The sequence below is a fragment of the Lithobates pipiens genome, unplaced genomic scaffold, assembly GCF_037356315.1.
Source record: "Lithobates pipiens isolate NorthernLeopardFrog02 unplaced genomic scaffold, aLitPip1_a1.2 Scaffold_25, whole genome shotgun sequence".
Taxonomy (NCBI): domain Eukaryota; kingdom Metazoa; phylum Chordata; class Amphibia; order Anura; family Ranidae; genus Lithobates; species Lithobates pipiens.
In genome coordinates, this window is record NW_027507787.1 from 124466701 (window position 1) to 124538789 (window position 72089).

The following is a 72089-nucleotide window of genomic DNA, read 5'->3' on the forward strand; positions in this document are numbered from 1 at the left end:
AATCTGATTGCTCCTACTAGATGCACTAGCTAACAATGTGGTGATTTTTTACACTGAACTGTACTCCACCAGTATGCGGTGATGTGCTGTAAAGGGAAGTTTTGCCTGTGTCAGCTGTGTTCATAAAGAGTCCCAATATACAAATACACAGTTGCAGAATTTTCCATTCAGTTGTGAAATACTTCAGCAAAAAAGTGAGACTCCTCTGTGGTTCACTCTCCAACACCGTCACTACAAAAAGTTTACCAGACACATGGTCCTCAGATATAAGATGCCGATGTTTGTGTATGCGATAATCCCTGTACTGATCCACAAGTTTGTTAGCCATCAGTAATCCTGATCCTAGTGATATGGCACTCACACCTCCTCCAGTTAGGTGCCCTTGTTTTGTCCATAAAAGCCTGGGGATTGAGCAGCAGCAGGATTGCTTACGGTGGTACGGTTGGACTAGAGCTGGGAAACCCATTGCTGTGTGTGCCTACAGCAGAGTGAACAGAGCCCGTGAGAACCAGCGCTGAAAGACTGAGCCTTGTGAGAACCCATTAAGGAGGACTGAGTCACCAAGTCCTGAGTACCCAAGGACAGCAGACCAAGATCGTGATCTTGACCGGATTCCTGTTTACCAGGAAGGTTGAGTTGAATTATCTGCACTTATCTCAACACTGACACAGTTATTGCAATAGAGACTGCTCTTCATTTAGTAGCCCATCGGCTATTCTGTCCCCACTTCCAGGAGTCCCAGCCCCAGTGCATTACGTCAGCAGCTGGGCTCCCTCCTCCTTCCCTGGCCTCCTGGCCAGCAGGATAGTGCAATGGTGCCTTTCCAATGCACAGTAGGGACCCAGCGTGAAGTCGTAATGCTACACTGCTAGGTTCCCTTACCTACAATGGCAGCAGCAGTACGCTACAGCTGATCGAAACATAAGCTGTGGTGCCAACATCGCTGGACTCCAGAACAGGTAAGTATCCTATTCATAAAAGTCAACAGCTGCAGTTTGTTTAATTTTAGCAGGGGTGGGCGGACTTCTGTGCAGAAGTGAGCTTGATTTTGCACTTTCCAGCATTAGTAAATAAACCCAATTGTGTACGTAAAAGTGGGGTATGCTTGTAAAAGAAGAGAGAGATCGCCACATAGTGTAAAACCATGATATTTATTGAATGAGTCCACAAGTCCAACAAGAGTAAAAAATGCCCTGGGTTAAAAGATACTGCAGATCACAAACTGGTGTGGTAAGTTAAGCATAGACTTCACCCTACTAGTTTTGTCATAACTGACATCATCGGGGGTGTGAAATTATTGCCCTGCTTTGTATCATTCGCAAATACTGACATTGTGCTGTTTATCCCATCCTCTATATTGTTTATGAATAAATTAAACAGGATTGGTCCCAGGACAAATCCTTAGGTGAGCCCACTTTCCACACCAGACCATTCCAAGTACTCGCCATTTATCAGATAAAAAGAAAGAAAGTGGGATGTCTGGCTGGGAACATCCCAGTTGAAGTCACGGGAAGTGACGTAACGCATAGAATACGGAGACCGGAAGTGACGCCTACACCCGAGCGGTTCGCTCGTAGCTTTGCTGTATTGTCTGACTCACCTCTGCTGTTTGTGGGTAGTTTTAATTGGTAAATAAATATGTTATTTAAAAAACTTACTACACTATGGTCACCCTCATATTTATCTCTTGAGCAATATTCGAATCCACCTATGGAGGGGTTATATGGATGGTGACAACAGTATGGCTATTTGAAGTCCTCCTCCTGATTCCCTGTGTATCTCTGAAAAGGCTACATATACGCTGTATACCTTACAGCGGTGAGGTAATTACCTGGTGTGCCTAGCAACACGTGGAATCAATGAAGTGGAGAAAGAGTTTTTTGCACCTTGCAAGCACCAAGTCACTTTATTATTGCATCTGATATTTTCACTGGATTTTTCACTCAGTTGGACTATTGTGTGTTTTATTTTGGTTCTGTGTTTTTTGGTTTTGTTCATCATATGCACTCAGCACTTTAACATATTTTGATCACTCTTTATATTTTATCACGCATGACATTTTGTTGTTCATGGATTAATTGTTTTATGTATATATACATTGGATTCATGTGACTTTTAGATATATACACTTTGAGCACTTTAGCTGGGGGTAGCCCTCTGGATCACGTCACGTTCAATATGTGCTGTTTGGACACTTCACTAATATGCTGATATGTATTTGGCTTGACTTGCAGATATACATATATGAACATTTTACTTTTCTGGGCTAGTCCCGAGTGTATGTGATTAGACCACGTGTCATAAGGTCACATACATTTATTTTATGGGATAAGGGGTTTCTTTACTTTCTTATCATATTATTTCATTTTGGGAGCGCAGCACTATTTTTCTTTCTTTTTATCCATTTAATTCACATGAGAGTGTGTTTCATGGAAGTGCTTGCAGCATCCAGCTAATAAGATAAACCACCACTTCTTATTCTATATACAGCACAGGAGCCTTAATAAACACTTACTCGCCATTTATCACCACCATTTTTTACTTGTCCCTGTTGCCAGTTTTCAATTCAGGTACTGACCCTATGAGCAATGCCTACATACCTTAATTTGTACAGTAAAAATTTGTGGGGAACTGTATCAAATGCCTTTGCAAAATCCAGATACACCACACATACAGGCCTTCCTTTATCGAGATGGCAGCTCACTTCTTCATAGAAGGTTAATAGATTGGTCTTGCAAGAACAATTCTTCAGGAATCCATGCTGATTACTACTAATGATAAAGTTTTCATTACTAAAATCTTGAACATAGTCCCTTTTCATCCCCTCCAATAGCTTGCAGACTATTTATGTTAGGCTAACTGGTCTTTAGTTGCCAGGGTTTATATCTTGGTCCCTTTTTAAATATTGGTGCCACGTTGGGTTTTCTCCAATCAGCTGATACCATTCCAGTCAATAAACTGTCCATGAAAATTAGGAACAATGGCTATCTGGTTATCTCCTGACTGAGTTCCTTAAGGACACCCGGGTGTAAGCCACCTGGTCCTGGCGACTTATTTATGTTAAGTTTGTTTTTGATTTTGTTTTCTGTTAGCCATGAGGGTGCTTTCTGTGACATGTTATTAATATTAACAATACAGTTTTACTGTGTTTCTATTATACATCCTTTACGTCTACCACCCAGTTGCCCGTGGCCTATTTTCTGTGCATTATTATATAGTGGTAGTAAAATAACTTTTAAGTTACACGGGTGTGTCATTGGGGTTTGAGATGTTTAAAGAGTCATGGCAGAACAGAGAACTCATATCCAGTTGCTCGTGCAGTGGTAAGCACTACATTTTATATCTAAAAACAATGAAAGTACACTATATCTTTTAAAAATAAGATATTCACACGTCATCACTATATCACAAATCGAAAAAATTGTATTTGAGTTACTCAAGTAGTGGATAGATGTGTGGATTAACCTTTTTATGCTCCTGTGGCCAGCTGTGCACTGGTTTATAAAGCAAGTATGGCTATACACATGGTTATGGTAATCTACATGCTGACATGTCTAGCTGTGGATATACAAACACTATGAAATTTTTGGCTGATCCTTTATGTACTTATCAATTAGAGCTACATTTCCTCCCTTGTCTGATATGTTCACTGCCCCCTCACCCCATTCCCAATATATCTGGCATCTGCTTTCACTCAACAACCCTGAAGATGAAAGTATCAAACTTTCCCTCCTCCAAACACAAATTCATGCAAGCTAAATATATAAGTAGCCTATTGTATAGCTAATTTATTACAGCGTGTACACAAAGCTACACAGCTACTCCTCAAATTATAAACCACCCAAGGAAATTTCTTATAGAATAGCAAGCACTCTAACATGCTACTCCTAGATTGATTGCAGCAGAGCCTTGGGACAGTCTGAGTTACTGCATAGCTAAATGTCCTGGAACTTTTCGAAATGGCAAGAGGGAGGCACTTAGTCTGTTTCTGTCTTTGACAAAATGTGTGAAGCACTCATCTATATTCGGTCCGACAGAAAAAAAAGAAAGAGAAGACTCTATTCTGTGACCACATTTATAACATTTACCCTTGTTCTGTTTCTTTGGTAAGCACTGTTTTTTTCAAAAGATTTTGTCAGATTTAAGTTGAACTGAATTGAAAGCATCTTTTCATTTTTGCATCTTTTCAGGATTTCTCAGGAAATTATCGGGGCTTTTTCAGATAGTAGAATGCCAGGAAATTGTCCTATGATTTGCATGAGTTGGCTGAGGGTAGTGTGGTGTTTCGTAAAAATGGCTTTTTAAACTTGATTGCGACACATAAATATGTTGTGTGTGTTCTTTAATCTGAAATAAAAACACTGAATATGACAGAAGATAAGATTTGCTTTCTCTATTCTTTTCAACTTCTTTACATTTATAAGACCAGTTATAATGTGTCTAACGTTCTGGATAACATTTTATTATGATTCAGAATTGCCCACATTATGCCAGTGACTGTATCGTATTTTTGTACTTATTACTTGTACAGTATCTCACAAAAGTGAGTACACCCTCACATGTTTGTAAATATTTTATTATATCTTTTCATGTGACAACACTGTAGAAATTACACTTTGCTACAATGTAAAGTAGTGAGTGTACAGCTTGTATAACAGTGTACATTTGCTGTCCCCTCAAAATAACTCAACACACAGCCTTTAATGTCTAAACCGCTGGCAACAGAAGTGAGTACACCCCTAAATGAAAATGTCCAAATTGGGCCTAAAGTGTCAATCTTTTGTGTGGCCACATTTATTTTCCAGCACTGCCTTAACCCTCTTGGGCATAGAGGTCACCAGAGCTTCACAGGTTGCCACTGGAGTCCTCTTCCACTCCTCCATGATGACATCACGGAGCTGGTGGATGTTATTGATCTTGCGCTCGTCCACCTTCCGTTTGAGGATGCCCCACAGATGCTCAATAGGGTTTAGGTCTGGAGACATGCTTGGCCAATCCATCACCTTTACCCTCAGCTTCTTTAGCAAGTAAGTGGTCATCTTGGAAGTGTGTTTCAGGTCGTTATCATGTTGGAATACTGTCCTGTGGCCCAGTGTCCAAAGGCGAAGGATCATGCTCTGCTTCAGTATGTCACAGTACATGTTGGCATTCATGGTTCCCTCAATGAACTGTAGCTCCCCAGTGCTGACAGCACTCATGCATCCCCAGACCATAACACTCCCAGCACCATGCTTGACTATAGGCAAGACACACTTGTCTGTGTACACCTCACCTGGCTACCGCCACACACGATTGACACCATCTGAACCAAATAAGTTTATCTTAGTCTTATTACACCACAGAACATGGTTCCAGTAATTGCGGGCTTTCTTGTGCATTATCTTTAGAAGCGGCTTCCTTCTGGTATGACAGCCATGCAGACCAATTTTATGCAGTGTGTGGCGTATGGTCTGAGCACTGACGGGCTGACCCCCGTCCCACCCCTTCAACAATGCTGGCAGCACTCATACGTCTATTTCCCAAAGTCAACCTATGGATATGACACTGAGCATATGCACTCAACTTCTTTGGCCAACCATGGCGAGGCCTGTTATGAGTGGAACCTGTCCTGTTAAACCGCTGTATGGTCTAGGCCATCATGCTGCAGCTCAGTTTCAGGGTCTTGGCAATCTTCTTATAACCTAGGCCATCTTTATGTAGAACAATAATTCTGATCCTCAGAGAGTTCTTTGCCATGAGGTGCCATGTTGAACTTCCAGTGACCAATATGAGAGAGTGAGAGCGATAACACAAAATTTAACACACCTGCTCTTTATTCACACCTGAGACCTTGTAACACTAACAAATCACATGACACCAGGGTGGGAACATGGCTACTTGGGCCCAATTTGGACATTTTCACTTAGGGGTGTACTCACTTTTGTTGCCATGTTTTAGACATTAATGGCTGTGTGTTTCACTGTATAAACTGTACAATGTATGCTTGTACAGTTGTACAGATTTTTTGATTGATGTTAATTATCACAATTTTCTAACATTTTAGTTTGTGTTTGAGTTAGCGCCATACCTTTTCATTGTTATTTGAATACACACAGCATTGTGCAAGCACTTGGTATGTTGCAGCAAATACAATATAGTCCTCATAGAGGCCACTGCATGTCACAAGAAGTAGATATTATTTTATTTCTTTGGTAACCATAATAAGTCTGATTTGTGTGTCCCATTTTGATATCTATATGTTCACTCTGGTATCCCTCATCTATTACTGGAAGGGCCAGAAATGTCTGCTGTAATTCACTTAGCCTGCTATTTTGTGAAAGGCTGATAGTACAGCTTGATGTCTCAATTAATGATGTTTATTGATAAATATATTATGCTTTGAATTTTATTGATGCTATGTCTCCTATACTGCTGGTAATATTTTTTGGGGAAATTATTGTAAATGCAATTCATTGAAGAATAAATACAATAAAGATTTATGCGGGGGCAGACTGACCATTCGGGCACTCTGGCACTGCCCGTGGGCCCCATGCCACTAACGGGCCCCATCAGGGTTGCCAACCTCAATAAAACCAGGGACAGTATGTCAAAATCTGTTTTTTTATTTTTAAATCCCAAGATTATAGCTGCCCGCCTCTCCGTACCTTTTCAGTGTGTGTATGTGTATTCTGTGTGTGTATACTGTGTGTGTATATTGTGTGTCTGTGTGTGTGTGTGTGTATACTGTGTGGCCCCATAATCTATTGCCTGGGGGCCCCATAATCTGCTATTGCCCAGGGGCCCCATAATCTTCTCCTATTGCCCGGGGGCCCCATAATCTCCTATTACCCGGGGGCCCCATGAGTTGTCAGTCTGTCCCTGGGTTTATGAAAGACAATATGTACTTATAATTTATTCTAATTTTGTTTTTAAACCCCCAGAATAAAGTTGAATGCTAAACATTATTTAATTAGATTTCATTTTTAGTTGTAAAGCTCATATCTAGCACTGTGGCCCTTGCACGGTTCTATATCTATCTCTATTTAGGGCTGAACTAATAAGACCACATTAAAGCTTTGGTTATTTACCTAATATATTGTCATGCGATGTGCTGACTGTCCAGAGTCCTTTATTTTTTCTCACTGTGGCATGAGAGGGTCCTCCTCCTTTTTGCTGCTTGAGTGGCATGCATGTGGTGATAGTGAGACTTCACTACCACCACATGCATGCCACTCAAGCCGCAAAAAGGACAAACTCCAAAATATGTGAAGAGAATGGGAAAGTGGTATCAAACATTCAAGCACAATGCCATCCTCATTTTACCCAATATTCACAGGTCAGTAACTAGGCTGTCAGATCAAAGTCTCCTGTTATAGGCAGCCATGAAAGGTAACACATTTAACAAAACACAGTCCAGGCAGGAAGAATGCTGTGCACACAATTTTAGGGGTAAGGAGAGTGCAAAATCCTCCCCCAAAAGCAATACTTTCCCCCACTTTACCCTTTCAGCTAAAAATCCCACTCCCTCCCCTCATAAAAAATAATCCAGCACAAATTAGCACGCTAGTCCCCCCAAGTACAAATCCTCTCTCCCCCTCCTAGAACAAATCCTCCCATGCAAATCCCCCCCCCCTCCTCAGCACAAGTCCTCCTCCACCCTCCCCAAATCCCCAATCTTGACAAAATTCCCCCTTCATCCCTATCTTAGCACTTACACCCATGCCCCTCAGTTCCCCCTCACAGCACAAATCCCCTTCCCCCCAGTGCCCCTCTTAGGATAATAATAAATAATAAGATGACAAACTAATCCTCAGTCTCAGCATAACCCCCATTCTAGTACACATCTTCTCCCACCCAATTCCCTCTCTCCAAATCCCCCCACCACAAATCCCCACAAATTTATTCTCCCAGAACCCCCCCCCCCCCCAAATCTCTCTTATAGCACAGATCCTTCTTCTCTAGTATTTGGGTGCTGTCCTTTTCCCTCTTCCCAAATACAAATATTCTTCCAGCCCCCAAATCCCCCCTCCCTCCATGCTTGTTTCCCGCACCGTGTTGAAAATGCACTACAGTCGTGATCTGCAGCAGGTACCAAAATAACGACAACCCAAATGCTTGTCGCAAATGCAGTGCATTGGCCTGCACTGGATAGCATGGTACAGTAATACAATGTGACCCACTTGCTGTGCGTTTTTTAGAGTAGTGCATACATTAATTTTGGTTCTGTCTGGCATGATTTCAACCCATTCAAATAAATCACATGTGAATCGCACAGATTGCACAGCACATTCCTGTGTGATTCATAGTGTGAAACAGCACTGTGTCCAGGGAGCCCAGTGCTATAACAAGTTCCACTAACTTGTCTGGCAGGGGGGGACTCATTTGGGCACCTGGGGCAATTGCACTACATCTCTTGTGGGCTGCCTGAGGTTGTCCCCTCTGTGGCAGCCAGCATCTATTTGATTTAGCAGGGGGGGGGGGGGGGGTTTATGTGCTAGGTGGTGCTTTGGGAGGGGAAAAGACCTGTACTGGGGGGGGGGGAGAGTTTCATATCCATCCCCCCTTTCAGCACAAGTCCTCTCCAATCCCAAAGTATAACTACCACATATCCTCTCCCTCCAAAATCACTCCAAGTGGTTAAACAGCCCATCTATCGCAGATTCCTGCACGTATGCCTGTTTTCCAAGCCAAACCATGCCAGACGTCTCATAGGGATTCCTTGACATTGCCCCCCCCCACCTTATGGGCAACCTCCAGATGCCCACCAGAGACCATTTTTCATAGTGATGTTGGAGGTAAGCTTGTATCAACCGAGCAGCATGAACATTAGAGGCTGGTTCCCATGAGTTATCCTCAGGACCATAGCCCTTACATTCAATCAGGAACTGAATCAGGAACTGAGTTTGACCTCCCCACCTTCTACAGTCCAGAATAGCTTCTACCTCATACTCTTTGTTACCTTCGATCAATAATGGAGCTGGAGTTTCAGAGTCTCAATCCAGAAAGGGGTTAGAAACTGTTGGTTTCAGCAGAGAAACGTGAAACACAGGCTAAATCTTCAGACTACTCGTTAAAGATTATTCAAATGCCACAGAGTTGATCCTTTTCTTAATTGGAAGGGCCAAGCTTCCTTGAGGGACACTTCAACTTTAAATTTGTCGTGGCCAACCAGACCCTATCTTCTGGTTTCAAATTTAAATTCCCTCTCCTCTTTTTATCAAAATTATTTTATTACTTGCCTGTGTCTTCAAGATGTTGTCTCACAAGAGCTGGTTGTTAGCATTGAGAAAGTTCAATCTCTCTTGTATAGCTGGTACAGCAGATTCCATGGGTACATCAGGCAGGAAGCCCCTGTACACACGGTCAGAGATTTCGACAACCAAATCCATCGTATTTTGTCCGTCGGATTTTGTCCGTCGGATCTTGTCCGAAACTGTTGCATACACACAGTCGGACTAAGTTGTCGAAAAATCCGATCATTCAGAATGTGATGACGTAATTTCGTTACGATGGGACTACGTTCAGGCTAGTAGCCAATAGCTTTGATGTAGGAATTTGATCTGAGCATGCGTGGCACTTGGTCCAATCAAAATTCTCTACACATGATCGGAGTATGTCCGATCGAACCAGTTGGTCGGGAAATATTTCCAACAAGTTGAAAAATTGGGTCTGACGGATATTCCGACGGAATCAGTCCGATGCATACCACACACAGTCAGATTATCCGACAACATGGTCTGATAGGACACATTCCGACGGATTCTCCGACCGTGTGTACAAGGGCGAAGGAAGGGTGATATCTGTAATTGACATAAAAGGGTGACTGCTTGATGGCAGAATGACGTGAGTTATTGTATGCAAACTCTTCCAAAGGAAGAAAGAGCACCCAATCGTTTTGAGAGAAGGATGAAAAACATGTCAAATATTGTTCCAGAGTTAGGTTTGTCCTCTCGGGCCATCCACTTGTCTGTAGATGGTAAGCAGAAGATAGACAAAGTTCAATGTTTAAAATTAAAAAACAAAGGGTGGTGTTGCACTCCCAATGTGACAGTATCACTATAAAAATTTGAGAAATAACCTATAAAACCATATCAATCACGTGCGCATGCGTGAGGGATCCAAGATGGCTGCTAGCGCCTGATCCTCCGCACCCCACCGGACCAACGGAGCTCACAGAGCGGCCAAACGCGACCCAGGGAGGTAACAATCTGCAGTCTCTGCCACCCGAATACCCAGGGATCCCCCCCGGATGACCGCCACCGCAACCAGACGTGATCTTGGGCCACAATTCGAAGCAGCCTCCTGAGCAGGGTGTACCAAGATGGCCGCAGCGGCTAAAGCACACAGGCAGCCTCATGCTCACAGCGTGGATATCAACGTAGAACACAGGTAAGTTCTTTCCCCAGCCATCCTGAATTACACCCCTGTCCTTCATGGGAACTTCCCCCAGCTGGGAACCCCCTCGCCGGCCTCCACAGAGTCTCTTATAGGACTGACCATGGCAGACCAGGCCCTCTCTCCCACGGATGCTTTCAGGCCCTCTCCCCCGGGCGCCCCCCCCCCCATGGCTGAACAGCTTCTCCAGGAGCAAAACCTATCCACAACGGATCTTTTTGTAAAACTTTCAATGCTGTTGGAAAGGGGACTGGCCACTACAGCAGCAAAAATTACAGGTGACATTAAATCAGACCTACAAAACATTGGCCATAGAATAGAGGCAATAGAATCTAAACTGGACATTACAGCCGCAGTTGCTAATCAGAACTCTGACATGATCCACTCTATACAGGATCAGCTGGACAGCGATTCAATTTCAGGATCAGGGGGTTACCGGAAACAATCACGGACGTGACTGCTGCGACCCAAGACCTGATCAAATCGCTATTGCCCAACATCAACCCTCAGCGCCTGGAATTGGAAAGAGCGCATAGAGCCCTGGGCCCCCCCAGGAAAGATGGCCTTCCCAGAGACATAATTGTCAAACCGCATCATTATGCAGTTAAAGAAGAAGTGATGAAGCAGGCCCGGTCCACTACCCAGGTGACCTGCCAAGGTCATGCGATTCAAATCTTTGCAGATCTTGCCCCTTCAATCATTCAACGTAGACGTGCCTTGAAATCACTATTGTCCACCCTGGTCCAGAAGGACATCAAATATAAATGGGCATTCCCCTTTGCAGTAAAGTTCACATACAAGAGCCAAAACTACTCCTTTGCCAACTTTCCCTCTGGAGAACAAATCCTTCTTCGCTTGAAAATGATATCCCAAGACGCAGGAATGGACACGACTTCTGCTCCCTCAAGCTCTGCGAAAAGACCTCCCCCAGTCAGCCCCTCAATTCCACTCTGGTCCAAACCCAAATCAAGACGCTCTGGAGACACCGGCCTCACCTGCAGATCTTTCGGAACGTTCCCCGGTTGCTACATACCTGTTCGGGAATGGTCGCTTAACCCGACCCACTCTCTGTTGACTTCCTCTGGATAGCCCAATCTCAGAGTTATCTCTTGAATGGAGGGGTACTGAACCCCCTTCTTCCCCCCCCCCCCCCCTGCTTTTGATGTTTTTTTTTTTTCTGTGTTTTCAGCCTTATGTCTTGCTCAGCAGGAGCTCTAGCGATTTAAGGAGTTTAGGGAAACTTACTCTGGTGAGTCTGTTAACTAAAGAGGTCCGAACATTTACAGGACTAGTTCCCGTTACGTGGCTAGAAGACCGAGAACTTTACAAAAATCTTTTTTTTTTCTTTCCTTTTTTTTTATTATTGTTTTTTATTTTTTTTTGCTACCAATTCTAGTTGCGGGGTTTTATGCATAAATTACTCAAAAATGGTATTTCAGTTACACTATTTACCACCCTGGTAGAATTTACACTCATAAGTTGCTAAATTGACGATTATTAAAATTCTAAACTACTTTTCAGGAGCCCCTTGGTCCGGGGTGGTACACATGTGCCTTTGCCTTCCCCCTGTAATCCTTCAGGCTTTCAGGGGCTAGGACTTCCGAGAGTTCACTCTCGGAGATTGCTCGATCCTTTTGGAGATTTCCGACTCCGGAGTTTCTTTCTCCCCTCCGGAGTCCGACGCTTTTCTTGGGAGAACTTTTTCTATTCCTTCCCCTCCCCCCACCCAGTTGAAATGCTATGTGCTATCTAGACTGCCTATACTAATAATTGTATATTTCACAGATGCTCATCACAAAGTGACGCTTTCCAGCCCGAACCCCACAGAGTTAGGGACGTTCCCCCTCGGATCCGAAAGAATTCTCCCAATGGTAAGTGAAGGTGAATGTTTACACGATCTGACCCTCTGCTCCCATGGCTAACACCACACCTAAGCTACTGAAGCTGGCCACTCATAATGTACAAGGGCTAAACTCCCCCCTTAAACGTAAGAAACTGTTCAGCCTTTATAAATCCCTCCTATTAGATATTGTATTGCTACAGGAGACTCACTTCCCGATCCGGTACAGCCCATCCTTCTTGCACACTCATTATCCTAATTTTTTCCTTGCGAACGCTGAAAACAAGACAAGGGGGGTCGCAGTCCTTCTCTCTAGGAACTGCGGCTTCTCTATGACCTCAGTCATCAGGGACAAGGAAGGCTGGTTTATTTTAGTAAAAGGTTTGATAGAAGGCCAAATGCACTCACTAGTATCATACTATGCCCCAAACAAATGGCAAGATAAGTTCTTCGCAAACCTTTTCCGCACCCTCAACCCCATGCTAGAAGGAAAAGTAATATTGGGCGGGGATTCGAACGTCGCATTTGAACAGGAATTAGACAGAACTAAACCTCTGGGACAACAGCTCATTCACCCATGCAAAGTCAGCCATAGAATAGCAAAACTGTTGCACTCCCAGGGCTTGAAGGATGCATGGAGGGAACTGAACCCGACCACTAGGGACTACACACATTATTCAGCCCCCCATAATACTTTTGCAAGAATAGACCACCTTTTTATACAAAATCATCTACTTCCCTTTACTGAGCATTCACAGATCAGAGACACGGTTCTTTCAAACCATTCCCCGAGCTTTAAACCTTGGAGACTCAATGAATCCCTCCTCACGGACCCTAGCAGGGTCCCCACTATAGAAAAGGCTTTAGAGGAATACTTTAAACTGAACACGACCAAAGACACATCTATGGAGACAGTTTGGGCGGCGCACAAGGCATTTATTAGGGGAGAATTCATAAGATTGGCCACGCAATTGAAAAAAAGAAAGATCCCCCGACATCGATAGACTAGAGAAGGAATATGCAGCTCTGAGAGCAAAACATAAGAGAACCCCCCTGAGAGAAAATATTCCCCAAATAGATAAAATAAAATTGGAACTTAACCTAGCCCTCACGACCCGGGCAGAAAAAAGCATCAGATGGAGTAAAAATAAATACTACACTCAGAAAGATAAAATTGGCACTATGCTCGCCTCCAAACTGACCCCCAGACCAAGATCTCACTATATGCCCCGTATAAGAATCCCAGGGTCAGGCCTATCGTCCAATCCAGTGAAAATTCTAGAGGCCTTCCAATCATTTTACTCGAACCTCTACTCCGCGCCCACGTCTAACCATAATGAGGCCATCAACTCCTTTCTAGACAAACTACCCATCCCACGAATTTCCAAAGAACACAGGGACATTCTTGAAGCCCCCTTCATGGAAGCTGAAGTCCTTGACACTATAAAGGGATTAAAATGCAATTCAGCCCCGGGCCAGATGGGTTATCAAACCCCTACTATAAAACCTTTGCAAACACTTTAGCCCCACACCTGGCCAAATTTTGTAACTCCAAGACAAAGGGGGATCCGCTTGACCTGCTCCTGAACTCGGCTTTTATCTCCATGATCCCCAAACCAGACAAGAACCTGGAAATAGTGGACAATTATCGTCCGATTTCACTTATTAATTGTGACCTTAAGATCTTAACTAAAATGCTAGCGAACAGACTGGCTTCCTTCATATCCTTATATGTCAATAAAAATCAAGTGGGACTAATACCAGGTAGGCAAGGGCCAGACCAAATCAGAAGAGCCATTGATATTATTTCAATCCTACAATCTAATTGGGACGGTGGGCCTAAAGAAGAGGGCATGTTACTATCGTTGGACTTAAAAAAAGCCTTCGACTCGGTTTCTTGGCGCTACCTCCTATCGCTTTTAGAAAGGTGGGGATTCGGAGACAGATTCCAGGGGCTTATCAAAGCCCTCTATTCTACCCCCCAAGCTAGGATTAGGCTACAGGGCCATTACTCAGAACCTATCCAGATTGCGAGGGGGACCAGACAGGGTTGCCCTCCCTCCCCGCTGATATTTGCCCTGGCAATCGAAACTCTAGCTATCTCACTGAGGGAAAACCAAAATATAAAGGGTATTAACTGTGGGTCTCAAATACATATATGTGGGTTATACGCGGATGACATCCTTTTATTCCTCACCTTCCCCATCACCTCCCTCCCGAATCTTCTTCACACCCTGGGGGAATTTTCTAAGATCTCTGGGTTGCTAGTGAACTATAACAAATCCCTTGCCATGAACATTTCTCTCCCACCGCAAACAGTTGCCCAGCTGCGCCAATCCTTTCCCTTCGAATGGAACGACACAGCCATCAAATATCTGGGGGTATACTTAACGCCTAAAATTGAATCCCTTTACAAAACGAATTATCCCCCTATGTTCAAAAAGCTCTCCACAGATCTCAACACATGGGCCGGTCACAATCTCTCCTTGTTAGGAAATTAACTCTATCAAAATGACCCTCCTGCCCAGACTCCTATACTTATTTCGTTCCCTGCCCATCCCAGTCATCAGAAGTCATATAAAGTAATTTCAGAGTAAGATACTTCAGTTCGTCTGGGGCAAGAAGGTACACAGGATACCCCAAAGCATTTTATATCATCATAGGAAGACAGGTGGACTCGGTCTGCCCAACCTCCAGCACTATTTTGTTGCGGCCAGGTTATCTCAGATCTCGATAATATACTCAAGGTTTGAAAAACCAGACTGGGTAGGGATAGAAAGACAAGCAACTCCGCGCCATACTTTGGTCTTTCTAATGTGGTCGTCCCCAAAAGAGAGGCCCCCAATATTAGCGCCCACCCTATCACACTCTCTAGCCCTCTGGGACAGGACAAATTGAGAGCCATCTCATCTCCCTGTACCCCACTAGCACACCTGTTCAATAACCCGGCATTCCCTCCGGGTCAAAATATATCAGCATTTAAATGGTGGTTGGGCAAAGGGCTATACCGGATTTGGCATTTCTTCTCTAGGTCAGGCCCCTTCCCCCTCAAACACTTCATTAAGAAACTGGAACTACCATTGACTGAGCGATTCAGATTCCATCAAATTTCTCACTTCCTACAATCCATTTGGACTGAAAAACCTCTCCCTCCTAGCTTCACAGACTATGAAATTTGGTGTGGTAAGGGCCCGGAGCAGAGGGGAGGTATCTCTAGCATTTACTCTTCACTGACGCAGCCAAAGTCTAAATCTTCTATTATGGAAAAATGGGAAGGAGAATTACAGTTTAATTGGGACCTGGGGTCCTGGCACACGGCGGTCTTTACATCTTACAAAGGGATCCTAAGCACATCTCTCGCAGAGGCCAGCTTAACCACTTGCAGACCGGACCATTTTGCTGGTCAAAGACCAGACCACTTTTTGCGATTCGGCACTGCGTCGCTTTAACTGACAATTGCGCGGTCGTGCGACGTGGCTCCCAAACAAAATTGACGTCCTTTTTTTCCCACAAATAGAGCTTTCTGTTGGTGGTATTTGATCACCCCTGCGGTTTTTATTTTTTGCGCTATAAACAAAAATAGAGCGACAATTTTGAAAAAAACACATTATTTTTTACTTTTTGTTATAATAAATATCCCCCAAAAATATATAAAAAAACATTTTTTTCCCTCAGTTTAGGCCGATACGTATTCTTCTACATATTTTTGGTAAAAAAAATCGCAATAAGCGATTATTGATTGGTTTGCGCAAAAGTTATAGCGTTTACAAAATAGGGATAGTTTTATAGCATTTTTATTAATAATTTTTTATTCTTTTTTTTTTTACTAGTAATGGCGGCGATCAGCGATTTTTATTGTGACTGCGACATAGTGGGGGACCCATCGGACATTTTTGACACATTTTTGGGACCATTGTCATTTATACAGTAATCACTGCTATATAAATGCAGTGATTCCTGTGTAAATGACACTGGCAGTGAAGGGGTTAACCAGTGGGTGGCAGTGTAGGGGTTAAGTGTTCCTAGGGGTGTGTTACTAACTGTGGGGGGGTTGGGCTTTCATTTAGTGAACACTGATCTCTGCTCCAATCACATGGAGCAGAGATCAGCGTCACTAGTTGCTAGGCAGAATGGAGAAATGCTGTTTACTCGGCATTTCCTCCATTCGGCCGCTCCGTGAGACGATCGCGGGGATGCCTGCGGCGATCGAGTCCGCGGGTCCCGCGACCGGACTCACGGGGGTCCCGACCAGCGCGGGAGCGCGCCGCCGCCGGCGCGCTCCCGATCGCAGGGCGGCATTGAATATTGGACGTACCTGTACGCCAATATGCCTGCCCGTGCCATTCTGACGACGTACATCGTCGTGCGCTGGTCGGGAAGTGGTTAAAAGTCATCCTGCGATGGTACTACACTCCAGTCAGGTTGGCCAACATATACCCCTCTGCAGACCCGCTGTGCTATAGAGGATGTCACCTCAGGGGCACTCTGATCCACATCTGGTGGGAGTGTCCCAGGTTACGCCCCTTTTGGAGGAAAATCTTCAAAATTATTGATGGGTTCGCCGGGTGCCGTGTCCCCAGGTCCCCTACCATTGCTCTGCTTAATGAACAAATTCCCAAGACCCCTAGGCATACCAGGAAATTGATCCATTTTATCCTAATAGGGGCCAAACTCACCATCGCAAAAGCTTGGAAACAACCCTCCGTCTCCGTTAAGGCTGCTCAGAGAAAGATCTCATGGATAATGGCCCAAGAAAAATTGTCTAGCATACTCTCCGATACCCGCTCCAAATTTGATATTATTTGGGAACCTTGGGCCCTTTATATGGGCATCTCCCTGATCCACACCCCATAGGGATGATTAGCAATTGCAGTTTGGTCTAGAACGATGGTTATCGGATTGATAGCATGGTCCTATTTCCTTTAGGTTTGACTCTACTGGGTCCCTCAGCCTTCCCTCTCCCACTCTCACTACCCCTTCTTCTTTCCTATCTCTACTTTCCTTTCATTCATGGTCCAGGTGGCTGACAGTTGACCTCAAGTTAAACATAAGTGGAAGCGGATACGACAGGAGGGAGCCTGTGGGCAATTATAGGGGCGAGAGGGGTGGCCTCTCGGGAGCAGGGGGGTTCCCTGGTCGAGTCCCTCACTCGGCACAGCTTGATCCCGTAAGGGGTGCTAGTGACTCAGGGGCCACCGCGGTTCTTCCTTTGCCCCGCCGGAAGTGATTTACAGCATGCACCACGGAATCTCGCTCCCACCTTAGATAGTGCTCTTATAGAATCGTGGAAAACCTGTTGTTGGTTTTAATGGTTTTTTTTTGTCTATATTTTTTTTGTTACCTTGGAGTTGCCTTAACCTGGTATCTCGGCAGAAGCTCCCTTGACTGAGCACTAGCTAAGGCAGTTTTAGTGTTACTCCTGTAGCCTTAGGTGGGTGGATTCAGCACAATTGTTAATAAGGTTGTATTGAGAAATTGTTTTACTCTGCTTTGTATACGTGCTGTATCAAGTCATCTGTTGGCCATGCCGGCCTGTGTCATCTTCCTTTTGTTACGAAAATAAAAATGTTTTGAAAGTAAAACCATATTAATCACAAAGCAAAAAATGTGACAAAGTAAAGTGAATAGTGCTAATAAAGTGCAAATGTGCTGCTAAATATCCACAATATTCACTACAATCTCTGTGTAAAAATAAATAAATAAAATCAACATCTAAAACAAATACACTCTTCTAAACAGTAGTGAAGCCAGTGGAAATCACACAGGAAGAGGCCCTTGTCCCCATCAACATGGGGACAAGGTGTTTTGGGGAGATCACAAAGCACCCTCCCATGTTGAGGGCATGTGGTCTGGTACAATTCAGGAGGGGGGTGCTCTCACCCCCCTTTTTCCTGCGGTCTGCCAGTCTGCGTGCTCAGATAAGGGTCTGGTATAGATTTTGGGGGGGACCCTCACGCCATTTTTTTTTTATGTTGGCGCAGGAGTCCTCTTAATATTCACATCAGACCCAAAGGGCTTGGTAATGGACTGGAGGGGACTTTTTTTTTTCAATGATTTTTTCTATATTGCTGGGATCTGAAAATACATTACAGCCACGAGCAATTTTAAATGACATTTTTTCCTTTAGAAATGTAATTTTGCTGCAGTACTGTTCTTAACATGGGAAATATGCGCTACTTTACAGGCAGACTAAGGAGACCCCCCAGGCATGATATTTAAAGGAATATTTCATTTTTAATTGATTCACTTTAAGCATTATTAAAATCACTGCTCCTGAAAAAACATCTGTTTTTTATAACTTTTTTTGCATTGATACATGTCCCCTTGGTCCCCAAACACTTTTTATGCCAATAACATGCATATAAGTATCGAAGAATAAAGAAGGTACTTCAAAAAAGTAAGTGCTTGTCATGTGTTCCTATTATGATAATTAACTTGCATGCTGCTCTATGTGCTTTTCTTTACAGTTTGAAATGGCTACTTTACTGTTCGTGGGCACAGTAATCGTTCTTAGGAAACATTGTTCGTTTGCCAACTAAATACAATGTTTTTGGCAGACACAGGGTTAACTTCATTTGGTCATGCTAATTTGTATTAAAAGCAGTTAAGGACATTGTTGTCTAAATGTCTTTGAAACTAGAATGAATTTCAAACTTGATTCAGTGTATTGTAAGGAGAGGACACTCAGCAGCTGTTTACACATCTGGACTCAGGAGCACTAGTGTGGGATACCAGAGCACATTTTTTAGGGTGTCCCACACACAGGTACTCCAGTGGATACTTGGGGTGTCTCCATGTGTGAAATGTGTCCAAAAATGGTACCCTGTTTCCCCGAAAATAAGACCTAGCGTGATTGTCGGTGATGGCTGCAATATAAGCCCTACCCCCCAAATAAGCCCTAGTTAAAGTCCTTGTAGGCATTATTTTCAGGGCAGGGCTTATTTTCGGGGAAGCAGGGTAGGGCTTATTCGGGGGGTAGGGCTTATATTGCAGCCATCACCGAAAATCACGCTAGGTCTTATTTTCAGGGAAACAGGGTAAGTATTCCAGCTTGGTTAAGGGAATTAATCATGTCTTCAACTTGGAACTCTGCCCAAACAGACAATTGTACACCACTTCCAAGCAATGTTTCACATTCATATTTCTGGCCACAAATATCTATGTGCTAAGTTTACCTTTTGTTTGATTCTCATAGGGGAGAAAAGACTTGAGGCGTTGAAGGAAAACAGGAATCCCACACCTCCAAAAGAAGGGGAGCAGAGGTCACAACCACCTGAGGATGTGGGGAAAGAGAAGTGGAAGAAGTGGTTGAGATTGTCACCACAACAGGTGATTGTCTGACACCACAGATTCAGGTAATAGATGTATGCATATTTATAATACATGGTGCGTATTTTTATTTTAGGTATATGTGTGCAGGTTGTGGAAGAACAATCTACTCGTTTCACCAGTGACAGTGCACAACGGCTTATCCAAGACATAATGTGGGTTATTTATTTATTTATTCATGTTCGTGGGCATGGTAATCATTTGTAGCAAACATCGTTTGTAGGAAGCATAGTTCGTTTGCAAATAAATACGATGCATTTAGCTGATACAGGGTTTTAACTACATTTTGGTCATGTTATTTGTCTTATTAAAAGAAGTTTAGAACATTGTTGTCTAGATGTCTTTGAAACTTGAATGAATTGAAAACTTGATTCAGTGGAATGTAAGGAGAGGCCAATCAGCAGCTATTTACACATCTGGGACACCAGAGCACATTTTTTTGGGTAACCCACACAGGTGCTCCAGTGGATACTTGGGGTGTCTCCATCTGTGAAACTTGGGCAAAAAATGTAAGTATTGCATGTAAGTATTGCAGCTTGGTAAAAAGGGAATTTTAATCATGTCTTCAACTTGGATCTGGTCCTTTGGGGGAATGGCCTCATCACGTGGTCACCCTATCAGAAACCATGAATCAGACCGAGACAGAAGTACAATTAAATCACACTTGTTAATTAATAAAAAAGGTAAATAGAAAAAGCATAGTCAAAGCATAGCCAGTATCCAGTAACCAGATCGAGTAGTTAGCCAGGCCAGAGTCCAATAACCAGATCAGGTATTTAGCCAGGCCAGAAGTCAGGGATCCAAGTAGAGCAACAGCAAGCAGGATAAGGAGCCAGAAGGGATGCCAGCAAGATAGTCTTTATACAGAACTGCAGGAGATGGTTTCTTGTGATGTGACCAAGGCAAAGGCAGAGGTGAAGTGAGCTGGACAGCTTTAAGTAGGCAGGTCAGACAAGCATGATCAGGAACAGCTGGTAGCTGTGTAGAGAGAAGAGGGCTGGCAATTAGCCGACAGCTGAGCAGCCAGCCCAGAGAAAGAAGGGCTAAGCCAGCCCTGACACACCCAGACCAAATGCCTCATCTGCAACAAGCACAAATGGCAGTCCTTCCACGTTCTCCTCCGGAGGTGACAATCCCAAGCCATCACTCTTGAGATCTCGGTAGAACTCGGTCTGGGTAAATACTCCACTGTCCGTCCATTCCTCCCCACGTCCACATACAGGAAATCATATGTCGCCGACATCACTGCCATCAACACGGTACTATTGAACCCCTAGTAATTATAATAGTATGACCCCGAATGGGGTGGTGGGACGATGTGGACATGCTTCCCATCGATTGCCCCACCACAGTTGGGAAAGTCCCAAGGGGTGGCAAAGTGGGATGCCACAGCCTGCCATTCCTGTGGCATTGAAGGAAACTGTGTAGTGAAACAAGATTTTTTTTTTTAATTTTGCACATGAACTTTGCAAGCAAATTATACACAAACATTCTTGGCCAACATCAGTATAACATTTATTTTAAGGAGTATTTAAAGGCAAAAATCTAAGACCCACTTATCAGATTCCTCCACCCCTCTGATGGGCCATTGTAAAAATTTTAGGGGGGGGATGTTCTGGACAGGTAATCCTCTCCACTTCATTGAGAGCTGAATGCATAAATACTGTGTTACTTTGGCCAGCTCCTCATTACTTACGCTATTGGCAGCCCACTGGACACATAAGAAGTGTCATAATCCAAAAATATAAATACACACTGTACAAATGGAAGCACTTTTTTAAATTCTGCAATTACCTATCAAGATAATAATAGGAGAACAAAACTTTAAACAGTACCCATTTGAAAGTATTCAGGTAGGCCCTTTCACTACATGCTTTGGGGAATTCATCCATAAATATGACCACAAAAGAGGTAGTCGGTATAGTGTGTATGGGTTTGGCAATGTCAGCAGATAGTGGATTGGTATGGTTGATTTAGTGGTTAGGGGGGTTCTAAATAATTTTGGGACTCCCAAAAAAGCCTCTAGCACTCTGCCAGAATTTGTGGACAGAAATAACATGTCTACACATTTTAGGGGGTGTTTAGGGTAAAGCACTACAATGGAACTGACAAAATACATTAAGTGACTAGCCTATAGTTGTATATGGGTCCCGGATCCACATCTATTCATGTTGCTTTTGAGCATTTCTGAAGTGCTTTTTGCGGTGCTTGCTGCGTTTTTGGACACACGTTTTTACCACAATTTTACTGCGAGTTTGCATTTTTTTTTACACTGTATATAGCTGGTTGCTAAGCGGGGGGCTGGGAAGCTGGCCGCCACGTCCTTAACAACCGATGAGTCATCAGTTGTCAGCGGGCTTCCCACTGAATGTAAAAAAAAAATTGCCTGCTAAAAAAATAAAAACGAAAGAAAAAACGGCATGGGTTTCCCCCCCCCCCCCCCAGGTCCATGCTAGGCCCTTGGGTCTAGTATGGATTCGGAGGGGACCCTCACACCAAAATTCAAAAAACAAAAATGGTGTGGGGGGTTCCCCCAAAATCCATACCAGACCCTTATCCAAGCATGCAGCCCGGCAGGTCAAGCGCCCCCCCTCCTGAACCATATCAGGCCGCATGCCCTCAACATGGGGGGATGGGAGCTTTGGGGTGGGGGGGCTCTGCACCCCCCACCCCAAAGCACCTTGCCCCCATGTTGATGGCGACAAGGGCCTCTTCCCGACAACCCTTGCCTGGTGTTTGTCGGGGTCTGCATGGGGGGGCTTATTGGAATCTGGAAGCCCCCCTTTAACAAGGGGGCCCCCAGATCCTGGTCCCCCTATGTGAATGAGTATGGGGTACATTGTACCCCTACCCATTCACCTAGAAATAAGTAGTGAAGTATTAAAAATTACAGTAGACATTTTTTGACAAGTCTTTTATTAGGCAGCTCCGGGGGTCTCTTCCGACTTCTCCACTTTCTTCTCTGTGCACTCTTGTTCTTCTCCCGCTGTTTAGTGCCTTCTGCCAGGTTCTTCTGCTCTTTTGCCTGCTCTTTTGCTAGCTCTTGCCCAGATGTTGACTCAACGCTCTCTCCCGCAGTAATGCTGTGTGTGCGGTGCGCAATGACTTATATAGGCATGGGGCAGGGTCACGGGTGATGTCATCCAGTGACCCCACCCCTCATGACATCACAGACCGGGGCATGATGGGTCTGTGACATCACAAGGGGTGTGGCCTCTGGATGACATAATCTAATTGCCAGACCCCATCATTATTTAAGAAATGTAGGATGTCGGCGCCTACAGATCAGCGGGACGCAGCATCGGAGGAGTGTCGTCGGCAGGAGCGGCGGAAGAAGAATACAGAAGAAGGAGAAGACCGGAGGATGAAGATGCGGGAGAAGATGGAAGAAGACCGGAGGAAGAAGCGGAGAAGAAGAAGATTTTTAATAAAAGGCTTGTCAAAATCTGTCTACTTTAATTTTTAACACTACACTACTCATTCACATGGGGGGGCGTGATCTGGGGGCACCCTTGTTAAAGGGGGCTTCCAGATTCCGATAAGCCCCCCACCCACAGACCCCGACAACCACCTGGTAAGGGTTGTCGGGAAGAGGCCCTTGTCCCCATCAACATGGGGGCAAGGTGCTTTGGGGTGGGGGGCGCAGAGTCCCCTTGCCCCAAAGCACCAATCCCCCAATGTTGAGGGCATGCAGCCTGGTATGGTTCAGAAGGGGGGGCACTTGCTCATCCCCTCCCTTTTCTGACCTGCCGGGCTGCATGTTCGGATAAGGGTCTGGTATGGATTTTAGGGAGACCTCTGCACCATTTAAAAAAAAAAGTTTGGCATGGGGGTCCCCTCCGAATCCACACTAGACCAAAGGGCCTGGTATGGACCTGGGGGGGAGCCCACACAGTTTTTTCACGATTTTTTTTTCCCGGAATTTTTTATTTTACATTAAGTGGGAAGCCAGCTGACAGCTGATGACTCATCGGTTGTTAAGGACGTGGCCCCCTCCTTAGCAACCAGCTATATACAGTGTAAAAAAAAGAAATAAAAAAAAACGCACAACGAAAATCGTGGTAAAATCATGGTAAAATCGCGGTACTTGCATTTTGGATGCAGGTCCATTGAATTCTATTACATGCAAAATGCTGCATTTTGTGGGAAAAAAGTCCCCGGCCCTTTCCAAAAACGCAGAGGCACAAAAATGCATTGATGTTAACATGTTCCATAGGAACCCATGTTAAAAAATTTCCCTGCATTTCTGCAAAATGCAAAATGCATCAAAGAACGCATTAATGTGAATCGAGCCTTAGTGAAGGCAAATATGCACGAAGGACAAAAAAGAAGCATTAAAAGATTACAGCATGCATGAGGAAAAAGGGGACATTCAGAGCATATTAGAATCATGGTAATTAGGGAATGAGGAAAGAAATACAATATATCAGCAAACATTAAATACATAGAATGTGATGTTAAAGGAAAAAACTTACCTTAATATAGTCCTTCTGCAGGACCTGAATGATAGCAGAACAGGTCTCTGGGATAATGATCCCCAGAGCCTGGGGGGAGATGCCTGTAGAGAACTTGAGGTCATGTAGACTTCACCCAGTCGTCAAGTACTGCAACGTGGCAACAAGCCTCTGCTCCGGAGTGATGACTTGTTGCATAATTCCTGCCTGCTGATATAAGGAGACAGCAAAGCCAACAAACGGTGAAAAATGGGTTCTGTCATCCGGAGATAATTCCTAAAATCATCAGGATTATTCTCACGGATCTCATGGAGCAAAGGCATATGAGAGAATTGGTCACGCTGGAGTAACCAATTCTTTGTCCATGAACTCCTCCTCGCCCTGTTCATGGACTGGGCTTGTGTCAAATCTAAAACCCCAACACCAAGCTCCCGCACAGCACAAACTCTACGATGAGCACGTAACTGCAACATGGCTTCAAAATGGTCGGCTTGTCAGAACAAACTAACAGAATGCACTGAAGAACAGCAAGGCCTGTGAAGAGCGAGCTGAAAATCAGCAACGAGCAGACAAGAACACACTGATAAACAGATACGAACTGACTGTGTGCACTGAAAAGCAGATACAAACCCACAAGCACAAACTGAATAGCAGTACGACGATTTGAAAAGCATGAGTCTGAAAAGCAAGAATCGTCTCTGACCAAACTTCTACTAACATGAGATAAACACGAGATTAACAGAAGGAGCCCAAAAGCTGGCGCACTGGGTCTTGAACTTCCTTTTTCTAGTCCCGTCATACGTGCAGTACGTCACCGCGTTCTTAATGATTGGACTTTGGTGTGATCGTGTGTACGCATAACAATTTCAGTGGAACTCCATCAGAAAAACCTTTGGAGTTTATTCTGACAGCAAAACCAATCACGTGTACACGGCTTTAGACTTCAATGGATGAAAAGCATGTATTGGGACTAGATGACAAATTTAATTTCTTAATGGCTTTAAATAAAAATAAAGCTAATAACTCACTTCTGTGGTATGAATGGCCGCGGCCCTTTATTTTATTGGCATGACGATATATATATTAACCAACTTAACATTGAACATATACACACATTGACGATATAACCTTTATAATCATCTTTAGATTATAAAATACCAAAAAAGGTTCAGCTTTGAAAGCTCGAACCCATAATGTAATAACAAAACATTATACCAACAATGAAAACTAAAAGATGGCTACCAAGTAAAAACGGGGGGAGGGAAGGGGAAGGACCGCGACATTGGGAGGGGAGGGCGGGCGCCTTTTTCTTCTGCTGCAACCGTCGTTCTGATAAAATTCGTTGGTTGTTTTCCTTTTATAACCTTCTGTTTATTTTCATAGGTTCGTTGGATCACCTGATGTAACTGAAGAATATTCTGGAAGATTGATCAGGTGACCAGGTATGTAACCAATTAATTACTGCTATGAAATCTAACTGAAATTCCCTTGTCCCTATTCCCATATGTAGGGGGCGCTAGTATGCTCCCCCTACTCTCATGGGACTAGATGACAAATTTAATTTCTTAATGGCTTTAAATAAAAATAAAGCTAATAACTCACTTCTGTGGTATGAATGGCCGCGGCCCTTTATTTTATTGGCATGACGATATATATATTAACCAACTTAACATTGAACATATACACACATTGACGATATAACCTTTATAATCATCTTTAGATTATAAAATACCAAAAAAGGTTCAGCTTTGAAAGCTCGAACCCATAATGTAATAACAAAACATTATACCACACGCCAGGCTCATTAAACTCAAGGAGCCTGGCACCCCACCCGGGCCACGGCCAATTCAATACAAGCAATAAAATCCAAATTTAAAATATCATTGCCAATATCAGATAAATGCACCTGATCTGAACGATATAAACCAGGCAAACCACCTTCCAAATCGACATGACGGAAGGACAGTCCATTTATCAAAGGCATACATTTTTCAAGAAACCTATTTACACGTCTACAAATTTTTTCTAAAAAGAAATGTGTTGGATCAACCAACCATTTTAACCGAGGGATAACTTCAGAAAAAAAAAACTAAAACAGTTGATGGTAGAATATCGTGAGGATGAGTAAGATCCGTTTTCATTTGCACAACCAGATCCAAAGTTTTAACAGAACCTAAATCATTACCAGCTACACGAAAAATAATAATTGATGTTTGAGTGTGAGAAGAAAGCCGAGCACGAATCGACGAATGAAGTTCGAACCACGACATACCTCTGCATCTAAACCAAATTACTTTATAGGAGGAATCATCCAGACCTAGGTTGAGGCCGTAGTAGCGTAATGAAGCTCTGTTTTCAGCCCAAAAACGAATGAATGTCTGATTATCCACACCACACAAGGTGTCCCTACAAAGCCGAAAAAACATAAATTAGGTCCCACATAAGATCAGAAACAGTTAGATTGCCAACCACCCAAACTTTTATTTGCATTGGAAGAAAAACCTAGCGCAGCTGCTTCAGTTGCCGCTCCGATGCGAAAAGAATGAGTGGTGATTTTCAAATGCTGTAATCCCAAAAACAGCAGGCACTTTTCAAAAGAATTTTGAATTGGTATTGTGTAAGTGGGATACCTGAAGCATGTACCAAAAGATGGCTACTGTGTAGTGGACGTAACAATAAGAATTTCGATAACAAAGAAAAAACGCAAAGAGGGGAATCGCTCATTTTATGAATTACAATCCAGCGACCCATACCCAACTGGTCAGTTTTGCTGAAGCGTAATAAAATTTTCAACGTGATCATCCTGCATAAAAACATCGGACAACATCAGACCTCCAGAAGCTGAAGAAGATTTAGGCAACCATTCGGAAATGCGAAATGCACCGAAAAACAAAGGCAAAAGGAAACTCGCATAAGAATGGATTCATAATCCGAAAAACAAACATCAGATGACGCAACCAAGAGACGTTGTAAAATGATCGAGGTAATAGGTACTCTATCATTAACTTGGAAGCGCAATTTGCGATATCCCATAAGTGCCTGAACAACCGAAAAATAACGGTTGCAAGGAGGCCACCCTCTCAGTTTATTAAAAAAGGAAACGCCTGCTAATATCTTAACGAAACGAGAATATGAATAAGAATCCAGCATCACAAATTCAACAAAGGCTAAAACCAATGCTTCAGAAAATTGATTCACATCAATGAGGTTCGAAGTTAAAAAGGAACACCAAAGTGACCACGCGGCGTTGTATTGCGCCCGTGTTGAAGGTGCCAAAGAATTGGTAATGGATGAAACTACGGTGGGCAAACCACTGACCACAACGCTTCCGGGCAAGGACAACCAATTGAATCCACTTCGGGTACCAAACTGCGAAATCGATCGAGCTGAAAGCGTGACAAAGAATCAGCAATAAAACTAATATTACCCGGAATATACTCGACCTTAATCCACAAAATGAATTTCAAACACTAAAAAAAAAAAACTTCGTCAAAACTACTAATACTGGTAAAGATTTAGATGTTAAAAAATATACCGCATATTCAACGACTTTGTTAGCAGAGCGAAAGAGAATGCGAGAATTCCTAAGTCGATCGCCCCAAAGATCAAGGGCCACCAAAATAGGAAAAATGTCAAGCAAAACTATAGTTTTTGCAAGACCCTGCTCAACCCAAGAAGTAGGCCAAAAAGCCATAGACCAGTGACCCTGCCAAAATGCGCCATAACTAATCAAACCTGCCGCGTCAGTATATAGTGAAATAGCTGAAGAGTCACAAAACGGGGCTTGTCAAATGGAACAACCATTATAAGTGGATAAAAATCGATCCCAAACTAATATATCTGAGATCAATTCAGAGGAAAGACGAACAAAACGAAACGGCGACTTATAATCAGCGAAGACCTCGTAGAGCCTTTTTGAAAAAACACGACCCATAGGAACTATGCGAGTTGCGAAGGCAAGCATGCCCAACAGAGATTGCAGCGTATTCACTGTGACTTTTCGTTTAGATACAACAAAGGAAACTAAATGACGCAACTTAACAACAGTTTCCGAAGGGAGGCGACATTCCATCAAAGAAGTAGCAATAGTAATCCCCAAAAATCCCAGACAGGTAGCGGGCCACCCAGTCTCTGCAAGCGCCAAGGGAACACCAAAACGCGCACATAAAACACGGAATTCACTAAACAAATAAAAACAATGTAAAGAATCAGCGGGGCCAGAAATTAAAAATCGTCTAAATAATGAATAACATTATTCGAATTAGCTTGATATTATTATTATTATTATTCAGGATTTATATAGCGCCAACAGTTTGCGCAGCGCTTTACAATATGAGGGCAGACAGTACACTTACAATACAAATCAATACAGGAGGGATCAGAGGGCCCTGCTCGTTAGAGCTTACAATCTAGAAGGGAGGGTCAAGTTGAAACAAAAGGTAATAACTGTGGGGGGATGAGCTGATGGAGAAAATGAAAATACAATTAGGTGTGGGTGGGGTAGGCTTCTCTGAAGAGAAGTGTTTTCAGGGATCGTCTAAAAGCTAATAAAGTAGGAGATAAGCGGACAGATTGGGGTAAGGCATTCCATAGGATTGGGGAGGCTTTGGAAAAGTCCTGGAGGCGAGTATGGGAGGAGGTGATGAGGGAGCTAGAGAGCAGGAGGTCTTGAGAGGAACGAAGAGGACGAGAAGGTTGGTATTTAGAGACTAAGCTAGTGATGTAGCTGGGGGCAGAGTTGTGGATGGCTTTGTATGTAATTGTTAGTATTTTGAATTTAATTCTTTGGTTGAGCGGAAGCCAGTGGAGGGATTGACAGAGAGGAGTAGCAGACACCGAGCGATTGGTAAGGTGGATGAGTCTGGCAGCGGCATTCATAATGGATTGAAGAGGTGATAGACTATGTAGAGGTAAGCCAATGAGAAGGGAGTTGCAGTAATCAAGGCGAGAGATGACAAGCGAGTGAATTAAGAGCTTTGTTGTCTCATTGGTTAGAAAGGGGCGTATTTTGGCGATGTTGCGGAGGTTGAGGCGGCAGGATTTGGACAGTGATTGGATGTGTTGCTTGAAGGAGAGTTCAGAGTCCAGGACTACACCTAGAACCTTGGCATGAGGGGATGGGCTTATGGTTGTGCCATCAATTTTGACAGTGAGATTAGGGGAAGGGGCATATGGGGGAGGAAAAATTATAAGTTCGGTTTTGGATAGATTGATTTTGAGGAAGTGGTGCGACATCCAGACTGATATATCTGATAGTAAATTAGTGATACGTGAGGAGACAGAGGGAGTGAGCTGAGGGGTAGAGAAATAGATTTGGGTGTCGTCAGCATAGAGGTGGTATTGGAAGCCGTGGGAGGCTATCAGTTGACCCAGGGAGGAGGTATAGATTGAAAATAGGAGTGGTCCAAGTACAGAACCTTGGGGGACCCCAACAGAGAAAGGAAGAGGGGAGGAGGAAGTAGAGTTGTAAGAAACGCTAAAGGTGCGGTTGGATAAGTATGAAGAGAACCATCGTAGAGTATGGTCACGGAGACCAAAGGTGTGGAGTTTTTTGAGAAGGAGGGGGTGGTCAACCGTATCAAAGGCAGCAGAGAGGTCCAGGAGGAGGAGTACAGAATAATGTCGTTTGGTTTTGGCCGTTAGTAGATCGTTTGTTAGTTTTAGGAGAGCAGTTTCTGTGGAGTGTTGAGGACGAAATCCAGACTGAAGGGGATCAAGAAGGCTATTATCAGCGAGGTGGTCACTCAGTCGGTTGTAGACCAGACGTTCGAGTAGTTTGGATAAAAAGGGGAGCAAGGAGATGGGGCGTAGGTTGTTTGGATTGGATGGGTCCAGTGAGGGTTTTTTAAGTATGGGTTTGACAAGTGCATGTTTTAGAGAGTTGGGGAAGATGCCAGAAGAGAGGGAGAGATTGAAGATGTGAGTTAGAGAGTGTAGCATAGAGTCAGAGGGTGAACGCAGCATTTGCGAGGGAACAGGATCCAGAGGGCAGGTGGTAAGGTGGACATTACCAAGTAGTTTAGCAACTTCGTCTATAGTGGTGGGGTTGAAAGAGGGAAGTAATGATTGTGCCTGTGGGCATGATGTGTAAAGCGTGGAGGGTATCAGAACAGTAGAAATCTCCACCCGAATTGTATCAATCTTCTGTTTGAAGTGGTTAGCAATATGAAACTGCCCATTCAAAGAAAGATGCAAAAGCTTCAAAATATTTACAAGATAGTGAACAACCCAATGGAAGGCTATTATTGTAATAAAACGCACCAGCGAATCAAAAACCTAAGGAGCTGTAAGCAGAGCGATGAATAGGCAGTAAACGAAAAGCCGACTTGATGTCGGCCTTCGTTAGTAAAGCGGATTGACTAAACAGATGAATTTTGGAAACCGCATCGTCAAACGAAGAAAACGTAACGGAACTATCTAGAGGATTAAAGCAATCGATTAACGAAGAGCCCAAAGGGTATGACAGATGATGTATTAAACGAAAACCACCTTTGTCTTTTTATGTATCAAACCAAGAGGTGACACTCCAAAATTCAGAAAAGGTGGCGAAGAAAAATGGCCCTGCCACACGGCCCTCGCAATTAATTAGGAGATCCACTGTCAGACGATCTGGCCAAATTTGCAGAAATGGCAACATTTCGACTAGCTTCACTGGAGCTGCCGCTAGGACGAAAATGATCCCGCACATTAGATGGGACATTAGTAGACGATTTTTTAAAACAACGAAAAGACGGATGATTACCAGAACATATGGCACAGTCGTGTTTGTAACGGCAAGAATCAGGCCATTTACATTGTCCCTCATCAAATCCGAAACAGAGACCTTTCCGGAAAGGAGCCGGTCGCAAAGATGGAGAAGGAAGCAATTGTTTCTTAGGAATCAAGAGATTGAGCCACAAACCCACATCCTTGGAACCCCATGTCAAATTTTTATGGATTGCCAACTTTCGACGGAACGATTCATCATAATAGAACCATGCGAGTCCAGAAAATTTTTTAAAAGCTTCAAGAATAATCTCAACATGTTGAAACATTCCACAACACAATTCAGGGTGTTTTTCACCCATAACGCTCGCAAAAATGCAAAAGGCTTGAAGCCAGTTATTAAAAGAACGAGGAGCCGATTTGCTTCTGCCATCTTCAGATTCCTTCTATTCTAAACGGTTCTCTTTAAAAGAAGGGAGAAGGGAAAGAATATCAACATAATCACCCTTCCAGATTTTTTCCTTAATAGTTGCTGGCAAATGAAAGCCAAGAGGTGACAATTCACAAACCAATGCTTCTTTAAAGCAACTCTCAGGGATTGAAGGAACCGACATCTGAGCAATAGCCGGCGCAAAAAACGCCGAAGGCAAAACTTCTGAATGCACAACATTTGAAATAGGTTAAGCAACATCCTTCCAAGCTTGCAACAATGGAGAATCAGAATCAACCGATAAATTGTTAATGCAACGCTTGAAATAATCAGTAAAGGAATTAAACGAAGACAACAACGATCGTAATTGAGCAGACTCACCTTTTTCCACAGGCTGTACACTAGCCTGAGAAGATGCAGTCGTCAAAGACGAAACTTGTGCACAATTTCCCGGCTACACATCTGCAAGCGATGCAGAATGTGCCAATAAGTCATGCGATTCTGTAACAGAAGTAGAGGAATGAGAAACAGCAGACAAAGTATGAGGAAACAGTAAAGAAACAGTAGGCAATATATTGCAAAATGAAGGAGATGGAACAGTATTCACAGAATTATTCGGTAAAGGTGTAGAATCAATCAAATCAGTAGACGTTAATAAAGCATTATCATCAGCGAATGAATTAGCAATAAATGGAACAGCCGATGAAATAATATTTTCCATCCCTTCATCAACTTGCTCACTGACCCTCAAAGAATGCATATTAAAATCATTTTTAACAGAAGAATTATAACGAAATTGGGAGCTATTACTGTTACCTCTAACTTTTGCTTTCTTCTTCACAGGCTGGTACCTGGATTCGATCCAGCGAACCGGCCTCTGTCTATTCCTCTGTGGACGTCCAGTGGCAACTGCGCATGCTCCAGCATCGCTTTCCGAAGTCTGCCCAGCAACAGATGACGCTGCAGTGGAGGAATCACTCATTTGCAGAGGAACCAAGAAGCCAACTTCTGAGTTTCCGGAGGGGGGAATAATTCGATGCACAGGAGGAGGAGCCATAGGAGGAAGGGACTGTGAAGGAAGAGAGGACAGCTGAGCAACTGTATCCTCTATAATTGAAATAGATGGCGGCGGAACGGCGGAGGGGAGAGCTGAGGAAGCAGGAGAAAGGCCCGGAATTATGGCATGGAAGGGAGGAGGCAACGCCGGAGAAAAAGCTGAAGACTGGCCTGAGGACAAGCATAATCGCATAATCGCAGAATCGCATCAGTACGGCGGAGGGCAGAGCGGATGAAGAAGGAGGAAGACCTGGAACTACAGCCTGGAAAGGGGGAGACAAAGGAGGCGAAGAAGCCGTAGATGGGCTGGAAGACAAACAGAACCACATCCAGGCATCACCATCCGGAGCAGAGGCCCTCTCCATCAGCTGACGCAGCAAAGAATGCAAGGCAGGTAAGAGAACGACGTAGGGGTGCCTTTTTCTTCTGCTGCAACCGTCGTTCTGATAAAATTCGTTGGTTGTTTTCCTCTTATAACCTTCTGTTTATTTTCATAGGTTCGTTGGATCACCTGATGTAACTGAAGAATATTCTGGAAGATTGATCAGGTGACCAGGTAAGTAACCAATTAATTACTGCTATGAAATCTAACTGAAATTCCCTTGTCCCTATTCCCATATGTAGGGGGCGCTAGTATGCTCCCCCTACTCTCATGAAAATGCAAAATGCACCTGCAATATGCAAACTGTAACCTGCATAGGTGTGGATCAGGCCTTATACAGTGATCAGAGCTAAACATATGTACTGTCACTGTACTAATGAGAATGGCTGGGAATGGGGTTAAACATCTAGGATGATCAAAGGGATAAATGTGTGACTAACCAGTGTGTTTGTGTTTACTATGTGCTGTTTTTACTAAGGGATGTGGTGGATTTTATTCCCTGCTTTGCAGCTCTGCCTTGTTTACATAGGCAGAACTCTGTTTTGTGTGTCTTCTTGTCGATCAGCGAGTGCCAGCAGACATCCATTTGCCAATTTTAACACAGCAGAGCTCTGGCAGCGCTCTCTCCCTACCCACAAGTGATCTGTACATGAAGTACATGGAAGTACATGATCTGGCACAGGAGAGTTGCTCTGCCGCCGGGCTCATATGCGAGGTGTTCTGCAAGCTGTTAATCAAAGCCACAGGGAGGCGTTTTCAGATGTATTGAATAAGATGTATAAGGATAATATCAATACAATGTTATAGGAAGGTTTTTTTTTTTGTTTTTTGTTTTTGTTTTTTTGTTTTTTGTTATATAATCTGGGGACAGGGTTTGTTTAACATAAATGGAAAGTTAGGAAATCTGAAATACAGAGTTGGAGACAGAGCTCTATTTTTCCCCTAAAAAGCTGGTGGATTTCGTCTGAATGAATGGTGCAAAATCCTACTACACACAGCTCCAATTTCTGTGTTAGCATTTCAAGAAGGACTAAAGCTGTTTTGAAAAAAAAAGGGCAAACTAACTCCTTAGTGGGTCATTGATTTTACTGATATTATTTTTAATAGTGCAAAATACTGCAAAAACCTAATGTAAGCATTCACACACAAGATGAGTTGTCCTGCATTTTGCAGTTAGTAGGCTCTCTACACAGTGGAAATACTTGCTAACTTTAAAGGAAACTTTTACTGGGAGTAATATAAAGGGTGTCATTGCTAATCACCTGTCTGTGATGTTGACCTTCTGGCTTTAATACTTGTAAATATGTTATTTATTATTAATATTATTATTAATATACACTATTTATATAGTACCCAAGTGCTCAGTTTAGCCCTGGATTATATGGCAGCATTGGTTAGCACTCTCACCTAGCAGTAAAAAGGGTCGCTGGTTTGAATCCCAACCATGACACCACCTGCCTGGAGTTTGTATGTTCTCCCTGTGCTTGCATGGGTTTCCTCCGGTTACTCCGGTTTCCTCCCATACTCCAAAAACATGCTGGTAGGTTAAAAAAGGTAGTTGGAGGGGAAGGGGATTATTACGGTGCCTAGATTCATCAAGGATAAGGAAATATATTTAAAAAGAACAATTTTAATACATAATAAAACAAAATACAAAAGTCACAATGGTATCAAAAATATTTGTACAATCATAAATAGACAAAAGCACATCCAATGAGGTAGGGCCCAGATGATATAGGCCTGGGTGTGCAGATGGGTCAAAATCCTCCCTACATGTTTCGCCGTACAAACGGCTTCATCAGGGGAAATGGAGTGAGACCACCATATGAAGACAAATTCTAAAATAAAGCAAAAAAGGGAAGAAAGAAAAAAACAATTTAGTTTTACTAAATTGTTTTTTTCTTTCTTCCCTTTTTACTAAATTGTTTTACTAAATAGTTTTTTTCTTTCTTCCCTTTTTACTAAATTGTATTTTTCTTTCTTTCCTTTTTATCCTTATTTTAGAATTTGTCTTTATATGGTGATCCCCTTCCCCTCCAACTACCTTTTTTGTCTCTAAATATTTGGGGACGAGGTGCCATATCTGAAACGGACCCCATAGCCACACTTCTCCACAATTATGCTGGTAGGTTAATAGGCTTCTGTCCAAAAATTGGCCCTAGTATATGAATGGGGACCTTGGATTGTGGGCTCCTTGAGGGTAGGGACCGATGTGAGTGTGCCATGTACAGGGATAGGGACAATTATAGACACTTACTCAGGTTGGACTGATGTCTGTATTCAACCTTACTAACTATGTAGGACTGTTACCCAGCAAGATTATGCTAGAAAAGAGGAGCAGGCGAGGTGAGTAGCCAGTCTTTAGACATATTAAAGAATGCATCTAGTGTGCATTTTAAAGAATTTTAAAGCTAGTTTTCAATTAAACAAAAGAAACAAGTTTTCCTGTTATTTAAGTAGATAAGAGGCCTCGGTAAAGAATGAGGTCAGACTTGGAAATGAATCCATAATAATGACAGGCATACAGTTTCTGAATTCTAGTTCCCCAAAGGAAGCAAAGTGTTTCTAAGGAGGTAATTACTCAGCAAGTACAAACAGCCATATTTTTCAATGAGTTAAGACTTGGACAAGGCTTGGGTTGAGTTGTGTTTCTTCACAGAGGAGAGACACTTAGGGGCAATTCATCACATTCCCTGCTAGAAAATATAGTGTGAAAGTGCCACACGCATGCACATGTACAGAGACACACACTCAGACACACACACTTTTTCTTTGTTGTGTGTTACTCAATCCTGGACACTTGTAAAAAGATTGATTTTTTTAGAACAAAATACTTACTGTGCTAACCTTTGTCTTTAATGTAAGGATCTGTCTATATTTTCGCCACAAATAAACACGTTTTCAGAAAAGACTTTGCTCTTAAAATGTAAAATTCTATTATAACATGTTTAAAGTACCAAATTGTCCCTAAAATATTTTATTGATTTACTGCATTTAACAACTGGGGTTGATTTACTAAAACTGGAGAGTGCAAAATCTGGTGCAGCCCTGCATAGAAACTAGTCAGCCTTTTTTTGTCAAAGCTTAATTGAACAAGCTCTAGTTAGAAGTTTATTGGCTGCCATGCCCAGCTGCACCAGGATTTGCACTTTCCAGTTTTAGTAAATCACCTATACTATATTTTAGTAATACCGTAGCAACATGGGTGTAGGAATGAAAATTATGCACAAATTCTCCTGCCTACAGGCAGCCTGTGCACTCTTGTTCAATGCAGGTACAAATTGGTGCTGCTGCTTGCACATCACTCAGGTAGGTGATGGCATCTATCTACCCAGAAAGCTACTGCACAAGTACTGTAAGTAGACTTTTTAAAGGGTACTGGATAATGCTTTAGAAAAGCTGCACTTTTATTGGGCTTTATTTTCCAACAATAGTGCAGCATAGGGTGTGTTGCTAGAATAATTAGATGTGATGTAAATTGTACAACGCTTTGATCATTTTCGTTAATGGAATTCTCTTCTGTTTTTACCCCATCTTGAAGACTTTCTATTCTACAGAATGAGAGGGTCCTTCACCTTTTTTGCTGCCTGGGTGACATGTATATAGTGATAATGAGATCTGACAAACTCCAAAATGTGTGGCGAAAATGGAGGAGTGGTATCAAATACCATGTTATTTTACCCAAAATTCATAGTTCAGTAACACACACTCTAGTTTGCATCTTATGTGTATAGTGAAAAGATGATGAAGTTTCCATGTTCAGCTCATTTATCAAATCAAATGTCTGTTCCATGTGCAGTGGCTGCTGGTGGTATATTTTTTTGGGGGGGGGAGGTAATCCACGCGATCAGCGGTCACTGGCCCCACACTTACCCCATCTAGGTCATGGGTAGCGCATCCTCTGGGCGGTGGACAGTGGCTTCCCCTGCATCTCCTCCCTCCTCCTCCTTGGTGGCCAATAGGATCTTTTGGGCGGTGGGCAGTGGCTTCCCCTGTATCTCCTCCTTTCTCTCGGCCAATAGGGTGACGGAACTCAGGACCCAATTCCTGGTTGGCCAGAAGGAGAATCAGGAAGACAATAGCGAGTATCAATTCGTTATTATCATACAACTGGGTGGGCTCAGAGGCAGTGCACCCTGAGCCCACCCTTTTTTAAAGCTCTAATCATGTGCTTCTAAAAAAAAAAAAAAAAAAAAACTCCATTGGAATCTATGTGTCCGGTGCCCTGCATGTAGATTAGGGGCCGGGTGCATGGATTAGGGTGGTAGTGCCCCTGCGCCCCATATCGACGGGCCTCCACTGTTCATGTGGCAACAACAGAATGGGGAAAATCTCCAGCTGTTCCAAAAACATATTATGTAATTTTAAGTTTAAGGTTATGTAAGATTTGCCAGATTTGTACCTATGTGTGAAAACATAGGGCTAATAATATCTTTAAAAACTGTATACAAAAATGCAGTGGAATGTAAAGGGCCTAAAGCTGTCTGACAAGAATACAACAAATGCATTTTTCCTAGAATTTGCTTTTAAGGGAAAAGCATGCAAGTGATCTCAGAAACACCACAGTTCACACACATGAGAATAAGAATGGACAATCGAGGATAAAACACCTGTACATGTATGATTATATATGTTGATATATCATGCGGCTGCTGTGATTGGCTTTCACAGTAGTCACATGATAAAGAGTCTGTTCCAGATCTTAATCTGTGACCGAAAGCTGTCAGTCATGCCACGTACACAAGACTGGACTTTCCGGCAGACTAGGTCTGACGGTCTTCCCGACGGACATTTGGAGAAGTTCTGACGGACTTTCCAAACGAACGGACTTGGCCACACACGAACGGACTAAGTTCGCTCGTAAGTCCGTTCGTTTTGAACATGATGACATAAACGGGACTAAACCAGAAAGTTCAATAGCCAGTAGCCAATAGCTTCCCTTGCGTATTTGGTTTGTTGGACCAGCACACAGATGAATGGTTTTCCCAATTTTAGTCCGTCAGAATTGAGTCAGTGAGATAGATTTGAAACATGTTCTATTTTTAGGTCTGTCTGATTTTTTGTTAGAAAAACAATCAAACTAGCACACACACAATTGGATTGTCCGACAGACTAATCCCTTCGGACCTAGTCTGCCAGAAAGTCCAGTCGTGTGTACGTGGCATCACACACAGCTCATTCAGTGTGCTGGAAGGGTGCAAAGAACGTGCTCTCAGCACTCAACCTCAGGCTGCTGAGGTTGCATATGTGTAGGGAATGAGCATTAAAACCCACTTTTCTTAAGGCTGCATTTATATATATGTTGCCAAGAGTTTGAAGTGTGTTTTAACTTTTGCAGTGAAATTTGAGAGAACCCCATTGAATGTTTGTTGTATGTCTCCATTCACAGAGCACGTAAAATTAAGAACACTTCACAGTAGGTCTCACCGAACAGAAAGGCTAGGGCTGGCTGATTACAGTTCTCATAAACATAAAATGCAGAAGTCCAGCTTCTAAATCCTTAACCCTTTGTTAGAACAGACAATATAAAAATTCAGTTTACAACTTATAACGGGATCTGCCAGCACAGTACAGACAGGGTTAATTATGGAAACACAAATCCCCAACCCCCCATAAATAAAAATAAAAAAGAAGGACATTTCAGTACTAGAGTTTCCAAAAAAGAGCATGTGAAAAGGCAAGCAGTATATTTCAAATAGTTTTTTACATTGTAAGGCTATTTAAATGGGAACATTTAAAGTGTTTTTAACTGGTTCCCTGTAGATATACATCAACAGAATGGCACGCCTGCACAAATGGGCATACCTGTACGTCCGTTTGAACGAGGTCCGTGAGTAGGATTGCGGGTCCTACGGACTCGATGTCTGCGGGGATACCCGTAATCGTCTCACGGAGAGGAAGAACAGGGAAATGCTCATGTAAACAAGCATTTCCCCCTTCTGCCTAGTGACACTGTCACTGATCATAGCTCCCTGTAATCGGGAGCCATGATCAGTGATGTGTCACATGTAGCCCATCCCCCACAGTTAGAATCACTCCCTAGGACACACTTAACCCCTACATTGCCACCTAGTGTTAACTCCTTCACTGCCAGTCACATTTACACAGTAATCAATGCATTTTTAATCACACTGATCACTGTATGAATGTGAATGTGCCCGCCATAATGTCGCAGTCACGATAAAAATCGGCGATCGCCGCCATTACTAGTAAAAAAAAAAAATATTAATAAAAATGCCATATTTTGTAGACGCTATAACTTTTGCGCAAACCAATCAATAAACGCTTATTTCGATTTTTATTTACCAAAAATATGTAGTATAATACATATTGGCCTAAACTGAGGGGGAAAAAATGTTTTTTTTTATATATTTGTGGGGGATATTTATTATAGCAAAAAGTAAAAAATAATGCATTTTTTTCAAAATTGTCACGCTTTTTTGTTTATAGCACAAAAAATTAAAACCGCAGAGGTGATCAAATACCACCAAAAGAAAGCTCTAGTTGTGGGGAAAAAAGGACGTCAGTTTTGTTTAGGAGCTACGTCGTACGACTGCGCAATTGTCAGTTAAAATGACGCAGGGTGTGTCCTTTCCCTCCAATCAGCTCTCAGAGCTCTTGTACAGTGTGTAACTGCAGCTCCTCACTCCCTGCTTTGTAAGTCTGTGAAAAATCTTCTGAGTTTTACAAGGATGTACAGGACAAATGGCTGCAAATAAACAGGTACAACTTATTTAGGAGGATATATTTCACCTCTGTATATCATGTGAGGCTAGTCACTTTCCTGGGTATAGATAAAGGTTTGCAACCACTTTAAAATATATAAAGTAGAATCTATCCCAATTTAGCTGAAAAAGTAGAAATACACTTTAAAGTATATCATACATTCACTTTGAGCATAGCTTTGTATGCATGTGATGTAGTTTTCGTGTACTATGTACTTATGTATCTCTTTTTCATAGTCTTTAACCACTTGCCGACCGCCTCACGCCGATGTACGTCATCAGAATGGCACGGGCAGGCATAAGCACATATATGTACGTCCTTTGCCTCCCGCGGGTCGGGGGCCCGATCGGGCCCCCGCCCGGTGCCTGCGGCGGTCGGTTTTCGTTCGGGAGCGATCCCGGACGAGGGGACGGCCATTCATTCATGGCCACCCCCTCGCGATCGCTCCCGACGAATGGAAATCCCCGGTGACATCACTTCCTCTCCTGTAATGTAAACACAGGAGAGGAAGTGATGTATTCTCTCCTCCGTGTCGGTATTTTTCGTTCCGACACGGAGGAGAGCGGATCAGTGAGTTGCACCAACACATCCCACACACAGTAGAACATGCCAGGCACACTCACACCCCCCCTTTACCCCCCGATCACCCCCCCAATTACCCCTGCCCCCCAGTCACAGTGACACCAATGTCATTTTTTTTTTTTTTTTTTTTTTTTTTGCATTGGTGTCATTTGTGACTGTAATAACTGTTAGGGCAGTTAGGGTTAGCCCCCTTTAGTTCTAATGTACCCCCCTAACCCCCCCAATAAAGGTTTAACCCCGTGATCACCCCCCGTCGCCAGTGTCACTAAGGCTGGGTTCACATTGCAGCGGTTTATGAGAACGAATGTGATTCGCACCGCACTGCAGTGCAAATCACATCCGATCTCTGTGCGATTCGAGTTCAGCCATTCGCCGCACCCGCCGCACCCGCCACACCCGCCGCACCCGCCGCAAATTCGCACGGGACCCTTTTTTTGGCCCGCAGCAGAATCGGATCGCATGGGTGTTCACACCATGCGATCCGAGTTTGCAGATCGCACTGCGATATGCGAACTGATCTGGGGGTGTCAGTAACATTTCACTGACACTCCCAGCAGTTCGCATAGGGCAGTGTGAACTGCCGCCGGGAGGCATGCGATGCGGGAACCCGCCGCGGATTCGCGGCGTTTCCGCATCGCTCCAGTGTGAACCCAGCCTAATAAGCGATCATTTTTCTGATCGCCGTATTAGTGTCACAGGTGACGCTAGTTAGGCAGGTAGGTATTTAGGTTCGCCGCAGCTTTTTATAGCGCTAGGGACCCCCATATACTACCGCATAAAGCCCCCTGATTGCCCCCTAGTTAACCCTTTCACCAGTGATCACCATATAACTGTTACAGGTGACGCTGGTTGGTTAGTTATTTTTTTATAGTTTCAGGGCACCCGCCATTTATTACCTAATAAAGGTTTAACCCCCTGATCACCCGGCAGGTGTCATTTGTGACTAATAACTGTTAGGGCAGTTAGGGTTAGCCCCCTTTAGTTCTAAGGTACCCCCCTAACCCCCCCAATAAAGGTTTAACCCCGTGATCACCCCCCGTCGCCAGTGTCACTAAGGCTGGGTTCACATTGCAGCGGTTTATGAGAACGGATGTGATTCGCACCGCACTGCAGTGCAAATCACATCCGATCTCTGTGCGATTCGAGTTCAGCTATACAGATAGTATGGCTGAATTCGTGTCGCACCCGCCGCAAACTCGCACGGGACCCTTTTTTTGGTCCGCAGCAGAATCGGATCGCATGGGTGTTCACACCATGCGATCCAAGTTTGCAGATCGCACTGCGATATGCGAACTGATCTGGGGGTGTCATTAACATTTCACTGACACTCCCAGCAGTTCGCATAGGGCAGTGTGAACTGCCGCCGGGAGGCATGCGATGCGGGAACCCGCCGCGCATTCGTGGCGTTCCCGCATCGCTCCAGTGTGAACCCAGCCTAATAAGCGATCGTTTTTCTGATCGCTGTATTAGTGTCACAGGTGACGCTAGTTAGGCAGGTAGGTATTTAGGTTCGCCGCAGCTTTTTATAGCGCCAGGGACCCCCATATACTACCGCATAAAGCCCCCTGATTGCCCCCTAGTTAACCCTTTCACCAGTGATCACCATATAACTGTTACAGGTGACGCTGGTTGGTTAGTTATTTTTTTATAGTTTCAGGGCACCCGCCATTTATTACCTAGTCTCACTAGTGTACCCCTAAATTTAGGGGTGTCTACTTTCTAAAATGGGGTCATTTGGGGGGGGGGGGGGTTTGTGCCATCTTGGCATTTTATGGCCTTCAAAACTGTAACGCCCTTAGAAAGCCTGAAGGCGGTGCTTGGTTTTTGGGGCCCCGTACGCGGCTAGGCTCCCAAAAAGTCCCACATATGTGGTATCCCCGTACTCAGGAGAAGCAGCAGAATTTATTTTGGGGTGTCATTTCACATATGCCCATGGCATGCGTGAGCAATATATCATTTAGTGACAACTTTGTGAAAAAAAAAAAAAGTTTGTAATTTTCCCGCAACTTGTGGCAAAATATAAAATATTCCATGGACTCAACATGCCTCTCAGCAAATAGCTTGGGGTGTCTACTTTCTAAAATGGGGTCATTTGTGGGGGTTTTGTGCCATCTTGGCATTTTATGGCCTTCAAAACTGTAATAGGTAGTGAGAAGTGAACTCAAAAAATTACGCCCTTAGAAAGCCTGAAGGCGGTGCTTGGTTTTCGGGGCCCCGTACGCGGCTAGGCTCCCAAAAAGTCCCACATATGTGGTATCCCCGTACTCAGGAGAAGCAGCAGAATTTATTTTGGGGTGTCATTTCACATATGCCCATGGCATGCATGAGCAATATATCATTTAGTGACAACTTTGTGAAAAAAAAAAAAAAAAAAAAAAAGTTTGTAATTTTCCCGCAACTTGTGGCAAAATATAAAATATTCCATGGACTCAACATGCCTCTCAGCAAATAGCTTGGGGTGTCTACTTTCTAAAATGGGGTCATTTGTGGGGGTTTTGTGCCATCTTGGCATTTTATGGCCTTCAAAACTGTAATAGGTAGTGAGGCGTGAAATCAAAAATTGACGCCCTTAGAAAGCCTGAAGGCGGTGCTTGGTTTTCGGGGCCCTGTACGCGGCTAGGCTCCCAAAAAGTCCCACATATGTGGTATCCCCGTACTCAGGAGAAGCAGCAGAATTTATTTTGGGGTGTCATTTCACATACGCCCATAGCATGTGTGAGCAATATATCATTTAGTGACAACTTTGTGTAAAAAAAAAAAAAAAATTTTTTTTTTGTCATTATTCAATCGCTTGAGGCAAAAAAATAAAATATTCAATGGGCTCAACATGCCTCTTATCAATTTCCTTAGGGGGTCTACTTTCCAAAATGGGGTCATTTGGGGGGGTTTTGTACTGCCCTGTCATTTTAGCACCTCAAGAAATGAGATAGGCAGTCGTAAACTAAAAGCTGCGTAAATTCCAGAAAACGTACCTTAGTTTGTAGATGTGACAACTTTTGCGCAAACCAATAAATATACAATTATTGACTTTTTTTTTACCAAAGACATGTGGCTGAATACATTTTGTCCTAAATGTATGACTAAAATTGAGTTTATTGGATTTTTCTAATAACAAAAAGTAGAAAATATCATTTTTTTTCAAAATTTGCGGTCTTTTTACGTTTATATCGCAAAAAATAAAAATCGCAGAGGCAATCAAATACCATCAAAAGAAAGCTCTATTTGTGGGAAGAAAAGGACGCAAATTTTGTTTGGGTACAACATTGCATGACCGCGCAATTACCAGTTAAAGCAGCGCAGTGCCAAAGTGTAAAAAGACCTCTGGTCATTTACCAGCAAAATGGTCCGGTCTGAAAGTGGTTAACTCATTACCAATTGTACCCCTCCCTCATTTCATAAATCTTCAGCACAGGAAATGATTTATGGTACATATTCAAATTGCACGAACATGGGGGGGCGTGGCGACCGAGCTCCAAGATGGACGCTTGAATCCGGAGCTCCGTTCGTCCACCAGAGAGATCCCGCCGCATCAGCGCTCACAGGCTGAAATCTAGCCTCTGATCCTCCGGAACGTTCGGTGGAACAGGAAGGGCATGTCACGACGGAGGAAAAACACACTCCAGCCGCAGAAAATGGCTCAGTTCTTCGCGGCGAAACCCTGCGGGCCTCCGCAAGATGGCGGCAGACAGCCCCCTCGCGATGAAGATCCACAGGCTGCACACAGCAATACAAAGGGAAGAGGTCCCCTCACGTCCAAGGGACATGCAGACCTTCACAGTGGCTCATCCTCAGGCACACCAAGCCCCACGACCAGGAGTCCAGCCAAATCGAAGCCCAGACTGCTCTCCCCTGACAGGCAGCAAGAAATTGAGGTAAGCGCTGCCACAGGTGCACAGGCCGCACAGGCCTCACACACACAGGCCCCTGATCCTATAGCGGACTTTCCCACAACTGACCAGCTGATTTCAGACACTGTACTGAAGGAAATGTTGATTTCACTTCGGTCAGCTCTTCACAGCGACATGGTGCAAGGCATCAATCAGTGTCACAGAGAAGTGCAGGCTATGGAAGCCAGGGTGGACAGAGTTGAGAGCAGGATTTTTCAGCCACATACAGTGGTGTGAAAAAGTGTTTGCCCCCTTCCTCATTTCCTGTTCCTTTGCATGTTTGTCACACTTAAGTGTTTCGGAACATCAAACCAATTTAAACAATAGTCAAGGACAACACAAGTAAACACAAAATGCAATTTGTAAATGAAGGTGTTTATTATTAAAGGTGAAAAAAAATCCAAACCATCATGGCCCTGTGTGAAAAAGTGATTGCCCCCTAAACCTAATAACTGGTTGGGCCACCCTTAGCAGCAACAACTGCAACCAAGCGTTTGCGATAACGTGCAATGAGGCTTTTACAGCGTCCTGGAGGAATTTTGGCCCACTCATCTTTGCAGAATTGTCCTAATTCAGTTACATTAGAGGGTTTTCGAGCATGAACGGCCTTTTTAAGGTCATACCACAACATCTCAATAGGATTCAGGTCAGGACTTTGGCTAGGCCACTCCAAAGTCTTCATTTTGTTTTTCTTCAGCCATTCGGTGGTGGACTTGCTGGTGTGTTTAGGATCATTGTCCTGCTGCAGAACCCAAGTTCGTTTCAGCTTGAGTACACGAACAGATGGTCGGACATTCTCCTTCAGGATCTCTTGGTAGACAGCAGAATTCATAGTTCCTTTTATCACGGCAAGTCTTCCAGGTCCTGAAGCAGCAAAACAGCCCCAGACCATCACACTACCACCACCATATTTTACTGTTGGTATAATGTTCTTTTTATGAAATGCAGTGTTCCTTCTACGCCAGATATACTTGGATACACACCTTCCAAAGAGTTCCACTTTTGTCTCATCGGTCCACAGAATGTTGTCCCAAAAGTCTTGGGGATCATCAAGATGTGTTGTGGAGAAATTGAGACGAGCTTTGATGTTCTTTTTGCTCAGCAGTGGTTTTCTCCTTGGAACTCTGCCATGCAGGCCATTTTTGCCCAGTCTGTTCCTGATGGTGGAGGCATGAACGCTGACCTTAACTGAGGCAAGTGAGGCCTGCAGTTCCTTGGACGTTGTTGTGGGGTCTTTTGTGACCTCTTGGATGAGTCGTCGCTGCGCTCTTGGGGTAATTTTGGGCGGCCGGCCACTCCTGGGAAGGTTCACCACTGTTCCATGTCTTCGCCATTTGTGGATAATTGCTCTCACTGTGGTTCGCTGGATTCCCAAAGCTTTGGAAATGGCTTTATAACCCTTTCCAGACTGATAGATCTCAATTACTTTCTTTCTCAATTGTTCCTGAATTTCTTTGGGTCTCGGTATGATGTGTAGCTTTTAAGGATCTTCTGGTGGACCTTACTGTGTCAAGCAGCTCCTATTTAAGTGATGCCTTGATTGTGAACAGGTGTGGCAATAATCAGGCCTGGGTGTGGCTAGAGAAATTGAACTCAGGTGTGGACAACCACAGTTATAGTATGTTTTAACAAGGGGGGCAATCACTTTTTCACACAGGGCCATGATGGTTTGGATTTTTTTTCACCTTTAATAATAAACACCTTCATTTACAAATTGCATTTTGTGTTTACATGTGTTGTCCTTGACTATTGTTTAAATTGGTTTGATGTTCCGAAACACTTAAGTGTGACAAACATGCAAAGGAACAGGAAATGAGGAAGGGGGCAAACACTTTTTCACACCACTGTACAATGTAATGGTGGATGCACATTCAGCACAGGGAGAAGACATAGCTTGGTTAAAAGATAAGGTCGCAGACTTTGAAAACTGCAGCAGATATAACAATATTAAACTGCGGGGCATATCCGAATCGGTCCCTACACAGCAACTTTTATAATTGACACAAATGCTATTTTCCTCCCTGCTACCTAACCTGACTACACAAGACCTCATAGTGGACCGCATACACAGGATCCCTAAACCCTCCTTTTTACCAGAGGGTACCCCTAGAGACACTCTCCTGCGGATCCATTTTTACCACGTTAAGGAACAAATATTTCAAGCTGCACGTAACCCTGACAATATACCTCCTCAGTATGCTGACTTGATCATCCTTCCAGATCTCTCAAGACATACCCTGCAGAGAAGGCGCAATCTGGCCACCATCACTAAAGCTTTGAGGAACCACAAGATTCCACATAAATGGAAATACCCAGCCACACTTGTCATCACACACAATGGAGTCACGAAATCCATCAACACTCTGGAGGAGGGCATAACAACCCTAACGCAATGGGGGATACTACATGACCCATACCCCGCTTCAACTTCTCCTCCACATCCCCCTTTGTTCAGGGGGGAATGGCAGTTGGTTACGCGTAGGCGCCAAAACAAACATCAGGCCGGGAGCAGCTCCTAACTACCCAATGACTTTCATATCATATCTCTCTGACTGACGGAGTCATCTACTAGTCTCCGATCACCCTGTTACTCAGTTCAGCAGACATGTCTGCACGCGGATCAGTTGTAAGATCCTTTTTTATTCTACAACAGTTGCTTGTTTTTACCTCCTATTTTAGTTTTTTCCCTTTCTTCCTTCCTTCTGGACACGGTGGACCATACGCCTGGAACATGAATACCCGTGTGTATACATTGCCAGCACCCTTTCCTGCCTTGACAGGATGCAGCAACCGTAAGTACCCTACATCTGTCGCATTACAAACTTTTCCCCCACCACCTCAATGCCCATTAAGTGTTTGTCCCTTAATGTCCGTGGACTGAACCACCCTGCCAAACGCTTTTCCCTATGGCGGGAGGCTCACACCCAGAAGGCGGACATTCTCCTCATTCAAGAGACTCACTTCCAACTAACGAAAACACCGATCTGCACACACAAGGATTACCCGCACATTTTCTTAGCATGTACCCCTGACAAAAAAACAGGGGGGGTCATGATAGCCATAAAGAATACAGTGTCATTTCTCCTTAAGGAATTGTTCATTGATGCTAAAGGTAGATTTATAATACTAACAGGTGACTTTGATTCCCAGCCCCTCACACTAGTGACGCTGTACGTCCCCAATCTTCACCAACTGAGATTTCTCAGGCGAGTACTCAAAAAAGCCGAATCTATGCTTTATGGTAACCTCCTCATTGTAGGGGACTTTAATCTCATTGCGGATCATAACCTGGATACGAGGGCTACTCATCAATGCAGATCATCACCTCTACCTAATCTTTTACACACAAAGGAACTTTTCGATGTCTGGAGATGTCATCATGCTATGGAACGGGACTATACTTTTTTTTTCAACAAGACACTGCACTTATTTACGTATTGATATGTTCTTGACTGACAAATGGCTTTTGCAGAAGGTCCGGTCCACTACGATACATGATATCTCATGGTCAGACCATGCTGCAATTTCACTGTCTCTTGATTCACATGGTGCCGCCTCCTCAACACCTATCTGGCGTTGCAACATTAGACTCCTTCAGGAACCAAAGCTCGCACCACTTATCTCTCAGCATCGCAGGGATTTTTTCCACAACAATTCTACCCCGGGTATTGACCCATTTCTCCTTTGGAACACTCACAAAGCCTTCATTCGCAGCGTTCTCATACAATTAGGGGCCAGAGAGAAGAAAAAATATAATGCCCTACTTCAGGGTGTTCTGAAAGACATACACTCACTAGACACACGCAAGAAAGCCTCCCCTTCACCCGCTACCGCGGCTACACTAACGGACCTTCGGAATACATTAAAGGACCTCCTTACTCAAAAATTTGATAGACACCTACGCAAGTTACAACTTAATTCTTACGCACACGCCAATCGAGCCGGGAAATACCTAGCCCATAGAATTAAAGCGGCACGTACCCATTCTAAAATCGCTTACTTACTTCATCCACTCACCCGCCATAAAATTGTGAATCCCCAAGATATAGCGGATCAATTCGCGGAGTATTACGGGGCCCTCTACAATCTACATGATGACGTGCACACTCCCCAACCGACTATACAAGGCATTTAAACCTTCCTGCAAAATATTAATCTCCCTTCCTTATCAGCAGATCATATCACCTACCTTAATGCTCCGTTCACACTCCAGGAGCCACAAAAAATTATTTGTTCGATGCCTAGTGGTAAATCCCCAGGCCCGGATGGCTTCGGGAATGAATGTTATAAAATCTTCCAAGACTTACTATCCCCACACCTTCTGGAAGTTTTCACTAAAGCTCAACTGACCTATCCCTTCCCCCCTTAGATGCTGAGAGCGCATATAGTGACTTTACCGAAACCGGGTAAAGATCCTACTACTCCTTCCAACTTTCGGCCGATTTCTCTCCTAAATTCTGACACAAAAATCTATGCAAAAATACTAGCCAACAGGCTGATGACAGTCATACCACACCTTATATCTAAAGACCAGATGGGCTTTGTGAGGGGGCGGCAAACCTCGGACGCCACCAGACGCATTGTTAATGTTATTCACCATGCAAGATCATCGCAAATGCCTTCTCTGCTTCTCTCTGTAGACGCAGAGAAGGCGTTCAATAGAGTACACTGGACATATATGAGGGCTGTGTTACATAAATTTGGTTTCCAAGGACCAATACTTAATGCCATCTTGGCACTTTATTCCTGCCCATCGGCACAGGTGTACACGGCGGGCCTGTTATCCAAATCTTTTACCATAACCAATGGCACTCGCCAGGGGTGCCCTCTTTCCCCTACCATATTCAACCTAATCATAGAACCGTTAGCAGAATCTATACAGGCGAATGATCTCATCAAAGGTTTCTCATTTAATATATCCAAACATGTCATAAACTTGGAACAATTTTAGTGGTTCAACATCACACAACACCTAGTAAATATGGCACCACATCCCTGAGAATTGAAACATGAATCAAAAGGCAGGAAGGGGAATTAGGGATTTTAGCAGTGCAATTGACAATTAAATAGTAAACATGATTAGATGGGATACAGAATTTATAGTACAAATGTTTATTAAGTTTAAAGTTAAAATCATTAACAAATTATGCTTGAAAGATAAAAATACAGGACAATACAGTGCAGTGGTTGTTCTTATTAAACACACATAGTCCCGACATGTTTCGCAATAGGTTGCTTCTTCAGGGGATGTGTGAATATTTCAACGAATTCTAAACCAAAATACAGAATACAGAATAATATAGTTAACAAAATATATCACAAAATTGTATCAAAAATCAATAGGTATGAGTGCAGGCTTGAGAAAAAAAAAAAAAACCCACCTTCGACCACTATGTAGATGATAAAGTAGGGAATTTGTCCACCTCAGGAGTTAACCACAACCATGCTGAATCGCAGGGGGCCAAAAAACCAGCCCAAAATAGCTGATAAGAAAAAGTATACAACAAAAGATAGAATTTTTTTTTAAGGATTTAAAATAATTAAATGAATATTAAGTAAATGAATAAATATAGAGGTAATTTTCTTTTCTGTCTCCTTTTTGATTTTAACTTTAAACTTAATAAACATTTGTACTATAAATTCTGTATCCCATCTAATCATGTTTACTATTTAATTGTCAATTGCACCGCTAAAATCCCTAATTCCCCTTCCTGCCTTTTGATTCATGTCATAAACTTGTTTGCTGATGACATCATACTATTACTGACAGACCCTATACGTTCCCTCCCTCATGCCCACAAAGTTCTATCGGACTTTGGAGATGTATCCTATTATAAAGTTAACCACACCAAATCATTGATCTTGGATCTAGGAGTCCACTCAACTGCTTAAATGCTCTTGCAAACTACCCTTCCTTACTCCTGGTCTAAAACAGGTATCACTTATTTAGGTCTGACATTGACGGGTACAATATCCACTTTAGCTGAAAAGAATTTTATACCATTATTGACAAACATAGATCGACAACTTGCGGACATTGGGAAGAAAGAGCTATCTTGGTTAGACAGAATTGCAACCTATAAAATGTCCATACTACCACAGATACTATACATATTTCGCTCCTTGCCAATTCCAATACCCCTTCAGTACATTAATGTGTTGTCAAAAAGTATGTGGAAATAAAAGGGGGTAAAAGGGCTAGATGTCCTCGTCGGGTTCTTCTGCCCCATAAATTGTTTGGGGGAGCTGGTTATGTAGACCTCAAAGATTACATGTGGACCACCAGACTTGATCAACTCAAACATTGGTTCCGCTCTGTAGAATGCCCACTGTGGGTGTCCATAGAAACTTCTATGCTCCCCGTAGATGACCCCTCAGACTTCCTACTCAGCGATGCATGGGACCCCTGGGTCACTAGTCAGTCATATGTCCCCAACCATACAGGTGTCACTACAAGCGTGGCGTTATCTCCTTAAATACAAGAGCGCGGAAGCGACTGAGCTACAATATGACTTACCTATAGAAATCTTACAAGCCAAACTCCCGTCACTACAGACGTCGCGCCTCAAGGTGAAAAACGTATGCTATATACAGGACCTATTCCAGGACACAGTGCCTAAATTAGTAAATCACATTATGTCAGAATTTGACTTATCACACTCAATGTGGTTCTCATGCACTCGCGCCCATCATTTTTTAAAATCACGCCCGATACCTACCATCTCACTGCCCACCAAAGCCTGGGATTTCTACTCAAAATCAAAACCAAATACCAAAGGCATCTCACTGTTTTATAACACATTCCAGGACAAACAACGGTTTCACAAACAGTCTGCCCTTAGTAAATGGGAAAGGGATTTAGCAACCACCTTCACCGAAGAACAATGGCTCTCTGCCTTCAAAACCATCCAAAAATCATCTTACTGCGTTAGTCACTGGGAAATGACCCTGAAAATCTTACATAGATGGCATTATACTCCTTATAGGTTGTCTATCATGTTCCCATCCTCCTCACCTCTATGCTGGCGTAACTGTGGTCAAATTGGAAACCTGATACACGTTTTGTGGGACTGCAGGTGCCTGAGAAGCCTATGGAACAAGACATTCCAAACAATCTCAGATCTAACAGGTATTCTAACTCACCCAAACCCTAATTTTGCCATCTTACACATTGGTATAGACACATTTCCATGTGGCAATAGGGCCATGGTAACACACATTCTCCTGGCAACACGTAACCTGATTCTTCGTAATTGGAAGAGTACTCTAGCCCTTAATTTCTCTGAGGTGATTGCTATTGTGAATAGAAACCACTCCTTTGAAAAAGATTGTTGGCACTTAATTCTTTTTCATGTAAAACCTTTGATAGTGATTGGAAATTATGGACCACTAGGTTTAAACCTTGTTAATGGTATTATCTTCTTGCATTGTCTATATTGCAGATACTGTATGATCTTCCATCTCCGGGTCTTTCCATACTTTATTGTGTCCAATAACCCAACCCAACCCACCTTTCTTTATTTCCTTGTATTTTGTTTTGTATATCTATAATAATTCCAATAAAAATTTATTGAAATAAAAAAAATTGCACGAACACCTCATTTAGCTCAATGCACACGAAACGTTTTGGGTGGTTTTTGAACTACTGAGATTTTTGGATTATTTAGTATTTTTATTATTATTTGATAGGATTATTTGACAGATTATTTGGGGTTTTTGGATAAAATACTGTACATTCCCCTTTTTATGGGGTTTTTACATCCAATACATTGTTCTAGCCATTTCCACTTATAGCTGTATCCTATTCTACTTCCCCGTTTCTCCAGCTAACATAATGGGGTTACAGGCATAGTCACAGGCATCCATTCCCATCATTCGTATAGCCATCAAGTCTTTGCCCATAACATGTAAAGGTCTCCTTATTTTGTCCGTGCCTTCCATCCTTGGCATCATTTTCTCTTCTAGCGTTCTTTGTTTGCTAGCTGGTTGATACTTTCCCAACTGTTGGGGCTCTCTGATCCTTCAAGTATCTGCAGCAAGTTCAAGTGTGTTAAAGCAGCTGAAAACAGGTTTATACTTACATGCCCTGTGCAATGGTTTTGCGCAAAGCTGCCCCAAAACTCCTCTTCTGGGGTCCCCCATTGGTGCTTTCTGCTTCTTCTTCTCTCTGTCTGCCTCATAGCACATTGCTTGCTATTGAGGCAGACTGTGGGCGCATTCCCAAGCCAGGCTGTGTGTCTGTGTATATATATATATATATATATATATATATATATATATATATATATATATATATATAAAAATATATATAATTTATTTATTTATTTTTGTCTATATTTGAATGTAAGCAACAATAAATACATTGTCAGCATTCAAGTTTTAAGGGAAACAAACAAAGAAACCTTTCTTTTATAATGCTTTTCAATTCTAATGGTGCTTCAATGGCCTTGCCACTCTCTTCTGACTGGGGAAATCATCAATACTAAGAACACAAAAATAAGAGAGTGCACAAACATTTATTCAAATACTTGGCAAAAATCAAACTCACAAGTGTAATGGATGTGATCATGAGTGTTATAAGTGAAATGCCTATTTCTGGTACTCTTATAGGTATAAATGCTTATCTTTCATTATCAGTTATCAACCTTAATCATACACATTTAATCACAATTAAGATGTCTGCCAGCTTCTCCTTATATATGAAACTGCAAGAGTTAAAAGAAAGAGAGCAACGTCAAAGAAGAATTGGTCCTGTTCTCGGCCACCTCGTCAGTACACCCAAGGAGAAATGGGGGCTGGGAACAAGACTTTACTTTAGCTACCGAAGCTTGCTTTTCCCTTTTTTAGACATAACCCAGCTAAAAAGCTTATACTCCGTCACAATAATGAATATGTATAATTTGTGGTTTGTACACGCTGTCTTTTATCTAGTTTTTGATTTGATAGTATGATATCCGGCTATAAGTATATCAGTCGGAGTTCAGGAAATAAAAAGCAGAAGTATCTGAATACTGAACTACGTGTGTGTCAGTGTTTGACTTCAAGTGTGCACACTTATATTAAGGATTAATTTGACCAGTGGGACAGAAACAAGATACCGGGCTTTTCTAGTCCAGGTCCAAAACAGCTGGCGCTCAAACGTGGGGCTCGAGAGTCGGTCCAAGGGACAGCCGAAACGGAAAGAGACCAAAGTAATACCAAATACGGGCGGGCCGGAGCCTGATCAACTCTGGATAAAACGGTAAGACATTTTCCTTAATAATTTGTCTACCATTTAGTCCGCATCCGTATCTGGTTAATTTCTGTCTTGACATGGGTTCCTGAGGCCTAAAAGACAGGTATATATCTTCTCTCAAGTCCATTTATATGAACCTGCAATTGTTTCTGGCCCGCCTGTATTTGGAGTGTTTTGTGTTTTGTTGGAGTTTGTCTGTTTGTTTTGTGGGAACCACCTTTTGTTGGGAAGGAGGGATTGAGTATACCATCATGGATGGAGGTGACGTGGTTAAACTCCTCTTGGGGGAATAAATAATTGTACCAAGAGTACAGGAATTGTACCAAGCGTACGGGAATTGTACTAAGAGGGGGCGTCACATATGCCCGAGGCGAGGGCGTGGGGATCCCATGAGGATAATCAATCCCATACTTCACCTTGGTTGCCACATTGATTGTGATGATGTCATGTCCTGAGTGTATTTGTGGATTGTTGTTCGGTATTAATGAGAACGGCTGGAGGTTGATTAAAAAGGTAGAACCAGGTTATAACAGAACTCTCCTCGGTTACAAACCCCTGCTCTCAGAAGCCCCGCATGTGATGGTATTCAGATTGAATGGGCATTATCCAGTGACATTTTTACTCGGCAAGACATTGGCAGTTATTGAGGCTGAGGCTAGATTAAGAGGACAGGGGAGCAAAAGGTGTCCCCTACAACCTCAGCAACCAGAAAACTATGAGGAGGCAGAGAAAGATAGAGTGAGGAATTTGGGTGTTGCACTGGGACGTGTTAAGCCCCGTACACACGAGCGGACTTTTCAACATCCAAAGTCGGACGGACTGAGTCCGTCAGACTATTCGATCGTGTGTGGGCTGCAACGGACTTTTGACTCGCCAAAGTCCGAAGGACTTTAGAATATGGAACATGCTTCAAATTTTTCCGAAGGAACTCCGCCGGACCCGGTCCCTTCGAAAAATTTGCTCGTGTGTATGCTATTCCGACGGACTAAAACCGACGCTAGGGCAGCTATTGGCTACTGGCTATGAACTTCCTTATTCGAATCCAGTCGTACGTCATCACGTTCGAATCCGTCGGAGTTTAGTGTGATTGTGTGTGGCCAAGTCCGCTCCGCCGAAAAGTCCGTCAGAACTCCGTCGGAACTCCGGCAGAACTCCGACGGAACTCCTTCGGAAGTCTGTCGGACATAAGTCCTCTCGTGTGTACGGGGCTTTAGGAATGTTTAGAAAGGCCCATTGAATAATGGTTGTTGATTTTCATTGTATGTTCCCTCAATAACTGTCTTACAAGGGATCTTTTAATCATCATCTGGTCTCTCTCTCTCTCTGCCTTCACTAAGTGACTTATTACTAGAGATCTTTTACTTCCTCATTGTCTATATCAACTTTAAGTCTCTAATGTTCTCTCTGTGTCTCTCTGTCTCCCTTCCTATCTTTAATTTAACTTGAGAATTGTGAAGGATGGGGAATAAACTGATTAGGCCCACAGTGGGCCATTTAGCTTGTGACTTGGTGTTAGAACGGGAGGGAGAAGATGCCATTAAGAAGGGGAAGAAATTAACAAAAATATGTGAGATTGACATGCATTTGGGTGGGAGATTACAAGTAGACGAATGGCGCTCTCTCTTGAGAAGGAAAAGAGGCCTGTTAAAATATCATGGCCTACTAGGTATAGCAGACTCCTTGTTTAAGGTTTGCGAAAGCTATTGCTGAAGAAGGGTAGATTGAGGAGGAAACAAACCAAAATGGCCGTATTGTGTACGTGTACAAGAAATTAGGAAAGAGGAAGTTGAGTAGGCAGCCACCGCCCTATGATGGCGGCTGTCTTTCAGGAAATGAGTACCGCCCTTCGTCTACCGCCCCTCTTTCACAGACGGCACCTCCCCTTACTGCCTCTACGCAGCAAGAAATAGACCAACAGGGAATACCTCCTCCGCCATCTTTGACGGTTGGCAAGGCACACCTATCTTTGTACCCCTCAGTCAACTGCCCCACCAGCACTGCCGCCCACACCGGAGCCCACATACATATACCCGGTGATAGACCAATTGACCGGAACATACTACAAGGCCCAACTCATCCCTATTTCTGTTCAACGAACCCCGCTGATGATGGCAAGTTTCTGGGTTGGTAAAGCGAGCCCCGCTAGCTCTTCCGCCCATTCTGTGACTGATTCAATGGACCAAACAAGAGACCAGTTTGTGGTGGAGATGCCCGGGCCAGACCACATTCCTGACCGTCCTGACCAGAGTAACCAGACAAATCCCCGTGCACAGAACATTGTGGTGTCCGGAGATATAACTAACATAGACACCAGTGCAACCACGGTCCCACTGGCCCCGAATACAGTCCCACCAAGACATAATGTTACATTCCCACAATATGACCCACATTCTGAGACTAACATGGATTCCCTGTTCAATGACTCAGATGTGTCACCACAATACCCTTCCCAACCTCCTCACCCTTCTCAACACTGGCTTCAAGGACTTGATTCACACTGGCCTGTACTTGGGGGAAGGGGTCTAACACGACCCCCCATTGGCCAACCACCCACACACAATGGACCACTCCCCGGGGGATACGTGCGGCACGGGGGGCTCCCCCGATGTATGTAACTTTCACTCCCAAGAATGCTGCCAGCCTGGTTGCCAGCCTGCCGGACCCAGAAAAACAGCCCATGGCTTTTTATAGAAGGATTGAGCAGATCCAGAAATCATATAGTTGTGCATGGCGGGATTTAAAAAGTCTGTGTGAAATAAAAGCAGGGAACGCCTACTGGCCAGTAATGGGAGAATGCTTTAATGAAAATATACAGTATGACCTCAATACTTGGAATTCGGGGGTCAAATTCGTGGCCCAGTTGAAAACATGGGCTCAAGATGGCTTGGCAGATCAAGCGACCAGTATACAGGATATGACACAAGATAAGGGGGAAACAGTTGAGAAATTTCATACCAGAATTACACAAGTGTTCAATGACCTGGGGTTCAGCAAGCAGATCAAAGCACACGTGCAGATGCTGACTTCTGCCTTTGTCTCAGGTCTTAGGGAACCAATCCGAAAGGGTCTGCTTCTAGCACGACCAGAGTACAAGACAATGGAAAGTGATAAGTTGTTGTTGATGGCAAAGGGTTTAGAATCAGCACAGGGTAGTAAAAGAATGACTCCTCTCATGATGGCCTCTGGTACACCATATTTGGACCGCCCACCAAGACCAATGCCACGCCTCTGTTACACCTGTACTGTCATGCCCCAAGGTGCGCAGAACTCTCCTACCCAGTTTGCCAAAGCAATGCGACTCATCCTGGACACGTGGAGGAAACTCCACCCGGACACTGTCCTCCTCCAGTATGTTGATGACCTCCTGTTGTGTGCGAATACCTTCGGTGACACCTCCATATTTTCTGAGAGCCTCCTCCACTACCTGGCTGAACAAGGTTGTAAGGCTTCAAGGCAAAAAGTCCAGTGGTGTAGAGAGAAAGTGATTTTCCTAGGTCATTGCATCTACCAAGGCACCCGACACCTTACTGAAGAAAGGGTTGCTACAATCAAGGCCATCCCCCTGCCTCAAGGACAGAAGCCGCTCCATGCTTTCCTAGAACTAATCTCCTACTGCCGTGCTTGGATCCCAGAAGCCTCCCTTTTGATGCAACCACTCTACGAAGCTTTGAAATCCGACCCCTTCCTGCTTTCACCAGAAGCTGTGAACAACTTTGAAATTCTGAAGAAAATCCTTTCGACGGCCCCCGCTTTGGGCCTACCTGACTATGGAAAGACTTTCAAACTGTTTGTCTCAGAGAGACAAGGACATGCCACAAGAGTTCTGACCCAAAACCATGGCAGTAGACTCAGACCCATTGGGTATTACTCTGGCCAACTGGACCCTCCTGCCTCAGAGTTGTTTTTGTGGCCCAAATTCTACTAGACAAGACTGCAGACCTCGTTCTGGGCCATCCCTTAACCCTCCTCTCCCTGACAACATTACCATCCTTCGATGGACTACTCTCAACCCATCCACTCTGCTTCCCATTCTCGAGGGGTAGCCTTTTTGGAAGATGATCCTCACCAAACTGCTCATGACTGCTTTGAAGTGGTGAAGATGGAGACATCACACCTACCAACAGTCAGTGAAACGGCCCTTGAGAACCCTGACCTGACAATTTTTGTGGATGGTTCCAGATATGCAGATGAGGCTGGATGGTACCACACAGGATATGCAGTCACTACTGAAGGCACAGTTCTCCAGGCCTCAGCGGTACCCCCCTCTATGTCTGCCCAAGAAGCAGAACTGCAAGCTCTAACTAGGGCATGCAAATTGGCTGAAGGCAAGCGAGCCAACATTTACACAGACTCGTGGTATGCTCTGGGAGTGGCCTGCAATTTTAGGATCATCTGGAAAATCAGAGGGTTCCTGACAGCTGCAGGAACACCTGTGAAACAGCACAGCTATAAAGAACTTGATGGATACCTTACTTCTCCCAACACAAGTAGCCATACTTAAAGTAAAAGCGCACGGCAAGATGGTTTCCCGAGAAGCACAAGGCAATCACGCAGCAGATGGGATGTGAGAAGTGGTCAGCAGAGTGAATGCAGTACCTATCCTAGATGACCCGATAGATGATCTCGAAGAGACAACACAAATGGTCATGACTCTGCAAAACCCTCCTGTGAGCAGAACTTACCTCAAGGAACAACAGGAGGCAGCTGACAAAGAAGAAAAGGATGTGCAGATCAAGAAAGGAGCCACAGAAGTTGAAGGAATCCTGGAGTTGAACAAGAGACCGTGCCTACCACGGACAATGTTCCCTGCAGTGGTACAATAGGCCCATGGTGCCTCTCATCTGTCGAAAACTCTGATTAATGCCTTAATCAACAAATACTACCTAGCCCCAGGCATCACCCCGCTTACCAACAACTTCTGCAGATCATGTGCTATCTGTGCCAAATGCAATCCTGGAAGAACAGAAAAGGTACCCTTGAAACACTTGGCGAAGGCCCAATACCCATTCCAGCGGATACAGATCGACCACATCCAGATGCCAAGAAGCGGCCAATATGACTACGCTTTAACGGTCATTTGCATGTTTTCCGGATGACTGGAAGCCTGTCCTGTGGCCAACATGACCACCAAGACTACCGCAAAAAGACTCTTGTCCGAAATAGTGTGCAGATATGGTGTCCCAGAGGTTATAGAGAGTGATCAGGGGTCGGCTTTCACGGCCTCAGTAACCAAAGAGATATGGACAGCCTTAGGGGTCACATTAGCCTTTCGCACCCCATACCACCCTCAGAGTAGTGGGAAGGTGGAGAGACTAAATGGCACAATAAAGTCCAGGATGCTGAAAATGTCTCAGGAAACAGGAATGAATTGGCCAGACAGCCTACCCATTGCCCTGTTCAGTGTCAGGTACACGCCAAGGGGAAATCATGGTTTGTCACGCTATGAGATATTGTTTGGTTCAGCCCCCAGACTGGGTTGTTATTTTCCACAACAGTTGAAACTACAATCTGATGTATTAACTGATTATGTGACTGCTTTATCTCGAGAATTAACCCGTATCCATGCGCAAGTGTTTTCCTCCATCCCAGATCCTGAATTAGACACGGGATTACACAGGTTAAACCTCGGAGATTGGGTATTGGTGAAGAAGTTCATGAGGAAACACACCCTTGAACCCAGATACGATGGTCCTTTCCAAGTCCTTCTGACAACCTCCACATCAGTAAAAGTGGCCGGAAAGAACTCGTGGATACACGCTTCTCATTGCAAGAAAGTCCCAGTGCCCAAAGAAGAAGGAGAGGCTGAGGGGACCAAGCCATGATCCTGTTTATCCTTTTTATTGTGATTTATGCTCAGGCCCAAGAGGTGGCCATAAAACAAAAAGATGGTATGACTCAATTCTGGTATAACTCATTTAACACACGTGTTGCTACATTCATATCCTCTTATGGTAAGATACTGGGCACAGACTATTCAGTCAGAGACATAGGACTGGATTCGGGAACCTTGTATGTGTGTGTCACCGACACTTACTGGGGTGACAACTGTGATTATTGGGGAGCAGTGGGTTGGAACACTGGAGATACGAAATGGGGATACAACCCCGAAACCGCAAAAAAATAGGAAAAACAAGAATAGGAAATCACTTCTAGACAGAATGACAATTAACAAACAACAAGGACGGTATGCTGAAAAGGAGTTTAGACTGACCATTGAAAACCCCAGCCCAGGAGACAACGGGACCTATGTTTTCGGTATATGGTGGAGGAGTGGGTATTACAGCGATAGGAAACCTTTCCAACTAAACGACATGTTCAACAATCCAGAGTGGACAAGTTCCCAGTTTACACCTAATTCTAACCCCCTGAGGCCCCATATGCGAACAATAGGGGACATGGTAGCCATAGCGATCCCTACCTTTGAGGATTCTATGGCTGCAGAAACCGGATTTTCAGATGTCAACTTGTGGCTCGAATGGATGAGGTACAATGCAGTGAAGTACAACAGATCCAACTGCTATGTATGTGGAGGGGCTAAACCACATTTAGAATATGAGGTCTATGTCCTTAGTCTGTTCACTAACACAACCACTAACTACTCCCTGTGTGAGCACTGGAAAAAGGAGTACCCCATAGTTACTATGGCTCCCAAGCCAGTGGAAGGTATCACCATATACCCTGGTAATTATACTTGTTATGTGAAGCATCACGGGGATGGTAAACCCCTCAGGAACTTCACAGAGGGTTATTGTAGATCTTATAGTAAGGTGTCGCCAGATCTAGTGCAGAATCAAGCCCAATCTCTAGGAGACGTGTACTGGATCTGTGGGGTCATGAAAATCCGGGGTAGGATGACAGGACAGTGGACAGGAGAATGTGCATTGGCCAAAGCCATAATGCCCCTGCATATTCTCTTGCAGGACCCAGAGCCAAAAAGGAATAACATACCCAAACCAAACAGAAAGCGCAGGAATGCCCCAGCAGGACGTTTTGACCCCCACGTATACATAGATGCCATAGGGGTTCCAAGGGGAGTCCCAGATGAGTTCAAAGCGAGAGACCAAGTATCAGCTGGCTTTGAGTCACTGATTCCTATTATCACTGCTAATAAGAATGTGGACTGGATAAACGACATCTACTATAACCAGCAAAGATTTGTCAATTACACCAGAGATGCACTGCAAGGTCTAGCCGAACAATTGGAAGCAACTTCGCACATGACTTTCCAAAACCGTATGGTCTTAGACATGCTCCTAGCTGAGAAGGGGGGGTGTATGTAAAATGATCCCCGAAACAAGCACATGTTGTACTTACATCCCAGACAGCACTGGCCCAAATGGTGAAGTGACCTTAGCCATCCAGAAACTTGAGGACTTGTCCAGGGGGCTAAAACAGAATTCAGGGCTCATCAATCCCTGGGATCAGTATTTCACCTGGATAAAAGGGGGATGGCAGGGATTGTTGACCCAGATAGGAATAGCTATCCTGGTAATGGCGGCTATAATCTGCTGCATTCTCCCCTGCATCAGGAAATACGTGGAAAAGGCTGTTAATCAAGCTACCCCTACATTGGTGAACCAAGAAACCCCAGACGATGACGACGATGTTTATGTTAGACTTGGCGATGCCTATGATGACAGTTATGTGTTACGCTCCGTTACAGTCACCCTCCCCCGAGATGCAACGCTGTAGGGCCATTGGGACAGACAGCACCTGGCTACATTTCACCAGCTGTATCGGGGGGGGGGGGGGGGGGGTGAGCTAGTCACTGCCCTTTCCCTATGTACAGTTTAAAAGAGTTGCAGAGGGGAATGATAAGCCGGTGGTTTTAGGTGGTCTTTTAGTATGAGGGACAGTTTAGTGAAATAAGCATTTCAAGGGGGGAACTGTAATGGATGTGATCATGAGTGTTATAAGTGAAATGCCTATTTCTGGTACTCTTATAGGTATAAGCGCTTATCTTTCATTATCAATTATCAACCTTAATCATACACATTTAATCACAATTAAGATGTCTGCCAGCTTCTCCCTATATGTGAAACTGCAAGATTTAAAAGAAAGAGAGCAACGTCAAAGAGAAGAATTGCACCTGTTCTCGGCCACCTCATCAGTATACCCAAGGAGAAACGGGGGCTGGGAACAAGACTCTACTTTAGCTACCGAAGCTTGCTTTTCCCTTTTTATACATAACCCAGCTAAAAAGCTTATACTCCGTCACAATAATGAATATGTATAATTTGTGGTTTGTACACGCTGTCTTTTATCTAGTTTTGGATTTGATAGTATGATATTCGGCTATAAGTATATCAGTCGGAGTTCAGGAAATAAAAAGCAGAAGTATCTGAATACTGAACTACGTGTGTGTCAGTGTTTGACTTCAAGTGTGCACACTTATATTAAGGATTAATTTGACCAGGGGGACAGAAACAAGATACCGGGTTTTTCTAGTCCAGGTCCAAAACACAAGCATATCATCATATAACAAGTTCAATGTCTCTTCATTTCTTCTCCCATTTATTGTATTTACGCTCTCGGGAGGATGTTTATTATTTTGCATTTACAGTGCTGGTGCAAGGATTTTTTTTTCTTTTGTTTTTTTCTTTTTTTAAATCTAGATTTTTATTAGATTTTAACAAGTAGTACAAATGATAATGCGTTACAGTAGTATCAAAATACATACATTCATTGACCAGTCAATTATGGAATCAACCTAGAGTGAGTCAGTAATAAGAGAAAATGTGAGTGATGTAGAATACAGGTACTTACAAGTAATAGAGATGTTGCCTTGTTGCTAAGTATTCTGAGGGGGCCTTGGAGCCTCCTCCCGGGCACCCCTTACGGGAGCACTGCTGTGACCAGGAGGAGAGTCCAGCCCCCCTATGGTAAGTAAAATATTAGTCGTCTAGAACAGAAGGCGCAAGTACAAATATACTATCATAATACGTATGATTGACAACATAACCATGGTGTATAGGGTAACAATATTAACATTCCTGTATTTAAAAATCTGCGGGCGGATTTACGATAGTGCTCTCATACGACAATGGGAGGACAGTTTGGTGTTTGATCCATGTTGCCCATGGTTGCCATGCCTGGGAGTTACGTGATAGGGTACCTTGGCAGCGAGCTATCGTTTGTTCGTAGGTAAAATGCAAGTGGGTCATTCTCACCATTTCTCCCACCGTGGGCGGTGAAGGATTTTTCCATAGTCTAGTGATACATAGTCTGGCTGAGAGTAATACATGTAGAATCGTATGTCTGAGATGTTTGGGGTATGTATCTAGGTTCAGGGAAAGAAGTGCTAGGCTGGGTTGAGAGATAACAGGCACATGAGCTATTTCAGAGAGCAGTTGGAAAATTGATTCCCAGAAGGAAGTCAGTTTGGGACAGCTCCAAAGAGTGTGGAGCATGTCACCTTTGTCGCCACATTGTCGCCAACATCGGTTATCAGAGGGTGTGCCAAATTTCGACAATCTCGTGGGAGTCAAATACCAACGCTGTACTATTTTGATAGTTAGTTCCCAAAGATTAGAGCATTTGGTGACCTTAAATGTGGAGTTATAAGCAGTAGCCCATTGTTCCGAGGTGTAAGTATGGCCTAAATCTGATTCCCATGCAAGCAGTGAGTTGTTCTTGATGAAAATACTTTTTTGTTTCAGTAAATTGTAAAAGAGGGAAATGCCTTTACTGATAGTAGGTTGGGTCATAAAGAATTTCCATGCGGGATGAGGGAGTGTGCAGGTCCTCTCTGGGGTTGCAAGTAGGTAATGTCTCGTCCGGAGATAGAGGTATAGGTCAGTGTTAGGGATATGAAATTCTGCTTGTAGGGCGGGGAAGGTTTTAAGTTTGTGGTTGGAGAAAAGATCATTGATATAAAGGATGCCTCTGTGATGCCATTGGTTAAAGGAAATTAGGTCAATTTTGTAGTGGAGAACTTGTAAGGGGATTCGTATAGCGGTTTTAGTAGGGTAGGATTGGCCTAGGTGAACAAATTTTTTCCAAACTTGGGCCGTAGCTATCATTGTAGGGGGAATATGTGAGTGTGGCGGTGGAGATCTAGGGTTAGATAGAAGCCATGCGGAGAGATTTTTCCCATGGACATGAGAAGCTTCGATTTGTCCCCATGCTGTGGACGGAGAAGGTGAGAACCAGTCTTTAGTTTGGGTCAGGATTGATGCCATGTAATAGTCGTGAAAATCAACATATCCGGCGCCCCCAGCCCTTCGATGCTTGATTAGTTTTGTGTGTGCGCTTCTACTTTTTTTACCTTGCCACATGAAGGAGGAAAGGAGGGACTGCAGGGACCTGAAATATTTGGCGGGAATGGTTATAGGTAGTGTTCGGAACAGGTATAGGATTTGGGGGAGATGCATCATTTTAAAGGCCGCTAGGCGCCCCATCCAGGACATTTCGAGAGACGCTAGTCTGCGCAGATCCTCCTGCAATTTGGTTTTAAAGGGAATGAAGTTATGTAAAAAGAGTTCTGCAGTTGTTTTGGTCAGTTGGACACCAAGATAAGATATACTTTTATCTGCCCAAGTGAATGGCGTTTGTTGCTGTAGGATCATACTAGTCGTGGAGTCCACTCCTAGATTCAAAATGCAGGATTTAGTGTCGTTGACTTTGTAGTAGGAAACTTTGCTGAAGGAGGCTAGCGTCTCTCGGACCGCCGGGAGGGAGGTGATGGGATCAGACAGCATGAGGATTACATCGTCCGCAAATAAGCTAATTTTATGTGACCTGTCGCCTATAGTGATGCCTTTGATTAAAGGATTTGCGCGAATCGATTGTGCCAGTGGTTCCATTATTAAATTGAATATTGGGGGATAGAGGGCACCCTTGCCTAGTGCCATTGGATATGGCGAATGGGGAGGATAGTGCTGCAGCAGAGTATACTTGGGCTGAGGGGGAAGAGTAAAGTGCCATAATAGCGTTGTAAATTGGACCATTAAACCCAAATTTGTGTAGAGTGGAGGACAGGTACCCCCAGTGCACTCTGTCGAACGCTTTTTCAGCGTCTAGGGACAAGAGTACAGAGGGGGTACCTGAGCTCCCTGCGTAATGGATGATATCAATCATCCTTCTAGTGGCATCGGAGGATTGGCGGCCCGTTGTGAAACCGGATTGGTCTTTGTGTATAAGATTGGGGATGATATCTATCAATCGGTTGGCCAATAATTTGGCATAAATCTTGACATCTACGTTTAATAAGGATATAGGGCGAAAGTTCTGGGGGACATTTGGTTCTTTACCAGGTTTTGGGAGTGTAACTACTATTGCGTTTAGCATCTCTGATGGGAAGGAGGAGGAAGAGACAGCGGAGTTATAGACTTCACAGAGTGTGGGAGTCAATATGCGTTGAAAAGATTTGTAGTATTCTCCATTGAGTCCATCTGGTCCCGGGGATTTATGGTTTGGCAGCCTATTTATAGTCTTTAGTATTTCAGGGACTGTGAAGGGGGCATTAAGAGTGTCTAGTTGTTCCTGGGAGACGGAAGGCAGTTTAATTTGCTCTAGAAATGCATTAATTACTTCCTGCGATGGTTGTACTGTTTGTTTATCGTCTCTCAGATTGTATAGATCTGTATAGTAGGTTCCGAACGCGTTAGCTATCTCTTGGGGTTTCAGGAGTTTTTGTTTGGAGTGAGGGTGAATCAAGAACGGAATTTTGGATTTGGTTTTGTACCCTTTGATGCGCAAGGCCATCAGTTTCCCCGCTTTATTGCCCGTGGAGTAAGTAGTCGCTTTGAGTTTGGTAAGCGTTTTCCCATATGATTCTAGGAGAAGTGAGCGTAGCTCGTGACGTAGTTTAAAGATTTGTGTTTGAAGTGCAGGAGAGGGGTTCTGTTTATTCTGGGATTCAGTGGACTCAATGGCGGCTGTGATTTGGTCAAATTTCAATGATCTCCGCTTTTTTTCCCTAGCTGCTAGTTGGAGAAAGGTCCCCCTAATAACAGCTTTGTGGGTTCTCCACACCAGCACCGGGTCAGACACCGACTGGGAATTAATAGAGAAGAATTCCTCTAAGTGTTTTGTGTGAGAGAATTTGCAGTGTGTGGGTTATGAAGAAGGTAGTTGTTTGTTCTCCAAAGATAGGAGTTAGGTACATGCAAATTAGCATTGATAGTGATACTGATAGGGGCGTGGTCTGACCAGGTGGTAGCGTGGATCTCCGAAACCGACACTTGTTGTAATAGACATTTATCAGTAATAAACAGATCTATGCGTGAGTAGGTATTGTGAAGCGGTGACAGGTACGTATAGTCGCGTTCATTCGCCTGACAACACCTCCACACGTCAAACATGTCGTTGGAATAAAGAAAATTACTCAATGGTGAAGCATGTCTCTTAATCCCAGCGGTAGAGTCGACGCCATAATCTGGCACGATGTTAAAGTCTCCACACCATAGTAGATTACCCTGCTTGTGAGAATTAACTTTCTCCAATAAGTTTTTTAGAAAGGACATCTGGCGATGGTTCGGTGCATACAATGAGACTAACGTGTACTGGACGTTGTTTATTTTGCAAACTAGGATGATGTAGCGTCCTTCTGTGTCAGTAACGCAGTTCTGTAGCTGGAAGAGGACAGTGTCCCGGACAGCGATCATTACACCTCGTTGTTTTTTGAAATAGGAGGATTGAAAGATATGAGGAAATGCTTTGTGCTGGCAGCGGGGTGGGGATTCTCGCATAAAATGCGTTTCCTGGATGCATAGCAGATCGCTTTTGAGCGATAAGGCCGTTTTCCATAGTGATACGCGCTTGGCCGGATGGTTTAGGCCTTTTGCGTTGAGAGAGACTACAGTGATTGACATTGCTGTACTAGTGGATGGAGTAGATCAGTAGATAGACTTACAGTTGGGAGAAGTAGGGCGTCTGTCGGCAAGGAAATCTCTTCTTCACAGGTGGAGAGCAGATTCCAGGTAGGCTGATGAATGAAGATTCCGCGGCGATGATCAGAAGTTTAAAATATGAGGCGAGGTTGATAATGTTACTCTAGGTAGTATTCTGCGGATACAAGTCAAAGTTAGGAGACAAGGCAACGGTATATCTCGGTGCGAGGTAGTAAAAACAACAAAGAGAGAACAGAACAAAAGAAAAAGAAAAACAGATTAACTTGAGACACTGGAGCTAGTGTTGTGAAGAACAGGTCAGCGATGTACATCCCTAATGGGCGCTGACGCAACCAGGGGGAAAGTTCGGGCTCTAGGGTCAGTGGAGGAGACGGTCAGCCGGACCGGATTCTATAGGTAGCTCCATGTGAGACACGGAGAAGGATACGTATCAGAGTATCAGATCAGCTGTGGGTGGTAGTTCCTGCGGAGAGGTCCCTGTGGTGGGGAATTTTGTCTCCTGGGTGGTGTAGGATTTCCATTCGGTGCCTCCGGGCCAATGCCCCATGACTGTAAGAGCTTCATGCCACCTTCCACCGTAGAGATGGTATGAGGAATGCCGTTGTGTAGGACCAAGACAGTGGCAGGGTGGCGCCATTTGTAGGCGATTTTATGGTTGGAAAGAGCTTTAGTGATGGATTTCAACTGTCTACGTAGTTGGAGAGTGTGCTGGGAGAGGTCAGCGAAAAGTTGAATGTCTGAGTAAGGGGCAGGCAGGGTGTTGAGGGTTCTAGCTTTAGAGAGGATTTGTTCTTTCGCTTGGTAAAAGTGGATCCTTAATAGTACATCTCTGGGAACCGTGTCCGCCAGGTGGCTTGGTTTAGGGGTCCGGTGTATGCGGTCTATAGTGAGTTCAATGGGAGTCAGCTCAGGTAGCATGGTAGAAAACATGGTTGTCGCGAATTTATGCAGGTCTGTGGGAGGGACCGTTTCCAGTATACCGCGTATGTTGATGTTATTGCGGCGGGAACGGTCTTCGAGGTCTGCGATTTTGGATTTGATCCAGTCAGTATGATCCTTCTGGGCCATACACGAATCAACCAAGTCATTAACAGTAATGGCACACTCCTCCATTTTATCTTCCATATACTGTACCCTGTCCCCCATCTGTCGCATATCAGTGGTGAATTTGTGGATCAGTGATGACAGATTAGTCATAAGGGATGATTGTAAGGAAAGGAGCATGTCCTTCATGGTGGTGTCAAGGACCGGCTGGCCTGAGGTGGGGAAGGCCGCAATGGAGGATTGCAGGGAAGATATGGCGTGTGAGTTGTGCAGCTCAGTACTCACTGTGGCCTGGGCCTTGTCCGCTGTATCCAAGCGCATCCGCGCTTTTACTGGGCTCCTGGAGGACGGAGATGCTGGCGGTGAGTTGGCGAAGGGGGATGGCGATGGTTCCCCATCTGGATCCCCAGGATCACTGCTAGGCAGGTCTGTGTATGCTGAGGTTAGATGCGCGGCGTTCCCGCCGGCGCCATCTTGGCTGTGCCTCTTGCGCTGGAAGGAGAGTGCTGTGAGCTTTTGGAGGTTTTTCTCCTCCTTTCGTTTGCGGGACATCACGGCGGATTGGTCCGGGATCTCTCCGGGAGGGAATGCCGGTTCGCTGGGTGTCGCTGGGGTCCGTGTCGCTCTGGATGTCCGGCCGGCTGACAAGAGCTCCAGGCTTAGGCTGCCATCTCGCTCGCGCGCAAGCCACGCCCCCTCCTGGTGCAAGGATTTTTGACACCTTGGGCAAAACCTAAGGTGGGGGGACTGGAATAACATCCTCTAGCCCTGCATCTTACAGCTGTGTCCCCTTCTCTGGACATTACAGGCTGGAGATGTGTTTTGTACACACAGGGGTAGGAGCGCTGCTGGTATCAGGAGCCGGGTCTACCTGCAGTCATCATGACAAGCAGGAGACCTGGAATCCAAACTGACATGTTCCCTGAGGCACACAAGGCAACTGCTGATTGGGGTGCTGTGAGGAATTTTTGGGGTTCTATAGCACTCACCTGACACCAGCCCTACTCATCAAATGCCAAAGTTTATGTGAGAAAAGTCCTCCCGTCTCTATCACATGGGTGGAGCAAGTGTGGTGGAGATTTTGAAATATAATATTTATAGCAAGGAGCTTAAAGGAAACCATTCTAATTAAATCTCCATGCCCCGTTTTATATATATATGTGTGTGTATGTGTGTGGGTATATATATATATATATTTTTTATATATATATATATATATATATATATATACACACACACATGGGAAGGTATGACTTATATTTTCAGGTTTATGTGTATGTGGGCAGAGGTTTTCACTGGAAAATGTCGGGATGGGTTTACCTTTTAGAAATACAGAAATGTCTCCTATCTTGTGGAAACCATTGAATGTCCCCAGGTGTTAAGTGAATACCAATCATCTTTGCAGACATTGAGGCTCCATCTCCCCAGGGGACATTAACATGCTAATGTCAGAACTGTTTGGGCTGAAGGATCAAAGGAGGTGGTTAGACGGAATGGCACCGGACGTTCAGACCTGCAACATGGACATCTCTGGGAGCTTGAGAATTAGCCAATCAGAGTGTGAGCCATTTTGAACCAATCAGCATTTAGACTTCAGAAGCAACCAATCACAGGTTGATGCAAACTCAGAGCCAATGGGTGCGTTCCATCTTCTGATTGACTGAGAATGCATATAAAATAGAGCGAGAGTTAGCTGATGGCCTGTTCAGTTCCAGACCATCGGGGGCGACAGGATGTCCACGTAACGTATACTTGTATGTATCTCTCTCTCTCTCTCTCTCTCTCATGGACTGGACTCGTAAGATTCCTATGTAATGTATTTCCCTTATCTCTCTTCATCCCGGTGTGCCCCCCCCACCCCCTTTTTACAAAAATTGTAACATAGGGAAAAACTAGATAATGTGTCTGTATTTTTATTATGTCTCTTTTCTATCTCTAACTATTTCTTTCCTAGGACTTGTCTTGAGATATTGATAAATATATTGAAAGTGTATGTCTATTGTAACCATATGGCCTCAATTATCTTTGCAGCCTAAGCAACACAGTACTTGTAACATCACTTGAGTTATATGATAAGTTCTAATTATTCTAAAGTTTCTTTTCTGTATAAATAAATGTAATTGTTTATCTTTTCGCACTGTTATCGTTCGTTTTTATTCCTATATAGACAAAGGTTTAATCACTTATCTCTTGTATCATTAATCATTTAAGTGAGATATAAAAGTAGCCTATACACAAGGGAGGAGACTTTCTCTCCCACTGATCTCTGGCTGTCACTAAAGCATCAGGTACTGTAGCTGTGTGGAACAGCACTGTGTTCTAGGCAGCCCGCTTTCAATGAGCCTGCACTTGATGCGGATCGCACAGCACTGTTTACAGGTGCCAGTGGCGCCTCTCTCAGTACCGTGCCCATGGCACATACCGCCCCTAGTTTTGGCCCTAGTGGGCCCCGGACTGATGGGCACTATAGGCCAGTGCCTACCTTGCCTAAAGTTTCCTGCCCTGTGTATTTATGTACTGCAGTGTTTAGTGCACTGAGTGGTGGTTTGTGTGATACAAACGTATCACTTGTTGGGACCATTGATTGTTTTTTAGGGGATTAGTACCTCTGTAGGCTATTCACAATCACATTCTAATTATACCACATAGTATCTAGTGAGCAGTGCAGCATCATTTATTCTTTATTTACATGCATGCTTTTAATTTTCCTTTAATAGGCCTTTAAATATCTTAAATCAGAAAACAAGGTGACTCAAAGTCCTTCCCTTTGTGCAGGAACCAATGGTAATAATAATAATAAAAATAATGAATCTAAGTATCAAACAAAAGATTGCATCCCCATAATACAAATATAAAACTTTGTATATTTAATCTTCATGGACTAGCTCCATATCTATGGAACTAGCCCAAGATCACTCAATTCATACTACAACAACTCAACTCAGCTTACGGGGCACCTAAACCCCCCTCCTTCCCAGACCAATTTTTGGCTTTTAGCGCTGTAACACTTTGAATGAAAATTGTGCGGTCCTGCTACACTGATGGGCTGCACTTATAGGCACAGATAAGGCAACACTGATAGACACAGATAAGGCGACACCGATAGGCACCGATAAAATGGCACTGATGGCCACTGATAAGATGGCACTGATGGGCCGTGATGGATGGCACTGATGGGCACTGGTAGGTGATATTGATAGGCAACACTGGTGATGAGGCACTGATTGACATTTATAGGTGGCACTGTGGGCACTGATAGGTGACACGGTGGACACTAATAGGTGACACTATGGGCATTGATGGGTGGTACTGGGGGCACTGGTAGGTAGCGCTGGTGGGCACTGATAGGCAGCACTGTTGTGCACAGGTAGGTGGCACAGATGGGCACAGAAGCCTCCGCAGAGGCTCTCCAGGATCGGGACTGATGTCCCTCTCACAGCTGTCGGTGATTGGCTTTTTTGTTGTCCTCACGCTACCAGCTCTGTTTACATCACATGGTCAGCTGTCATTAGATAGACAGCTGATCACTTGGAAAGGGGTTCAGGATTTCATAGACTCGTTGATCACAGAGTGTGCTGCGTGCGCCCTGCAGGAGGGTGCGCAGGCCGCTCGAGCATGGGGGGACGTCTATGGATGCCCTCCTGGCAAAGTAGGTCTGCGTTGCAGCTGTCTTTCAGCTTTAGAGCACATTGGAAGAGGTTAAGTACCATAGGATGAATACAAATTCATGAATTCATGCCACAGTAAATAAACACTGCAATAAATTGGTATAGTACTGGATCAGGTATATACAGTATTCCATATTCAGTTGCATCTTCACGTGAACTGCCACAGAGCTGCCGTATTGTTGGCATACAAGCAAACTCTCACAGCCATGACAGGAATCTTGAAAGTCATGCCTTCTTCCCCTGTGGTACAGCATGCAGGCTGCCAGGTAAGGAAGAGAGGGGGAAGATTCATCTGCCCCCTCCCCCCCTCCACCCAGCCTGCCAAGTTTCTAAACCATACCAAGATACATGCCCTCAACATGAACTGGTGGCATGCTGGTGAGAACAAAGGCCTTTTCTCACAACCATGGTTGATGTTCGTTGGGGTGTTAGGCTTAGTAGTATGCTTTAGGTTAAGGGTTAGATACAACCGGTTATGGGAAAAAATGCAGTTGCCATAACCTCTTTCTGAAAATGCTACTTGCCTAACTATCTTGAATACTATTCAATTCGCTATTGGAGCCTTTATTAAATAGAATTAGACAGAACCCAGATATTAAAGGTATTCCCCTGGGGGATCAGGAATATAAACTTTCAGCCTATGCGGATGATCTCTTATTTTCACTTTCTAGTCCACAAATATCGCTTCCTAACTTACTAAGGGAGGTGGAGCGTTATGGTGCTCTGTCGAATTTTAAAATAAATTACAGCAAGTCGGAGGCAATGAGGGTATCCCTGGAGCATTCCACCCAAAGGAACTTGGAGAATAACTTTAAATTTAAATGTGCAATGACGGCTTTGAACTATTTAGGGTTACAGATTCCACCCAACTTAATAGATGCATATGCCCTAAATTTTCCACCTTTACTAAGGCAATTTAGCATATTACTAGATGAATGGAGTAAAGCTTCACATTCCTGGTTCGGGAGATGTAATATCTTGAAAATGAATATAGTGCCAAAATTCCTCTATTTGCTCCAGGCATTACCTATCTCGATTCCACCCGCCTTCTTTAGTAAAACTTGAATATTGTTTACAAAATTTATGTGGGCAAGTAAATGGCCAAAGATTAAAAGGAATTTGTTAACGCTATCTAAAGAGGTGGGTGGTATAGCGGCTCCTGATCTATATAAATATTATCAAGCTACCCAGTTAGGTAGAATTATTGACTGGTGCCGCCATAGAGATAGTAAAAAATTAACTGCCTTGGAACAACATATCAGCTCTATCCCCTTAGGTAGAGCTATATGGTGCCATGCAGCGCTACCCTCTATATTAAAAGTACATCCTTTAATAGGACCTACCCTTCGTATGGATGCTAAGTTTACTCGAATCCCCAGATTTTCATCACCAGATTCCCCTCTGTTTCCTATTCTGGGGAATCCAAATTTCCCTCCCGGTTTGGAATCAGGGATATTTGGGAAATTAAAAAAGAAAGGATGTTTCCAGGCCTCACACTTTCTGAGGTTTGGTAAGTGGCCATC